Source organism: Pleurodeles waltl, unplaced genomic scaffold (assembly GCF_031143425.1).
Source record: "Pleurodeles waltl isolate 20211129_DDA unplaced genomic scaffold, aPleWal1.hap1.20221129 scaffold_491, whole genome shotgun sequence".
NCBI classification, from domain to species: Eukaryota; Metazoa; Chordata; class Amphibia; order Caudata; family Salamandridae; genus Pleurodeles; species Pleurodeles waltl.
Window position 1 is genome coordinate 1 of NW_027150199.1, and position 65,661 is coordinate 65,661.

The window sequence follows — 65,661 nt, forward strand, 5'->3', positions numbered from 1 at the left end:
AGAAAAAGTAATAGTGATGAAGCTTATAATACATTTGAAATTAACCATGACGCGATTACGTGGAATTGATAATCAAGCAAAACAGCCAGTACCAATTGTTCACCACATAGTACTTTGTTTTTCTGTAAATATTAAACATTCGCTGTCGACTAAGTGGTCCATAACTTAAAATCAAAATGTACAAATGTGTTCCCAAAACTTGATTCCTTCATGTTGAAAGCTTTCTCTGTTGGATTTCCAAGCCTGCCAGCTCTGCTAGAGGCGCCTCGGTGTTGGTATTTATTACAATTCTATATGCTGCCACTGATCATATTATACAGTGCACTTCATATACATTAAATCGCAATACTTCTAAAATGTCGAGATTGTAAACGAAACAAATAACAAAATGTATTTCTAAAGTGTAAACATGGTTAAGTCATAAACATAGTCTCCCCGTCGGGGAATTGAACCCCGGTCTCCCGCGTGACAGGCGGGGATACTGACCACTATACTAACGAGGAACTGATGACTCCCTGGTACCTGACCTCCTACTGATTGTTCTACCTGTCCCCCTGCTGGGGGCGCTGCACCCACAGAAATGTCAGTGTTGACCCCATCTGTGCAAGGAAAGAGCCGCTCTCTTTGTATCACTGATTTACAGCTTCCTCTGCACAGACTCCTCCTTTTCTCTCTCTGACAGTCACTGGGATCAGCGGCTGCACCTCCGTCCATTTCTGCTCTGGCTAAATTCACTTCTTGGTGCCATCTGAGAAAAATGGGGGAGACAAAAACAATTGTCAAGCTCTAGCGTCGTTGCTTCAAAACATGGCGTATTTTAATTTCAGAATGTGAAAAGAAATATGAAGAGCAAATACGAAAAAAAATCCTTCGAGCCGGATTTGAACCAGCGACCTAAGGATATCAGCTTCACCACTACAGTCCTCCGCTCTACCAACTGAGCTATCGAAGGGACGGAAGCATCATGTGACTGCAGCCTTCAGGTTATGTACCTGCCAGCAGTGGGGCCCATGGTGATCATGTGTATGTGTGCTGGGCATTTAAAGACCGAGGTCACATATCAAGCTGTGTCTTCAGGATGCATGCTGTTTATTTTCAGATGCCTATCTCATTCTCCAGCATCACAAACCTACAATCAGCATCATTTCATCTACCACCGGAGTACTTTTTGGAAACTCATCGCACAATAACTACAAAGGGTGACTCTGCATTTTAATTGGCAAGGCGTGCTTTTCCTCTTCATTTGCGTACTCTGGAAAACACATGCCGCTTTAGCAATGCACATTTTCAGTGCTTTTCTAATATCTCAATATTTCAGCAGCAAGCATGGGGGAGGGCTTTCTGTTGAAGTCAGTCATACAGCCATTGTCTTTCCATCTTGATTACCTTTACTTAGAATTCAAAAAAATAAATGTGTCTTGTCGCAGACACACAAAGTGATTTCTCAGCATTCTCAATGGTTTATTAAAAATAATGGGAACTAACTTTCTTGAGAAAAGTACAGCTCAGGAAATAAAATGGCAAAACCATCACAACAAGTATGTCGGCCAATGAACTCAGCTGGAATGCTGAAAGTTGTGTAGATTCTTAAACTTTGGAAAGCTTGGCGCTCAGTGTAAGAATGATAGGGAGTGTGCGGTGAGGATGCAGGCATGTTGCCCCCCCCTGTGATTGGTGAAGGCGTGAACAATGACAATATTAACACTTACCAGTTTTACATAAAAAACCTTGCTCTAGTGCAAGGGTGCCCAACATAAGTCCAGTAGAGTCGGATCCATGCCGGATTTGCAGGATATCCACAAGATATATATATGATTGCCAGAAATGAACAACAGTTACATATTAAGCTCGTCCGAGGTCACCTTGAAAACCTGGCATGGACGACCCCGCCTCCCACTGCAATGGAAACCATTCTCTAACACACAGGATGGGGGGAGTGATACTGCTTCCTACCTGGCCTCGTGCAGGAAGGAAGCCAGAGACAGTGTCTGTTAAACTCACTACAAACAGTGGCAACTTGGAACGATTTCACATTTAAGGCTGCACCCAACATTGTCTGCAGCTTGCCAGGCTGTGAGCAGGCCCAGGGTTTGCACAGACTTGAACAGATCCAGCTCTGCTTAAGAGGCTCAGCACTGGTTCTGTAAAGTGTCCATCCCTGGCCAGCCACAGTGCACGTGAGGAGCTGCTCATCCGGTTCTGTGCTCTTGTGCAACAAAAGGAAAGTAAAGTGACCTGATTTCTAAAGTGTTTGCTATTTCCATATGTCACCTTCATAGCACCGTAAATAACCAGTATTCATAGCAGCCACTTTATATACCTTGTGAGGGAAAAGCGTTGAGCCCACTCGGCTCGGATTTAAGAATGTGACCTGTAAGTCATGCTCAGGTACCAGCAGGGGGCACTTTACTAGTGAGCCATCTTGGAGGCTGCCCATGACTGACTCTGCCCTAGCCCACCCCACCTTTTTGAGACAAGCATCTGTTGTGAAAACTCCTCGTCCCCCCCTGGCTCCCAGCAAAGGCCTGACAGCCATCATCTCACCCCTGGAAGCACCTAGAAACTCTGCTGCTAGGCGCTCTCGAGCACAGTGTCAGTCCCACGGCTGCCTGCGTGTCTTTGACTTCTTCAGGCATCCCTCGCGCTTCCACATAAAGTGTAGCTCGTGACACGCATCACCAGAAGGGAGATTATGGTTGGGGCATAGAAGCTAGACCCCAGGCGCTACATTACATACCCTGCACTGATGCTACAGCAATTGGGCATCGTCATTTGAACGTATTTGCCCTGGTTAGTCAGCGCAAATGTCTTTTTATTTAGCACGTTGATATGCCACAAATGTCATCACAAAACAGGATCAGTACAAGTGTAACATATGCATCCCAGAAATGCAGAAGCGTTGGTTCAACACTGCAATGTATGTAATCCCCCCCCCCCCCCGGACTGAAAAATGCACTTAAGGAGCAAACACTTTTTTTTTAGCTCAAATCACTCAGCTGTGTTTTTATAAAACATTACTGGTTTCTTGACAGCAGTGTGAATGATGACCCGAATTGCAGTCTGAACAGGGCCTGGCTATTGTTGGCAGCTCTTTCATGGCAGTACCACAATGGCTCCAGATGACAAACAAGCCTTGGTAAAGCTAATAGATCTTGCCTATGTGGGATCTATTGGTTTTGTGAATGTTTTTTTAGCCACATTGTACAGCAGCTCTGGCTTCAGTGCAGCATGGATGAATGTAAAAAAAAGCACTATGAAGTGATCAATGCTGGCTGTGTCATATACAGCTTTTTTCCTTTACTTTCAGCCATGTTGCAGCATGGCTAAATCACTGGCAAAACCAGTAGCTATCACATAGGCGATACCTATTGGCTTTGCCAATGCTTGTGTTCCTTGCCATTAATAACCTGACATCTGAAATACATCAGGACTTTTACAAGGAGACGTGCACACTACAGGATACTGTCATTTCACTACTAACGCACCTCATGCTTGTCAATGGAAGGTTCCATGGTGTAATGGTTAGCACTCTGGACTTTGAGTCCAGCGATCTGAGTTTGAATCTCGGTAGAACCTGCTGTAGTTTTAATAATTTAACATTCATTTCTTTAGTTTTGTATTATTTTAAAATTTTCAGTCCCGTACTAATTACAAGCGAGCTAATATCTTTTGCACAGTTTACATCATCTATGCGTTGCTTATCTTGTTTATTTGAAATATGTTACTATATGGATGATATCAATTAAAATTGTAGCACAGAAGTATCGCTCGTCATATATATTAATAATGCAGAACAAGTTAGGTGGTCATAGATATTAATAATAATGCAGAACAAGGTAGATGGAAGTGTTAAAAGTGTTTCCGCCCAGTTTCAAACCCGCGACCTTTCACGGGGGCAGCGAACGTGATAACCACTACACTACAGAAACTCGCGGGAGCTGATGTCGCATGTACATTATACTGAGAATTATAAAGGGGTGGGGCATTGGGGGTGACGAGCAGTGAGGGGAGTGCACTGTGCACTCCCCTCAGTGCACATGTGTGTTTGGCCGGCCATCTGGGGCACACTGCTGCCGGGCTGGAGAGAGCAGGCACAGGCTCCCAGTCTGTCTGGGAGCACCGTGGCTGGGCACTCCCAGCCAATCCTAACGCTTCTCTGAGCAGCGTCAGGATTGGCCGCAGGGCAGGCTGGGAGCCTGCTGCTGACGGAGGAGCAGCGGTGCGACGGAGCAGGTAAGTTTTTAGTTTTTTAACTTTTTAATATTGTTAATATTCTCCTTGCCTCCCCACACCCCGCTCTCCACCCCACCTCTGGTAACCCCTGTGAGTCGCGACTGCCACTTAGTCAAGGAGAGTTATCTTTCCCTTAGAGTCCACTCTAGTCAAGGGGGCAAAAAGATTCTGAATCTCTGCCTAACTGAACAACACTTTAATCACCCCAGAGCCTTCCAGTAGCTGACATCACACCCAAAGAAACAATTACTAACAAGACACCATTGTGAATTATGTCCAATTCACTTTTATCCTCTTCTGAACACATCTGCTCCACCTTGGATTACATCCATGCCCAGGAATATAGTAAGGGAGCCGTTCTTGTAGCTCCTTGTTACCAAGTTTCGTCCTTGGCAACCCAACTCTCTCTTCCTTACCTATCACCTGCAGACGAAAGAAAAATAGCGCACAAACAAAGCAAGTTTCATGTTGAAATTAAACATAGGAATTGGCAGACCTTAACTCCAGCTTGAACAATGGAATGGAAGCACATTTTAGTTATGTTTTTACAAATGCAATTGTCTTAAACACAGTAAATGATGAGTGACTATAAAATATATCATTTGTTAAGATACCAAGGTATAAATGCATCTGGTTAACATTTCATAAAAGCAGTTTATATCTAACAAGTGTAATATCACTCACAAAGGCACCATAATGTTGTGGTCTTTTAATGCATCACATTTACATGGGTATAGTTTTTCACACAATATATGAAGGTAAATGCTGTCCTTCTCTTCTACCAAAGAAAGCATAAAGGCACAGCCATGTTATGCTCTGTCACACCCATTGCTGTGAAACATCTGGTGGAGCCCTGGGGGTGCATCTGTAACGTAATGGGTATTTGTAAGGCACGCAATCACCTGCAAGGGTTTCCTGGCGCTGAGCAGGCGTGTGTGTGTGTAGCCCTGTCTAAGGTAGGTTGGTTTATTAAAAACGCAGGTCTTCAACTTCTTGCAGAATTGAAGAAGAGAATAAAATGCTCTTGTGTGAAATGGGAGTCCATTCCATGCTTTAGGAGTGATGCAACAGAACACCCATCCTCCTGATCTGGTTCTCTGTATGTATGGGATGTGTGTGAGTAGGAGCCCTGAGTAGATGGAAGTCTCTTGGTGGTTGTGGAAAGAGAAGCAACTGGTCAAGTAGGTGGGGCCTACGTTGTGTTGTGCCTTGAATGTGTATGTAAGGTGTTTGAAATTAGTTCATTTCTGTTTCGGGAGACAGTGGAGCTCTCTGAGGTATGGTGAGATGTGAATTCAGAGCGGGAGGTTGAGGATGAGTCTGGGTGCCAAATTCCAGGTAGTTTTCTAGTGAGTTATCTGATGTTTCAAGCATAGAGAGCATCCCCGTGGCCCAACTTGCTGCTAACTTGGTCATGAGTGGCAGTTTTCTAGTGTTGCTGGCTGTGGATTCTAATGATGAGTATTGTCTGCTTTCAAGCCCTGCAGGAGGGTTGCCACTTTTTCAGAGAAGAATTCTAAATATTTCTGTCTAGACTCAGGTTACGGAAGGTCCGGGAGATTGTATTTAAATAGTAGTTTGTGGAAAGTTGCACTCCACTCTTTCGGACCTTCATACAAGGAGTAAAACTTTCCTCTTAGCAGTGAACTTACAGCCTGTGATAGTATTCTCTCAGTTCTGAGACTCACACTGAGTAGGGCTTTGAGAAACTTGTTCCAATAAAGAAAATAAAGACGGACTGAAGGGGGCTCAGAAAGAAATGAGGGGTGAAGAAAGAAAGAAGCTGGAATGTGGAGGGAAATAGATTGATGTTGTTAAAGTAATGTTTTATTTTACCAAGTTTGAGAGGGTTTAAAGTTTGACTACTCAGCACTGAAGGTAATGGATATCAAACAAAAAGTCACTGTGGAAACCTGGGATCTTTAGAGCTTCAGTCTAACGTCCTAGCCAAGAGCCCATGGAGGGGCTCTGTTGTTTTGGAGAGCTCACAGGTATCTTTACAGGTGTCCAGGTCTCTCATCACCTCCCCCCTTAGTCTGAAAGAAGCCTCGCCGGGGGTCGCTGCTCTCTTTACAGCAGTGTGGACCAGACATCACCACACAGGCTTAAACCTACGCTTTCGCCGACTGACCAAGATATACAAAAAGCCAGAATAAAACACCAGACATGGAAGACACACTGCATTCATGGAGACCACGAAGAAAGAGATACTGCACATTAAATAGATTTACATTAAATAGATGGAGAATACTTGACGGAGACACAAACTATTAAAACAAGCATTTGCAATGCAACGGGTCTCGCGTTTGCTCATGTTACAGCTGATCGCGTTGTAAACTCCTAACCCGACTTTTCACCTATCGGGCAAAAGTGCATTTATGTACATAACCCGAAAAAGTGAAGTTAATTATGTAAAGTGCTCGACTTCTGCCAAGCGAGATCGCGCTCGTGAATGAGAGAAAAAGAAGTCCATGAGCCCGATGGAAAACAGCGAGCCTCGCATGTTTTCTGTACTTGGTCGCTGCGCTGGAGGAGGGCGAGCCACCGGAAAAGGCATGACCTATGCGTGCCTTCGACTAATGAAAGCAAGCGGATTTTATTAGGCAAGCCCACGTACCAATAAAAAACACTGACGTGACGTTGACAGGGCTCCGAGCCCTTTTCTAAACACTAAAGCGTCTCGCTGCGATACGCATGCGCGAGCGCATGCAACGCAGGCTCGACCCTAAAAACATGAATAACCAATACACTACCCGGAAGCCTACGTTTCTTTGTTACTACAACTTGCATTCACTCCAATTTCAGAAAAGTACGTTCGTTATTAAAAAAGATACAGTTTGGTTCTAATTGTTTGAATAGATGATATATAGTTTTAGTTGAAAATCAGAGGCGCAACTAGAAAAAGTAATAGTGATGAAGCTTATAATACATTTGAAATTAACCATGACGCGATTACGTGGAATTGATAATCAAGCAAAACAGCCAGTACCAATTGTTCACCACATAGTACTTTGTTTTTCTGTAAATATTAAACATTCGCTGTCGACTAAGTGGTCCATAACTTAAAATCAAAATGTACAAATGTGTTCCCAAAACTTGATTCCTTCATGTTGAAAGCTTTCTCTGTTGGATTTCCAAGCCTGCCAGCTCTGCTAGAGGCGCCTCGGTGTTGGTATTTATTACAATTCTATATGCTGCCACTGATCATATTATACAGTGCACTTCATATACATTAAATCGCAATACTTCTAAAATGTCGAGATTGTAAACGAAACAAATAACAAAATGTATTTCTAAAGTGTAAACATGGTTAAGTCATAAACATAGTCTCCCCGTCGGGGAATTGAACCCCGGTCTCCCGCGTGACAGGCGGGGATACTGACCACTATACTAACGAGGAACTGATGACTCCCTGGTACCTGACCTCCTACTGATTGTTCTACCTGTCCCCCTGCTGGGGGCGCTGCACCCACAGAAATGTCAGTGTTGACCCCATCTGTGCAAGGAAAGAGCCGCTCTCTTTGTATCACTGATTTACAGCTTCCTCTGCACAGACTCCTCCTTTTCTCTCTCTGACAATCCCTGGGATCAGCGGCTGCACCTCCATCCATTTCTGCTCTGGCTAAATTCACTTCTTGGTGCCATCTGAGAAAAATGGGGGAGACAAAAACAATTGTCAAGCTCTAGCGTCGTTGCTTCAAAACATGGCGTATTTTAATTTCAGAATGTGAAAAGAAATATGAAGAGCAAATACGAAAAAAAATCCTTCGAGCCGGATTTGAACCAGCGACCTAAGGATATCAGCTTCACCACTACAGTCCTCCGCTCTACCAACTGAGCTATCGAAGGGACGGAAGCATCATGTGACTGCAGCCTTCAGGTTATGTACCTGCCAGCAGTGGGGCCCATGGTGATCATGTGTATGTGTGCTGGGCATTTAAAGACCGAGGTCACATATCAAGCTGTGTCTTCAGGATGCATGCTGTTTATTTTCAGATGCCTATCTCATTCTCCAGCATCACAAACCTACAATCAGCATCATTTCATCTACCACCGGAGTACTTTTTGGAAACTCATCGCACAATAACTACAAAGGGTGACTCTGCATTTTAATTGGCAAGGCGTGCTTTTCCTCTTCATTTGCGTACTCTGGAAAACACATGCCGCTTTAGCAATGCACATTTTCAGTGCTTTTCTAATATCTCAATATTTCAGCAGCAAGCATGGGGGAGGGCTTTCTGTTGAAGTCAGTCATACAGCCATTGTCTTTCCATCTTGATTACCTTTACTTAGAATTCAAAAAAATAAATGTGTCTTGTCGCAGACGCACAAAGTGATTTCTCAGCATTCTCAATGGTTTATTAAAAATAATGGGAACTAACTTTCTTGAGAAAAGTACAGCTCAGGAAATAAAATGGCAAAACCATCACAACAAGTATGTCGGCCAATGAACTCAGCAGGAATGCTGAAAGTTGTGTAGATTCTTAAACTTTGGAAAGCTTGGCGCTCAGTGTAAGAATGATAGGGAGTGTGCGGTGAGGATGCAGGCATGTTGCCCCCCCCTGTGATTGGTGAAGGCGTGAACAATGACAATATTAACACTTACCAGTTTTACATAAAAAACCTTGCTCTAGTGCAAGGGTGCCCAACATAAGTCCAGTAGAGTCGGATCCATGCCGGATTTGCAGGATATCCACAAGATATATATATGATTGCCAGAAATGAACAACAGTTACATATTAAGCTCGTCCGAGGTCACCTTGAAAACCTGGCATGGACGACCCCGCCTCCCACTGCAATGGAAACCATTCTCTAACACACAGGATGGGGGGAGTGATACTGCTTCCTACCTGGCCTCGTGCAGGAAGGAAGCCAGAGACAGTGTCTGTTAAACTCACTACAAACAGTGGCAACTTGGAACGATTTCACATTTAAGGCTGCACCCAACATTGTCTGCAGCTTGCCAGGCTGTGAGCAGGCCCAGGGTTTGCACAGACTTGAACAGATCCAGCTCTGCTTAAGAGGCTCAGCACTGGTTCTGTAAAGTGTCCATCCCTGGCCAGCCACAGTGCACGTGAGGAGCTGCTCATCCGGTTCTGTGCTCTTGTGCAACAAAAGGAAAGTAAAGTGACCTGATTTCTAAAGTGTTTGCTATTTCCATATGTCACCTTCATAGCACCGTAAATAACCAGTATTCATAGCAGCCACTTTATATACCTTGTGAGGGAAAAGCGTTGAGCCCACTCGGCTCGGATTTAAGAATGTGACCTGTAAGTCATGCTCAGGTACCAGCAGGGGGCACTTTACTAGTGAGCCATCTTGGAGGCTGCCCATGACTGACTCTGCCCTAGCCCACCCCACCTTTTTGAGACAAGCATCTGTTGTGAAAACTCCTCGTCCCCCCCTGGCTCCCAGCAAAGGCCTGACAGCCATCATCTCACCCCTGGAAGCACCTAGAAACTCTGCTGCTAGGCGCTCTCGAGCACAGTGTCAGTCCCACGGCTGCCTGCGTGTCTTTGACTTCTTCAGGCATCCCTCGCGCTTCCACATAAAGTGTAGCTCGTGACACGCATCACCAGAAGGGAGATTATGGTTGGGGCATAGAAGCTAGACCCCAGGCGCTACATTACATACCCTGCACTGATGCTACAGCAATTGGGCATCGTCATTTGAACGTATTTGCCCTGGTTAGTCAGCGCAAATGTCTTTTTATTTAGCACGTTGATATGCCACAAATGTCATCACAAAACAGGATCAGTACAAGTGTAACATATGCATCCCAGAAATGCAGAAGCGTTGGTTCAACACTGCAATGTATGTAATCCCCCCCCCCCCCCGGACTGAAAAATGCACTTAAGGAGCAAACACTTTTTTTTTAGCTCAAATCACTCAGCTGTGTTTTTATAAAACATTACTGGTTTCTTGACAGCAGTGTGAATGATGACCCGAATTGCAGTATGAACAGGGCCTGGCTATTGTTGGCAGCTCTTTCATGGCAGTACCACAATGGCTCCAGATGACAAACAAGCCTTGGTAAAGCTAATAGATCTTGCCTATGTGGGATCTATTGGTTTTGTGAATGTTTTTTTAGCCACATTGTACAGCAGCTCTGGCTTCAGTGCAGCATGGATGAATGTAAAAAAAAGCACTATGAAGTGATCAATGCTGGCTGTGTCATATACAGCTTTTTTCCTTTACTTTCAGCCATGTTGCAGCATGGCTAAATCACTGGCAAAACCAGTAGCTATCACATAGGCGATACCTATTGGCTTTGCCAATGCTTGTGTTCCTTGCCATTAATAACCTGACATCTGAAAAACATCAGGACTTTTACAAGGAGACGTGCACACTACAGGATACTGTCATTTCACTACTAACGCACCTCATGCTTGTCAATGGAAGGTTCCATGGTGTAATGGTTAGCACTCTGGACTTTGAGTCCAGCGATCTGAGTTTGAATCTCGGTAGAACCTGCTGTAGTTTTAATAATTTAACATTCATTTCTTTAGTTTTGTATTATTTTAAAATTTTCAGTCCCGTACTAATTACAAGCGAGCTAATATCTTTTGCACAGTTTACATCATCTATGCGTTGCTTATCTTGTTTATTTGAAATATGTTACTATATGGATGATATCAATTAAAATTGTAGCACAGAAGTATCGCTCGTCATATATATTAATAATGCAGAACAAGTTAGGTGGTCATAGATATTAATAATAATGCAGAACAAGGTAGATGGAAGTGTTAAAAGTGTTTCCGCCCAGTTTCAAACCCGCGACCTTTCACGGGGGCAGCGAACGTGATAACCACTACACTACAGAAACTCGCGGGAGCTGATGTCGCATGTACATTATACTGAGAATTATAAAGGGGTGGGGCATTGGGGGTGACGAGCAGTGAGGGGAGTGCACTGTGCACTCCCCTCAGTGCACATGTGTGTTTGGCCGGCCATCTGGGGCACACTGCTGCCGGGCTGGAGAGAGCAGGCACAGGCTCCCAGTCTGTCTGGGAGCACCGTGGCTGGGCACTCCCAGCCAATCCTAACGCTTCTCTGAGCAGCGTCAGGATTGGCCGCAGGGCAGGCTGGGAGCCTGCTGCTGACGGAGGAGCAGCGGTGCGACGGAGCAGGTAAGTTTTTAGTTTTTTAACTTTTTAATATTGTTAATATTCTCCTTGCCTCCCCACACCCCGCTCTCCACCCCACCTCTGGTAACCCCTGTGAGTCGCGACTGCCACTTAGTCAAGGAGAGTTATCTTTCCCTTAGAGTCCACTCTAGTCAAGGGGGCAAAAAGATTCTGAATCTCTGCCTAACTGAACAACACTTTAATCACCCCAGAGCCTTCCAGTAGCTGACATCACACCCAAAGAAACAATTACTAACAAGACACCATTGTGAATTATGTCCAATTCACTTTTATCCTCTTCTGAACACATCTGCTCCACCTTGGATTACATCCATGCCCAGGAATATAGTAAGGGAGCCGTTCTTGTAGCTCCTTGTTACCAAGTTTCGTCCTTGGCAACCCAACTCTCTCTTCCTTACCTATCACCTGCAGACGAAAGAAAAATAGCGCACAAACAAAGCAAGTTTCATGTTGAAATTAAACATAGGAATTGGCAGACCTTAACTCCAGCTTGAACAATGGAATGGAAGCACATTTTAGTTATGTTTTTACAAATGCAATTGTCTTAAACACAGTAAATGATGAGTGACTATAAAATATATCATTTGTTAAGATACCAAGGTATAAATGCATCTGGTTAACATTTCATAAAAGCAGTTTATATCTAACAAGTGTAATATCACTCACAAAGGCACCATAATGTTGTGGTCTTTTAATGCATCACATTTACATGGGTATAGTTTTTCACACAATATATGAAGGTAAATGCTGTCCTTCTCTTCTACCAAAGAAAGCATAAAGGCACAGCCATGTTATGCTCTGTCACACCCATTGCTGTGAAACATCTGGTGGAGCCCTGGGGGTGCATCTGTAACGTAATGGGTATTTGTAAGGCACGCAATCACCTGCAAGGGTTTCCTGGCGCTGAGCAGGCGTGTGTGTGTGTAGCCCTGTCTAAGGTAGGTTGGTTTATTAAAAACGCAGGTCTTCAACTTCTTGCAGAATTGAAGAAGAGAATAAAATGCTCTTGTGTGAAATGGGAGTCCATTCCATGCTTTAGGAGTGATGCAACAGAACACCCATCCTCCTGATCTGGTTCTCTGTATGTATGGGATGTGTGTGAGTAGGAGCCCTGAGTAGATGGAAGTCTCTTGGTGGTTGTGGAAAGAGAAGCAACTGGTCAAGTAGGTGGGGCCTACGTTGTGTTGTGCCTTGAATGTGTATGTAAGGTGTTTGAAATTAGTTCATTTCTGTTTCGGGAGACAGTGGAGCTCTCTGAGGTATGGTGAGATGTGAATTCAGAGCGGGAGGTTGAGGATGAGTCTGGGTGCCAAATTCCAGGTAGTTTTCTAGTGAGTTATCTGATGTTTCAAGCATAGAGAGCATCCCCGTGGCCCAACTTGCTGCTAACTTGGTCATGAGTGGCAGTTTTCTAGTGTTGCTGGCTGTGGATTCTAATGATGAGTATTGTCTGCTTTCAAGCCCTGCAGGAGGGTTGCCACTTTTTCAGAGAAGAATTCTAAATATTTCTGTCTAGACTCAGGTTACGGAAGGTCCGGGAGATTGTATTTAAATAGTAGTTTGTGGAAAGTTGCACTCCACTCTTTCGGACCTTCATACAAGGAGTAAAACTTTCCTCTTAGCAGTGAACTTACAGCCTGTGATAGTATTCTCTCAGTTCTGAGACTCACACTGAGTAGGGCTTTGAGAAACTTGTTCCAATAAAGAAAATAAAGACGGACTGAAGGGGGCTCAGAAAGAAATGAGGGGTGAAGAAAGAAAGAAGCTGGAATGTGGAGGGAAATAGATTGATGTTGTTAAAGTAATGTTTTATTTTACCAAGTTTGAGAGGGTTTAAAGTTTGACTACTCAGCACTGAAGGTAATGGATATCAAACAAAAAGTCACTGTGGAAACCTGGGATCTTTAGAGCTTCAGTCTAACGTCCTAGCCAAGAGCCCATGGAGGGGCTCTGTTGTTTTGGAGAGCTCACAGGTATCTTTACAGGTGTCCAGGTCTCTCATCACCTCCCCCCTTAGTCTGAAAGAAGCCTCGCCGGGGGTCGCTGCTCTCTTTACAGCAGTGTGGACCAGACATCACCACACAGGCTTAAACCTACGCTTTCGCCGACTGACCAAGATATACAAAAAGCCAGAATAAAACACCAGACATGGAAGACACACTGCATTCATGGAGACCACGAAGAAAGAGATACTGCACATTAAATAGATTTACATTAAATAGATGGAGAATACTTGACGGAGACACAAACTATTAAAACAAGCATTTGCAATGCAACGGGTCTCGCGTTTGCTCATGTTACAGCTGATCGCGTTGTAAACTCCTAACCCGACTTTTCACCTATCGGGCAAAAGTGCATTTATGTACATAACCCGAAAAAGTGAAGTTAATTATGTAAAGTGCTCGACTTCTGCCAAGCGAGATCGCGCTCGTGAATGAGAGAAAAAGAAGTCCATGAGCCCGATGGAAAACAGCGAGCCTCGCATGTTTTCTGTACTTGGTCGCTGCGCTGGAGGAGGGCGAGCCACCGGAAAAGGCATGACCTATGCGTGCCTTCGACTAATGAAAGCAAGCGGATTTTATTAGGCAAGCCCACGTACCAATAAAAAACACTGACGTGACGTTGACAGGGCTCCGAGCCCTTTTCTAAACACTAAAGCGTCTCGCTGCGATACGCATGCGCGAGCGCATGCAACGCAGGCTCGACCCTAAAAACATGAATAACCAATACACTACCCGGAAGCCTACGTTTCTTCGTTACTACAACTTGCATTCACTCCAATTTCAGAAAAGTACGTTCGTTATTAAAAAAGATACAGTTTGGTTCTAATTGTTTGTATAGATGATATATAGTTTTAGTTGAAAATCAGAGGCGCAACTAGAAAAAGTAATAGTGATGAAGCTTATAATACATTTGAAATTAACCATGACGCGATTACGTGGAATTGATAATCAAGCAAAACAGCCAGTACCAATTGTTCACCACATAGTACTTTGTTTTTCTGTAAATATTAAACATTCGCTGTCGACTAAGTGGTCCATAACTTAAAATCAAAATGTACAAATGTGTTCCCAAAACTTGATTCCTTCATGTTGAAAGCTTTCTCTGTTGGATTTCCAAGCCTGCCAGCTCTGCTAGAGGCGCCTCGGTGTTGGTATTTATTACAATTCTATATGCTGCCACTGATCATATTATACAGTGCACTTCATATACATTAAATCGCAATACTTCTAAAATGTCGAGATTGTAAACGAAACAAATAACAAAATGTATTTCTAAAGTGTAAACATGGTTAAGTCATAAACATAGTCTCCCCGTCGGGGAATTGAACCCCGGTCTCCCGCGTGACAGGCGGGGATACTGACCACTATACTAACGAGGAACTGATGACTCCCTGGTACCTGACCTCCTACTGATTGTTCTACCTGTCCCCCTGCTGGGGGCGCTGCACCCACAGAAATGTCAGTGTTGACCCCATCTGTGCAAGGAAAGAGCCGCTCTCTTTGTATCACTGATTTACAGCTTCCTCTGCACAGACTCCTCCTTTTCTCTCTCTGACAGTCACTGGGATCAGCGGCTGCACCTCCGTCCATTTCTGCTCTGGCTAAATTCACTTCTTGGTGCCATCTGAGAAAAATGGGGGAGACAAAAACAATTGTCAAGCTCTAGCGTCGTTGCTTCAAAACATGGCGTATTTTAATTTCAGAATGTGAAAAGAAATATGAAGAGCAAATACGAAAAAAAATCCTTCGAGCCGGATTTGAACCAGCGACCTAAGGATATCAGCTTCACCACTACAGTCCTCCGCTCTACCAACTGAGCTATCGAAGGGACGGAAGCATCATGTGACTGCAGCCTTCAGGTTATGTACCTGCCAGCAGTGGGGCCCATGGTGATCATGTGTATGTGTGCTGGGCATTTAAAGACCGAGGTCACATATCAAGCTGTGTCTTCAGGATGCATGCTGTTTATTTTCAGATGCCTATCTCATTCTCCAGCATCACAAACCTACAATCAGCATCATTTCATCTACCACCGGAGTACTTTTTGGAAACTCATCGCACAATAACTACAAAGGGTGACTCTGCATTTTAATTGGCAAGGCGTGCTTTTCCTCTTCATTTGCGTACTCTGGAAAACACATGCCGCTTTAGCAATGCACATTTTCAGTGCTTTTCTAATATCTCAATATTTCAGCAGCAAGCATGGGGGAGGGCTTTCTGTTGAAGTCAGTCATACAGCCATTGTCTTTCCATCTTGATTACCTTTACTTAGAATTCAAAAAAATAAATGTGTCTTGTCGCAGACGCACAAAGTGATTTCTCAGCATTCTCAATGGTTTATTAAAAATAATGGGAACTAACTTTCTTGAGAAAAGTACAGCTCAGGAAATAAAATGGCAAAACCATCACAACAAGTATGTCGGCCAATGAACTCAGCAGGAATGCTGAAAGTTGTGTAGATTCTTAAACTTTGGAAAGCTTGGCGCTCAGTGTAAGAATGATAGGGAGTGTGCGGTGAGGATGCAGGCATGTTGCCCCCCCCTGTGATTGGTGAAGGCGTGAACAATGACAATATTAACACTTACCAGTTTTACATAAAAAACCTTGCTCTAGTGCAAGGGTGCCCAACATAAGTCCAGTAGAGTCGGATCCATGCCGGATTTGCAGGATATCCACAAGATATATATATGATTGCCAGAAATGAACAACAGTTACATATTAAGCTCGTCCGAGGTCACCTTGAAAACCTGGCATGGACGACCCCGCCTCCCACTGCAATGGAAACCATTCTCTAACACACAGGATGGGGGGAGTGATACTGCTTCCTACCTGGCCTCGTGCAGGAAGGAAGCCAGAGACAGTGTCTGTTAAACTCACTACAAACAGTGGCAACTTGGAACGATTTCACATTTAAGGCTGCACCCAACATTGTCTGCAGCTTGCCAGGCTGTGAGCAGGCCCAGGGTTTGCACAGACTTGAACAGATCCAGCTCTGCTTAAGAGGCTCAGCACTGGTTCTGTAAAGTGTCCATCCCTGGCCAGCCACAGTGCACGTGAGGAGCTGCTCATCCGGTTCTGTGCTCTTGTGCAACAAAAGGAAAGTAAAGTGACCTGATTTCTAAAGTGTTTGCTATTTCCATATGTCACCTTCATAGCACCGTAAATAACCAGTATTCATAGCAGCCACTTTATATACCTTGTGAGGGAAAAGCGTTGAGCCCACTCGGCTCGGATTTAAGAATGTGACCTGTAAGTCATGCTCAGGTACCAGCAGGGGGCACTTTACTAGTGAGCCATCTTGGAGGCTGCCCATGACTGACTCTGCCCTAGCCCACCCCACCTTTTTGAGACAAGCATCTGTTGTGAAAACTCCTCGTCCCCCCCTGGCTCCCAGCAAAGGCCTGACAGCCATCATCTCACCCCTGGAAGCACCTAGAAACTCTGCTGCTAGGCGCTCTCGAGCACAGTGTCAGTCCCACGGCTGCCTGCGTGTCTTTGACTTCTTCAGGCATCCCTCGCGCTTCCACATAAAGTGTAGCTCGTGACACGCATCACCAGAAGGGAGATTATGGTTGGGGCATAGAAGCTAGACCCCAGGCGCTACATTACATACCCTGCACTGATGCTACAGCAATTGGGCATCGTCATTTGAACGTATTTGCCCTGGTTAGTCAGCGCAAATGTCTTTTTATTTAGCACGTTGATATGCCACAAATGTCATCACAAAACAGGATCAGTACAAGTGTAACATATGCATCCCAGAAATGCAGAAGCGTTGGTTCAACACTGCAATGTATGTAATCCCCCCCCCCCCCCCGGACTGAAAAATGCACTTAAGGAGCAAACACTTTTTTTTTAGCTCAAATCACTCAGCTGTGTTTTTATAAAACATTACTGGTTTCTTGACAGCAGTGTGAATGATGACCCGAATTGCAGTATGAACAGGGCCTGGCTATTGTTGGCAGCTCTTTCATGGCAGTACCACAATGGCTCCAGATGACAAACAAGCCTTGGTAAAGCTAATAGATCTTGCCTATGTGGGATCTATTGGTTTTGTGAATGTTTTTTTAGCCACATTGTACAGCAGCTCTGGCTTCAGTGCAGCATGGATGAATGTAAAAAAAAGCACTATGAAGTGATCAATGCTGGCTGTGTCATATACAGCTTTTTTCCTTTACTTTCAGCCATGTTGCAGCATGGCTAAATCACTGGCAAAACCAGTAGCTATCACATAGGCGATACCTATTGGCTTTGCCAATGCTTGTGTTCCTTGCCATTAATAACCTGACATCTGAAAAACATCAGGACTTTTACAAGGAGACGTGCACACTACAGGATACTGTCATTTCACTACTAACGCACCTCATGCTTGTCAATGGAAGGTTCCATGGTGTAATGGTTAGCACTCTGGACTTTGAGTCCAGCGATCTGAGTTTGAATCTCGGTAGAACCTGCTGTAGTTTTAATAATTTAACATTCATTTCTTTAGTTTTGTATTATTTTAAAATTTTCAGTCCCGTACTAATTACAAGCGAGCTAATATCTTTTGCACAGTTTACATCATCTATGCGTTGCTTATCTTGTTTATTTGAAATATGTTACTATATGGATGATATCAATTAAAATTGTAGCACAGAAGTATCGCTCGTCATATATATTAATAATGCAGAACAAGTTAGGTGGTCATAGATATTAATAATAATGCAGAACAAGGTAGATGGAAGTGTTAAAAGTGTTTCCGCCCAGTTTCAAACCCGCGACCTTTCACGGGGGCAGCGAACGTGATAACCACTACACTACAGAAACTCGCGGGAGCTGATGTCGCATGTACATTATACTGAGAATTATAAAGGGGTGGGGCATTGGGGGTGACGAGCAGTGAGGGGAGTGCACTGTGCACTCCCCTCAGTGCACATGTGTGTTTGGCCGGCCATCTGGGGCACACTGCTGCCGGGCTGGAGAGAGCAGGCACAGGCTCCCAGTCTGTCTGGGAGCACCGTGGCTGGGCACTCCCAGCCAATCCTAACGCTTCTCTGAGCAGCGTCAGGATTGGCCGCAGGGCAGGCTGGGAGCCTGCTGCTGACGGAGGAGCAGCGGTGCGACGGAGCAGGTAAGTTTTTAGTTTTTTAACTTTTTAATATTGTTAATATTCTCCTTGCCTCCCCACACCCCGCTCTCCACCCCACCTCTGGTAACCCCTGTGAGTCGCGACTGCCACTTAGTCAAGGAGAGTTATCTTTCCCTTAGAGTCCACTCTAGTCAAGGGGGCAAAAAGATTCTGAATCTCTGCCTAACTGAACAACACTTTAATCACCCCAGAGCCTTCCAGTAGCTGACATCACACCCAAAGAAACAATTACTAACAAGACACCATTGTGAATTATGTCCAATTCACTTTTATCCTCTTCTGAACACATCTGCTCCACCTTGGATTACATCCATGCCCAGGAATATAGTAAGGGAGCCGTTCTTGTAGCTCCTTGTTACCAAGTTTCGTCCTTGGCAACCCAACTCTCTCTTCCTTACCTATCACCTGCAGACGAAAGAAAAATAGCGCACAAACAAAGCAAGTTTCATGTTGAAATTAAACATAGGAATTGGCAGACCTTAACTCCAGCTTGAACAATGGAATGGAAGCACATTTTAGTTATGTTTTTACAAATGCAATTGTCTTAAACACAGTAAATGATGAGTGACTATAAAATATATCATTTGTTAAGATACCAAGGTATAAATGCATCTGGTTAACATTTCATAAAAGCAGTTTATATCTAACAAGTGTAATATCACTCACAAAGGCACCATAATGTTGTGGTCTTTTAATGCATCACATTTACATGGGTATAGTTTTTCACACAATATATGAAGGTAAATGCTGTCCTTCTCTTCTACCAAAGAAAGCATAAAGGCACAGCCATGTTATGCTCTGTCACACCCATTGCTGTGAAACATCTGGTGGAGCCCTGGGGGTGCATCTGTAACGTAATGGGTATTTGTAAGGCACGCAATCACCTGCAAGGGTTTCCTGGCGCTGAGCAGGCGTGTGTGTGTGTAGCCCTGTCTAAGGTAGGTTGGTTTATTAAAAACGCAGGTCTTCAACTTCTTGCAGAATTGAAGAAGAGAATAAAATGCTCTTGTGTGAAATGGGAGTCCATTCCATGCTTTAGGAGTGATGCAACAGAACACCCATCCTCCTGATCTGGTTCTCTGTATGTATGGGATGTGTGTGAGTAGGAGCCCTGAGTAGATGGAAGTCTCTTGGTGGTTGTGGAAAGAGAAGCAACTGGTCAAGTAGGTGGGGCCTACGTTGTGTTGTGCCTTGAATGTGTATGTAAGGTGTTTGAAATTAGTTCATTTCTGTTTCGGGAGACAGTGGAGCTCTCTGAGGTATGGTGAGATGTGAATTCAGAGCGGGAGGTTGAGGATGAGTCTGGGTGCCAAATTCCAGGTAGTTTTCTAGTGAGTTATCTGATGTTTCAAGCATAGAGAGCATCCCCGTGGCCCAACTTGCTGCTAACTTGGTCATGAGTGGCAGTTTTCTAGTGTTGCTGGCTGTGGATTCTAATGATGAGTATTGTCTGCTTTCAAGCCCTGCAGGAGGGTTGCCACTTTTTCAGAGAAGAATTCTAAATATTTCTGTCTAGACTCAGGTTACGGAAGGTCCGGGAGATTGTATTTAAATAGTAGTTTGTGGAAAGTTGCACTCCACTCTTTCGGACCTTCATACAAGGAGTAAAACTTTCCTCTTAGCAGTGAACTTACAGCCTGTGATAGTATTCTCTCAGTTCTGAGACTCACACTGAGTAGGGCTTTGAGAAACTTGTTCCAATAAAGAAAATAAAGACGGACTGAAGGGGGCTCAGAAAGAAATGAGGGGTGAAGAAAGAAAGAAGCTGGAATGTGGAGGGAAATAGATTGATGTTGTTAAAGTAATGTTTTATTTTACCAAGTTTGAGAGGGTTTAAAGTTTGACTACTCAGCACTGAAGGTAATGGATATCAAACAAAAAGTCACTGTGGAAACCTGGGATCTTTAGAGCTTCAGTCTAACGTCCTAGCCAAGAGCCCATGGAGGGGCTCTGTTGTTTTGGAGAGCTCACAGGTATCTTTACAGGTGTCCAGGTCTCTCATCACCTCCCCCCTTAGTCTGAAAGAAGCCTCGCCGGGGGTCGCTGCTCTCTTTACAGCAGTGTGGACCAGACATCACCACACAGGCTTAAACCTACGCTTTCGCCGACTGACCAAGATATACAAAAAGCCAGAATAAAACACCAGACATGGAAGACACACTGCATTCATGGAGACCACGAAGAAAGAGATACTGCACATTAAATAGATTTACATTAAATAGATGGAGAATACTTGACGGAGACACAAACTATTAAAACAAGCATTTGCAATGCAACGGGTCTCGCGTTTGCTCATGTTACAGCTGATCGCGTTGTAAACTCCTAACCCGACTTTTCACCTATCGGGCAAAAGTGCATTTATGTACATAACCCGAAAAAGTGAAGTTAATTATGTAAAGTGCTCGACTTCTGCCAAGCGAGATCGCGCTCGTGAATGAGAGAAAAAGAAGTCCATGAGCCCGATGGAAAACAGCGAGCCTCGCATGTTTTCTGTACTTGGTCGCTGCGCTGGAGGAGGGCGAGCCACCGGAAAAGGCATGACCTATGCGTGCCTTCGACTAATGAAAGCAAGCGGATTTTATTAGGCAAGCCCACGTACCAATAAAAAACACTGACGTGACGTTGACAGGGCTCCGAGCCCTTTTCTAAACACTAAAGCGTCTCGCTGCGATACGCATGCGCGAGCGCATGCAACGCAGGCTCGACCCTAAAAACATGAATAACCAATACACTACCCGGAAGCCTACGTTTCTTCGTTACTACAACTTGCATTCACTCCAATTTCAGAAAAGTACGTTCGTTATTAAAAAAGATACAGTTTGGTTCTAATTGTTTGTATAGATGATATATAGTTTTAGTTGAAAATCAGAGGCGCAACTAGAAAAAGTAATAGTGATGAAGCTTATAATACATTTGAAATTAACCATGACGCGATTACGTGGAATTGATAATCAAGCAAAACAGCCAGTACCAATTGTTCACCACATAGTACTTTGTTTTTCTGTAAATATTAAACATTCGCTGTCGACTAAGTGGTCCATAACTTAAAATCAAAATGTACAAATGTGTTCCCAAAACTTGATTCCTTCATGTTGAAAGCTTTCTCTGTTGGATTTCCAAGCCTGCCAGCTCTGCTAGAGGCGCCTCGGTGTTGGTATTTATTACAATTCTATATGCTGCCACTGATCATATTATACAGTGCACTTCATATACATTAAATCGCAATACTTCTAAAATGTCGAGATTGTAAACGAAACAAATAACAAAATGTATTTCTAAAGTGTAAACATGGTTAAGTCATAAACATAGTCTCCCCGTCGGGGAATTGAACCCCGGTCTCCCGCGTGACAGGCGGGGATACTGACCACTATACTAACGAGGAACTGATGACTCCCTGGTACCTGACCTCCTACTGATTGTTCTACCTGTCCCCCTGCTGGGGGCGCTGCACCCACAGAAATGTCAGTGTTGACCCCATCTGTGCAAGGAAAGAGCCGCTCTCTTTGTATCACTGATTTACAGCTTCCTCTGCACAGACTCCTCCTTTTCTCTCTCTGACAGTCACTGGGATCAGCGGCTGCACCTCCGTCCATTTCTGCTCTGGCTAAATTCACTTCTTGGTGCCATCTGAGAAAAATGGGGGAGACAAAAACAATTGTCAAGCTCTAGCGTCGTTGCTTCAAAACATGGCGTATTTTAATTTCAGAATGTGAAAAGAAATATGAAGAGCAAATACGAAAAAAAATCCTTCGAGCCGGATTTGAACCAGCGACCTAAGGATATCAGCTTCACCACTACAGTCCTCCGCTCTACCAACTGAGCTATCGAAGGGACGGAAGCATCATGTGACTGCAGCCTTCAGGTTATGTACCTGCCAGCAGTGGGGCCCATGGTGATCATGTGTATGTGTGCTGGGCATTTAAAGACCGAGGTCACATATCAAGCTGTGTCTTCAGGATGCATGCTGTTTATTTTCAGATGCCTATCTCATTCTCCAGCATCACAAACCTACAATCAGCATCATTTCATCTACCACCGGAGTACTTTTTGGAAACTCATCGCACAATAACTACAAAGGGTGACTCTGCATTTTAATTGGCAAGGCGTGCTTTTCCTCTTCATTTGCGTACTCTGGAAAACACATGCCGCTTTAGCAATGCACATTTTCAGTGCTTTTCTAATATCTCAATATTTCAGCAGCAAGCATGGGGGAGGGCTTTCTGTTGAAGTCAGTCATACAGCCATTGTCTTTCCATCTTGATTACCTTTACTTAGAATTCAAAAAAATAAATGTGTCTTGTCGCAGACGCACAAAGTGATTTCTCAGCATTCTCAATGGTTTATTAAAAATAATGGGAACTAACTTTCTTGAGAAAAGTACAGCTCAGGAAATAAAATGGCAAAACCATCACAACAAGTATGTCGGCCAATGAACTCAGCAGGAATGCTGAAAGTTGTGTAGATTCTTAAACTTTGGAAAGCTTGGCGCTCAGTGTAAGAATGATAGGGAGTGTGCGGTGAGGATGCAGGCATGTTGCCCCCCCCTGTGATTGGTGAAGGCGTGAACAATGACAATATTAACACTTACCAGTTTTACATAAAAAACCTTGCTCTAGTGCAAGGGTGCCCAACATAAGTCCAGTAGAGTCGGATCCATGCCGGATTTGCAGGATATCCACAAGATATATATATGATTGCCAGAAATGAACAACAGTTACATATTAAGCTCGTCCGAGGTCACCTTGAAAACCTGGCATGGACGACCCCGCCTCCCACTGCAATGGAAACCATTCTCTAACACACAGGATGGGGGGAGTGATACTGCTTCCTACCTGGCCTCGTGCAGGAAGGAAGCCAGAGACAGTGTCTGTTAAACTCACTACAAACAGTGGCAACTTGGAACGATTTCACATTTAAGGCTGCACCCAACATTGTCTGCAGCTTGCCAGGCTGTGAGCAGGCCCAGGGTTTGCACAGACTTGAACAGATCCAGCTCTGCTTAAGAGGCTCAGCACTGGTTCTGTAAAGTGTCCATCCCTGGCCAGCCACAGTGCACGTGAGGAGCTGCTCATCCGGTTCTGTGCTCTTGTGCAACAAAAGGAAAGTAAAGTGACCTGATTTCTAAAGTGTTTGCTATTTCCATATGTCACCTTCATAGCACCGTAAATAACCAGTATTCATAGCAGCCACTTTATATACCTTGTGAGGGAAAAGCGTTGAGCCCACTCGGCTCGGATTTAAGAATGTGACCTGTAAGTCATGCTCAGGTACCAGCAGGGGGCACTTTACTAGTGAGCCATCTTGGAGGCTGCCCATGACTGACTCTGCCCTAGCCCACCCCACCTTTTTGAGACAAGCATCTGTTGTGAAAACTCCTCGTCCCCCCCTGGCTCCCAGCAAAGGCCTGACAGCCATCATCTCACCCCTGGAAGCACCTAGAAACTCTGCTGCTAGGCGCTCTCGAGCACAGTGTCAGTCCCACGGCTGCCTGCGTGTCTTTGACTTCTTCAGGCATCCCTCGCGCTTCCACATAAAGTGTAGCTCGTGACACGCATCACCAGAAGGGAGATTATGGTTGGGGCATAGAAGCTAGACCCCAGGCGCTACATTACATACCCTGCACTGATGCTACAGCAATTGGGCATCGTCATTTGAACGTATTTGCCCTGGTTAGTCAGCGCAAATGTCTTTTTATTTAGCACGTTGATATGCCACAAATGTCATCACAAAACAGGATCAGTACAAGTGTAACATATGCATCCCAGAAATGCAGAAGCGTTGGTTCAACACTGCAATGTATGTAATCCCCCCCCCCCCCCCGGACTGAAAAATGCACTTAAGGAGCAAACACTTTTTTTTTAGCTCAAATCACTCAGCTGTGTTTTTATAAAACATTACTGGTTTCTTGACAGCAGTGTGAATGATGACCCGAATTGCAGTATGAACAGGGCCTGGCTATTGTTGGCAGCTCTTTCATGGCAGTACCACAATGGCTCCAGATGACAAACAAGCCTTGGTAAAGCTAATAGATCTTGCCTATGTGGGATCTATTGGTTTTGTGAATGTTTTTTTAGCCACATTGTACAGCAGCTCTGGCTTCAGTGCAGCATGGATGAATGTAAAAAAAAGCACTATGAAGTGATCAATGCTGGCTGTGTCATATACAGCTTTTTTCCTTTACTTTCAGCCATGTTGCAGCATGGCTAAATCACTGGCAAAACCAGTAGCTATCACATAGGCGATACCTATTGGCTTTGCCAATGCTTGTGTTCCTTGCCATTAATAACCTGACATCTGAAAAACATCAGGACTTTTACAAGGAGACGTGCACACTACAGGATACTGTCATTTCACTACTAACGCACCTCATGCTTGTCAATGGAAGGTTCCATGGTGTAATGGTTAGCACTCTGGACTTTGAGTCCAGCGATCTGAGTTTGAATCTCGGTAGAACCTGCTGTAGTTTTAATAATTTAACATTCATTTCTTTAGTTTTGTATTATTTTAAAATTTTCAGTCCCGTACTAATTACAAGCGAGCTAATATCTTTTGCACAGTTTACATCATCTATGCGTTGCTTATCTTGTTTATTTGAAATATGTTACTATATGGATGATATCAATTAAAATTGTAGCACAGAAGTATCGCTCGTCATATATATTAATAATGCAGAACAAGTTAGGTGGTCATAGATATTAATAATAATGCAGAACAAGGTAGATGGAAGTGTTAAAAGTGGTTTCCGCCCAGTTTCAAACCCGCGACCTTTCACGGGGGCAGCGAACGTGATAACCACTACACTACAGAAACTCGCGGGAGCTGATGTCGCATGTACATTATACTGAGAATTATAAAGGGGTGGGGCATTGGGGGTGACGAGCAGTGAGGGGAGTGCACTGTGCACTCCCCTCAGTGCACATGTGTGTTTGGCCGGCCATCTGGGGCACACTGCTGCCGGGCTGGAGAGAGCAGGCACAGGCTCCCAGTCTGTCTGGGAGCACCGTGGCTGGGCACTCCCAGCCAATCCTAACGCTTCTCTGAGCAGCGTCAGGATTGGCCGCAGGGCAGGCTGGGAGCCTGCTGCTGACGGAGGAGCAGCGGTGCGACGGAGCAGGTAAGTTTTTAGTTTTTTAACTTTTTAATATTGTTAATATTCTCCTTGCCTCCCCACACCCCGCTCTCCACCCCACCTCTGGTAACCCCTGTGAGTCGCGACTGCCACTTAGTCAAGGAGAGTTATCTTTCCCTTAGAGTCCACTCTAGTCAAGGGGGCAAAAAGATTCTGAATCTCTGCCTAACTGAACAACACTTTAATCACCCCAGAGCCTTCCAGTAGCTGACATCACACCCAAAGAAACAATTACTAACAAGACACCATTGTGAATTATGTCCAATTCACTTTTATCCTCTTCTGAACACATCTGCTCCACCTTGGATTACATCCATGCCCAGGAATATAGTAAGGGAGCCGTTCTTGTAGCTCCTTGTTACCAAGTTTCGTCCTTGGCAACCCAACTCTCTCTTCCTTACCTATCACCTGCAGACGAAAGAAAAATAGCGCACAAACAAAGCAAGTTTCATGTTGAAATTAAACATAGGAATTGGCAGACCTTAACTCCAGCTTGAACAATGGAATGGAAGCACATTTTAGTTATGTTTTTACAAATGCAATTGTCTTAAACACAGTAAATGATGAGTGACTATAAAATATATCATTTGTTAAGATACCAAGGTATAAATGCATCTGGTTAACATTTCATAAAAGCAGTTTATATCTAACAAGTGTAATATCACTCACAAAGGCACCATAATGTTGTGGTCTTTTAATGCATCACATTTACATGGGTATAGTTTTTCACACAATATATGAAGGTAAATGCTGTCCTTCTCTTCTACCAAAGAAAGCATAAAGGCACAGCCATGTTATGCTCTGTCACACCCATTGCTGTGAAACATCTGGTGGAGCCCTGGGGGTGCATCTGTAACGTAATGGGTATTTGTAAGGCACGCAATCACCTGCAAGGGTTTCCTGGCGCTGAGCAGGCGTGTGTGTGTGTAGCCCTGTCTAAGGTAGGTTGGTTTATTAAAAACGCAGGTCTTCAACTTCTTGCAGAATTGAAGAAGAGAATAAAATGCTCTTGTGTGAAATGGGAGTCCATTCCATGCTTTAGGAGTGATGCAACAGAACACCCATCCTCCTGATCTGGTTCTCTGTATGTATGGGATGTGTGTGAGTAGGAGCCCTGAGTAGATGGAAGTCTCTTGGTGGTTGTGGAAAGAGAAGCAACTGGTCAAGTAGGTGGGGCCTACGTTGTGTTGTGCCTTGAATGTGTATGTAAGGTGTTTGAAATTAGTTCATTTCTGTTTCGGGAGACAGTGGAGCTCTCTGAGGTATGGTGAGATGTGAATTCAGAGCGGGAGGTTGAGGATGAGTCTGGGTGCCAAATTCCAGGTAGTTTTCTAGTGAGTTATCTGATGTTTCAAGCATAGAGAGCATCCCCGTGGCCCAACTTGCTGCTAACTTGGTCATGAGTGGCAGTTTTCTAGTGTTGCTGGCTGTGGATTCTAATGATGAGTATTGTCTGCTTTCAAGCCCTGCAGGAGGGTTGCCACTTTTTCAGAGAAGAATTCTAAATATTTCTGTCTAGACTCAGGTTACGGAAGGTCCGGGAGATTGTATTTAAATAGTAGTTTGTGGAAAGTTGCACTCCACTCTTTCGGACCTTCATACAAGGAGTAAAACTTTCCTCTTAGCAGTGAACTTACAGCCTGTGATAGTATTCTCTCAGTTCTGAGACTCACACTGAGTAGGGCTTTGAGAAACTTGTTCCAATAAAGAAAATAAAGACGGACTGAAGGGGGCTCAGAAAGAAATGAGGGGTGAAGAAAGAAAGAAGCTGGAATGTGGAGGGAAATAGATTGATGTTGTTAAAGTAATGTTTTATTTTACCAAGTTTGAGAGGGTTTAAAGTTTGACTACTCAGCACTGAAGGTAATGGATATCAAACAAAAAGTCACTGTGGAAACCTGGGATCTTTAGAGCTTCAGTCTAACGTCCTAGCCAAGAGCCCATGGAGGGGCTCTGTTGTTTTGGAGAGCTCACAGGTATCTTTACAGGTGTCCAGGTCTCTCATCACCTCCCCCCTTAGTCTGAAAGAAGCCTCGCCGGGGGTCGCTGCTCTCTTTACAGCAGTGTGGACCAGACATCACCACACAGGCTTAAACCTACGCTTTCGCCGACTGACCAAGATATACAAAAAGCCAGAATAAAACACCAGACATGGAAGACACACTGCATTCATGGAGACCACGAAGAAAGAGATACTGCACATTAAATAGATTTACATTAAATAGATGGAGAATACTTGACGGAGACACAAACTATTAAAACAAGCATTTGCAATGCAACGGGTCTCGCGTTTGCTCATGTTACAGCTGATCGCGTTGTAAACTCCTAACCCGACTTTTCACCTATCGGGCAAAAGTGCATTTATGTACATAACCCGAAAAAGTGAAGTTAATTATGTAAAGTGCTCGACTTCTGCCAAGCGAGATCGCGCTCGTGAATGAGAGAAAAAGAAGTCCATGAGCCCGATGGAAAACAGCGAGCCTCGCATGTTTTCTGTACTTGGTCGCTGCGCTGGAGGAGGGCGAGCCACCGGAAAAGGCATGACCTATGCGTGCCTTCGACTAATGAAAGCAAGCGGATTTTATTAGGCAAGCCCACGTACCAATAAAAAACACTGACGTGACGTTGACAGGGCTCCGAGCCCTTTTCTAAACACTAAAGCGTCTCGCTGCGATACGCATGCGCGAGCGCATGCAACGCAGGCTCGACCCTAAAAACATGAATAACCAATACACTACCCGGAAGCCTACGTTTCTTCGTTACTACAACTTGCATTCACTCCAATTTCAGAAAAGTACGTTCGTTATTAAAAAAGATACAGTTTGGTTCTAATTGTTTGTATAGATGATATATAGTTTTAGTTGAAAATCAGAGGCGCAACTAGAAAAAGTAATAGTGATGAAGCTTATAATACATTTGAAATTAACCATGACGCGATTACGTGGAATTGATAATCAAGCAAAACAGCCAGTACCAATTGTTCACCACATAGTACTTTGTTTTTCTGTAAATATTAAACATTCGCTGTCGACTAAGTGGTCCATAACTTAAAATCAAAATGTACAAATGTGTTCCCAAAACTTGATTCCTTCATGTTGAAAGCTTTCTCTGTTGGATTTCCAAGCCTGCCAGCTCTGCTAGAGGCGCCTCGGTGTTGGTATTTATTACAATTCTATATGCTGCCACTGATCATATTATACAGTGCACTTCATATACATTAAATCGCAATACTTCTAAAATGTCGAGATTGTAAACGAAACAAATAACAAAATGTATTTCTAAAGTGTAAACATGGTTAAGTCATAAACATAGTCTCCCCGTCGGGGAATTGAACCCCGGTCTCCCGCGTGACAGGCGGGGATACTGACCACTATACTAACGAGGAACTGATGACTCCCTGGTACCTGACCTCCTACTGATTGTTCTACCTGTCCCCCTGCTGGGGGCGCTGCACCCACAGAAATGTCAGTGTTGACCCCATCTGTGCAAGGAAAGAGCCGCTCTCTTTGTATCACTGATTTACAGCTTCCTCTGCACAGACTCCTCCTTTTCTCTCTCTGACAGTCACTGGGATCAGCGGCTGCACCTCCGTCCATTTCTGCTCTGGCTAAATTCACTTCTTGGTGCCATCTGAGAAAAATGGGGGAGACAAAAACAATTGTCAAGCTCTAGCGTCGTTGCTTCAAAACATGGCGTATTTTAATTTCAGAATGTGAAAAGAAATATGAAGAGCAAATACGAAAAAAAATCCTTCGAGCCGGATTTGAACCAGCGACCTAAGGATATCAGCTTCACCACTACAGTCCTCCGCTCTACCAACTGAGCTATCGAAGGGACGGAAGCATCATGTGACTGCAGCCTTCAGGTTATGTACCTGCCAGCAGTGGGGCCCATGGTGATCATGTGTATGTGTGCTGGGCATTTAAAGACCGAGGTCACATATCAAGCTGTGTCTTCAGGATGCATGCTGTTTATTTTCAGATGCCTATCTCATTCTCCAGCATCACAAACCTACAATCAGCATCATTTCATCTACCACCGGAGTACTTTTTGGAAACTCATCGCACAATAACTACAAAGGGTGACTCTGCATTTTAATTGGCAAGGCGTGCTTTTCCTCTTCATTTGCGTACTCTGGAAAACACATGCCGCTTTAGCAATGCACATTTTCAGTGCTTTTCTAATATCTCAATATTTCAGCAGCAAGCATGGGGGAGGGCTTTCTGTTGAAGTCAGTCATACAGCCATTGTCTTTCCATCTTGATTACCTTTACTTAGAATTCAAAAAAATAAATGTGTCTTGTCGCAGACACACAAAGTGATTTCTCAGCATTCTCAATGGTTTATTAAAAATAATGGGAACTAACTTTCTTGAGAAAAGTACAGCTCAGGAAATAAAATGGCAAAACCATCACAACAAGTATGTCGGCCAATGAACTCAGCTGGAATGCTGAAAGTTGTGTAGATTCTTAAACTTTGGAAAGCTTGGCGCTCAGTGTAAGAATGATAGGGAGTGTGCGGTGAGGATGCAGGCATGTTGCCCCCCCCTGTGATTGGTGAAGGCGTGAACAATGACAATATTAACACTTACCAGTTTTACATAAAAAACCTTGCTCTAGTGCAAGGGTGCCCAACATAAGTCCAGTAGAGTCGGATCCATGCCGGATTTGCAGGATATCCACAAGATATATATATGATTGCCAGAAATGAACAACAGTTACATATTAAGCTCGTCCGAGGTCACCTTGAAAACCTGGCATGGACGACCCCGCCTCCCACTGCAATGGAAACCATTCTCTAACACACAGGATGGGGGGAGTGATACTGCTTCCTACCTGGCCTCGTGCAGGAAGGAAGCCAGAGACAGTGTCTGTTAAACTCACTACAAACAGTGGCAACTTGGAACGATTTCACATTTAAGGCTGCACCCAACATTGTCTGCAGCTTGCCAGGCTGTGAGCAGGCCCAGGGTTTGCACAGACTTGAACAGATCCAGCTCTGCTTAAGAGGCTCAGCACTGGTTCTGTAAAGTGTCCATCCCTGGCCAGCCACAGTGCACGTGAGGAGCTGCTCATCCGGTTCTGTGCTCTTGTGCAACAAAAGGAAAGTAAAGTGACCTGATTTCTAAAGTGTTTGCTATTTCCATATGTCACCTTCATAGCACCGTAAATAACCAGTATTCATAGCAGCCACTTTATATACCTTGTGAGGGAAAAGCGTTGAGCCCACTCGGCTCGGATTTAAGAATGTGACCTGTAAGTCATGCTCAGGTACCAGCAGGGGGCACTTTACTAGTGAGCCATCTTGGAGGCTGCCCATGACTGACTCTGCCCTAGCCCACCCCACCTTTTTGAGACAAGCATCTGTTGTGAAAACTCCTCGTCCCCCCCTGGCTCCCAGCAAAGGCCTGACAGCCATCATCTCACCCCTGGAAGCACCTAGAAACTCTGCTGCTAGGCGCTCTCGAGCACAGTGTCAGTCCCACGGCTGCCTGCGTGTCTTTGACTTCTTCAGGCATCCCTCGCGCTTCCACATAAAGTGTAGCTCGTGACACGCATCACCAGAAGGGAGATTATGGTTGGGGCATAGAAGCTAGACCCCAGGCGCTACATTACATACCCTGCACTGATGCTACAGCAATTGGGCATCGTCATTTGAACGTATTTGCCCTGGTTAGTCAGCGCAAATGTCTTTTTATTTAGCACGTTGATATGCCACAAATGTCATCACAAAACAGGATCAGTACAAGTGTAACATATGCATCCCAGAAATGCAGAAGCGTTGGTTCAACACTGCAATGTATGTAATCCCCCCCCCCCCCCCGGACTGAAAAATGCACTTAAGGAGCAAACATTTTTTTTTTAGCTCAAATCACTCAGCTGTGTTTTTATAAAACATTACTGGTTTCTTGACAGCAGTGTGAATGATGACCCGAATTGCAGTATGAACAGGGCCTGGCTATTGTTGGCAGCTCTTTCATGGCAGTACCACAATGGCTCCAGATGACAAACAAGCCTTGGTAAAGCTAATAGATCTTGCCTATGTGGGATCTATTGGTTTTGTGAATGTTTTTTTAGCCACATTGTACAGCAGCTCTGGCTTCAGTGCAGCATGGATGAATGTAAAAAAAAGCACTATGAAGTGATCAATGCTGGCTGTGTCATATACAGCTTTTTTCCTTTACTTTCAGCCATGTTGCAGCATGGCTAAATCACTGGCAAAACCAGTAGCTATCACATAGGCGATACCTATTGGCTTTGCCAATGCTTGTGTTCCTTGCCATTAATAACCTGACATCTGAAATACATCAGGACTTTTACAAGGAGACGTGCACACTACAGGATACTGTCATTTCACTACTAACGCACCTCATGCTTGTCAATGGAAGGTTCCATGGTGTAATGGTTAGCACTCTGGACTTTGAGTCCAGCGATCTGAGTTTGAATCTCGGTAGAACCTGCTGTAGTTTTAATAATTTAACATTCATTTCTTTAGTTTTGTATTATTTTAAAATTTTCAGTCCCGTACTAATTACAAGCGAGCTAATATCTTTTGCACAGTTTACATCATCTATGCGTTGCTTATCTTGTTTATTTGAAATATGTTACTATATGGATGATATCAATTAAAATTGTAGCACAGAAGTATCGCTCGTCATATATATTAATAATGCAGAACAAGTTAGGTGGTCATAGATATTAATAATAATGCAGAACAAGGTAGATGGAAGTGTTAAAAGTGTTTCCGCCCAGTTTCAAACCCGCGACCTTTCACGGGGGCAGCGAACGTGATAACCACTACACTACAGAAACTCGCGGGAGCTGATGTCGCATGTACATTATACTGAGAATTATAAAGGGGTGGGGCATTGGGGGTGACGAGCAGTGAGGGGAGTGCACTGTGCACTCCCCTCAGTGCACATGTGTGTTTGGCCGGCCATCTGGGGCACACTGCTGCCGGGCTGGAGAGAGCAGGCACAGGCTCCCAGTCTGTCTGGGAGCACCGTGGCTGGGCACTCCCAGCCAATCCTAACGCTTCTCTGAGCAGCGTCAGGATTGGCCGCAGGGCAGGCTGGGAGCCTGCTGCTGACGGAGGAGCAGCGGTGCGACGGAGCAGGTAAGTTTTTAGTTTTTTAACTTTTTAATATTGTTAATATTCTCCTTGCCTCCCCACACCCCGCTCTCCACCCCACCTCTGGTAACCCCTGTGAGTCGCGACTGCCACTTAGTCAAGGAGAGTTATCTTTCCCTTAGAGTCCACTCTAGTCAAGGGGGCAAAAAGATTCTGAATCTCTGCCTAACTGAACAACACTTTAATCACCCCAGAGCCTTCCAGTAGCTGACATCACACCCAAAGAAACAATTACTAACAAGACACCATTGTGAATTATGTCCAATTCACTTTTATCCTCTTCTGAACACATCTGCTCCACCTTGGATTACATCCATGCCCAGGAATATAGTAAGGGAGCCGTTCTTGTAGCTCCTTGTTACCAAGTTTCGTCCTTGGCAACCCAACTCTCTCTTCCTTACCTATCACCTGCAGACGAAAGAAAAATAGCGCACAAACAAAGCAAGTTTCATGTTGAAATTAAACATAGGAATTGGCAGACCTTAACTCCAGCTTGAACAATGGAATGGAAGCACATTTTAGTTATGTTTTTACAAATGCAATTGTCTTAAACACAGTAAATGATGAGTGACTATAAAATATATCATTTGTTAAGATACCAAGGTATAAATGCATCTGGTTAACATTTCATAAAAGCAGTTTATATCTAACAAGTGTAATATCACTCACAAAGGCACCATAATGTTGTGGTCTTTTAATGCATCACATTTACATGGGTATAGTTTTTCACACAATATATGAAGGTAAATGCTGTCCTTCTCTTCTACCAAAGAAAGCATAAAGGCACAGCCATGTTATGCTCTGTCACACCCATTGCTGTGAAACATCTGGTGGAGCCCTGGGGGTGCATCTGTAACGTAATGGGTATTTGTAAGGCACGCAATCACCTGCAAGGGTTTCCTGGCGCTGAGCAGGCGTGTGTGTGTGTAGCCCTGTCTAAGGTAGGTTGGTTTATTAAAAACGCAGGTCTTCAACTTCTTGCAGAATTGAAGAAGAGAATAAAATGCTCTTGTGTGAAATGGGAGTCCATTCCATGCTTTAGGAGTGATGCAACAGAACACCCATCCTCCTGATCTGGTTCTCTGTATGTATGGGATGTGTGTGAGTAGGAGCCCTGAGTAGATGGAAGTCTCTTGGTGGTTGTGGAAAGAGAAGCAACTGTTCAAGTAGGTGGGGCCTACGTTGTGTTGTGCCTTGAATGTGTATGTAAGGTGTTTGAAATTAGTTCATTTCTGTTTCGGGAGACAGTGGAGCTCTCTGAGGTATGGTGAGATGTGAATTCAGAGCGGGAGGTTGAGGATGAGTCTGGGTGCCAAATTCCAGGTAGTTTTCTAGTGAGTTATCTGATGTTTCAAGCATAGAGAGCATCCCCGTGGCCCAACTTGCTGCTAACTTGGTCATGAGTGGCAGTTTTCTAGTGTTGCTGGCTGTGGATTCTAATGATGAGTATTGTCTGCTTTCAAGCCCTGCAGGAGGGTTGCCACTTTTTCAGAGAAGAATTCTAAATATTTCTGTCTAGACTCAGGTTACGGAAGGTCCGGGAGATTGTATTTAAATAGTAGTTTGTGGAAAGTTGCACTCCACTCTTTCGGACCTTCATACAAGGAGTAAAACTTTCCTCTTAGCAGTGAACTTACAGCCTGTGATAGTATTCTCTCAGTTCTGAGACTCACACTGAGTAGGGCTTTGAGAAACTTGTTCCAATAAAGAAAATAAAGACGGACTGAAGGGGGCTCAGAAAGAAATGAGGGGTGAAGAAAGAAAGAAGCTGGAATGTGGAGGGAAATAGATTGATGTTGTTAAAGTAATGTTTTATTTTACCAAGTTTGAGAGGGTTTAAAGTTTGACTACTCAGCACTGAAGGTAATGGATATCAAACAAAAAGTCACTGTGGAAACCTGGGATCTTTAGAGCTTCAGTCTAACGTCCTAGCCAAGAGCCCATGGAGGGGCTCTGTTGTTTTGGAGAGCTCACAGGTATCTTTACAGGTGTCCAGGTCTCTCATCACCTCCCCCCTTAGTCTGAAAGAAGCCTCGCCGGGGGTCGCTGCTCTCTTTACAGCAGTGTGGACCAGACATCACCACACAGGCTTAAACCTACGCTTTCGCCGACTGACCAAGATATACAAAAAGCCAGAATAAAACACCAGACATGGAAGACACACTGCATTCATGGAGACCACGAAGAAAGAGATACTGCACATTAAATAGATTTACATTAAATAGATGGAGAATACTTGACGGAGACACAAACTATTAAAACAAGCATTTGCAATGCAACGGGTCTCGCGTTTGCTCATGTTACAGCTGATCGCGTTGTAAACTCCTAACCCGACTTTTCACCTATCGGGCAAAAGTGCATTTATGTACATAACCCGAAAAAGTGAAGTTAATTATGTAAAGTGCTCGACTTCTGCCAAGCGAGATCGCGCTCGTGAATGAGAGAAAAAGAAGTCCATGAGCCCGATGGAAAACAGCGAGCCTCGCATGTTTTCTGTACTTGGTCGCTGCGCTGGAGGAGGGCGAGCCACCGGAAAAGGCATGACCTATGCGTGCCTTCGACTAATGAAAGCAAGCGGATTTTATTAGGCAAGCCCACGTACCAATAAAAAACACTGACGTGACGTTGACAGGGCTCCGAGCCCTTTTCTAAACACTAAAGCGTCTCGCTGCGATACGCATGCGCGAGCGCATGCAACGCAGGCTCGACCCTAAAAACATGAATAACCAATACACTACCCGGAAGCCTACGTTTCTTCGTTACTACAACTTGCATTCACTCCAATTTCAGAAAAGTACGTTCGTTATTAAAAAAGATACAGTTTGGTTCTAATTGTTTGTATAGATGATATATAGTTTTAGTTGAAAATCAGAGGCGCAACTAGAAAAAGTAATAGTGATGAAGCTTATAATACATTTGAAATTAACCATGACGCGATTACGTGGAATTGATAATCAAGCAAAACAGCCAGTACCAATTGTTCACCACATAGTACTTTGTTTTTCTGTAAATATTAAACATTCGCTGTCGACTAAGTGGTCCATAACTTAAAATCAAAATGTACAAATGTGTTCCCAAAACTTGATTCCTTCATGTTGAAAGCTTTCTCTGTTGGATTTCCAAGCCTGCCAGCTCTGCTAGAGGCGCCTCGGTGTTGGTATTTATTACAATTCTATATGCTGCCACTGATCATATTATACAGTGCACTTCATATACATTAAATCGCAATACTTCTAAAATGTCGAGATTGTAAACGAAACAAATAACAAAATGTATTTCTAAAGTGTAAACATGGTTAAGTCATAAACATAGTCTCCCCGTCGGGGAATTGAACCCCGGTCTCCCGCGTGACAGGCGGGGATACTGACCACTATACTAACGAGGAACTGATGACTCCCTGGTACCTGACCTCCTACTGATTGTTCTACCTGTCCCCCTGCTGGGGGCGCTGCACCCACAGAAATGTCAGTGTTGACCCCATCTGTGCAAGGAAAGAGCCGCTCTCTTTGTATCACTGATTTACAGCTTCCTCTGCACAGACTCCTCCTTTTCTCTCTCTGACAGTCACTGGGATCAGCGGCTGCACCTCCGTCCATTTCTGCTCTGGCTAAATTCACTTCTTGGTGCCATCTGAGAAAAATGGGGGAGACAAAAACAATTGTCAAGCTCTAGCGTCGTTGCTTCAAAACATGGCGTATTTTAATTTCAGAATGTGAAAAGAAATATGAAGAGCAAATACGAAAAAAAATCCTTCGAGCCGGATTTGAACCAGCGACCTAAGGATATCAGCTTCACCACTACAGTCCTCCGCTCTACCAACTGAGCTATCGAAGGGACGGAAGCATCATGTGACTGCAGCCTTCAGGTTATGTACCTGCCAGCAGTGGGGCCCATGGTGATCATGTGTATGTGTGCTGGGCATTTAAAGACCGAGGTCACATATCAAGCTGTGTCTTCAGGATGCATGCTGTTTATTTTCAGATGCCTATCTCATTCTCCAGCATCACAAACCTACAATCAGCATCATTTCATCTACCACCGGAGTACTTTTTGGAAACTCATCGCACAATAACTACAAAGGGTGACTCTGCATTTTAATTGGCAAGGCGTGCTTTTCCTCTTCATTTGCGTACTCTGGAAAACACATGCCGCTTTAGCAATGCACATTTTCAGTGCTTTTCTAATATCTCAATATTTCAGCAGCAAGCATGGGGGAGGGCTTTCTGTTGAAGTCAGTCATACAGCCATTGTCTTTCCATCTTGATTACCTTTACTTAGAATTCAAAAAAATAAATGTGTCTTGTCGCAGACACACAAAGTGATTTCTCAGCATTCTCAATGGTTTATTAAAAATAATGGGAACTAACTTTCTTGAGAAAAGTACAGCTCAGGAAATAAAATGGCAAAACCATCACAACAAGTATGTCGGCCAATGAACTCAGCTGGAATGCTGAAAGTTGTGTAGATTCTTAAACTTTGGAAAGCTTGGCGCTCAGTGTAAGAATGATAGGGAGTGTGCGGTGAGGATGCAGGCATGTTGCCCCCCCCTGTGATTGGTGAAGGCGTGAACAATGACAATATTAACACTTACCAGTTTTACATAAAAAACCTTGCTCTAGTGCAAGGGTGCCCAACATAAGTCCAGTAGAGTCGGATCCATGCCGGATTTGCAGGATATCCACAAGATATATATATGATTGCCAGAAATGAACAACAGTTACATATTAAGCTCGTCCGAGGTCACCTTGAAAACCTGGCATGGACGACCCCGCCTCCCACTGCAATGGAAACCATTCTCTAACACACAGGATGGGGGGAGTGATACTGCTTCCTACCTGGCCTCGTGCAGGAAGGAAGCCAGAGACAGTGTCTGTTAAACTCACTACAAACAGTGGCAACTTGGAACGATTTCACATTTAAGGCTGCACCCAACATTGTCTGCAGCTTGCCAGGCTGTGAGCAGGCCCAGGGTTTGCACAGACTTGAACAGATCCAGCTCTGCTTAAGAGGCTCAGCACTGGTTCTGTAAAGTGTCCATCCCTGGCCAGCCACAGTGCACGTGAGGAGCTGCTCATCCGGTTCTGTGCTCTTGTGCAACAAAAGGAAAGTAAAGTGACCTGATTTCTAAAGTGTTTGCTATTTCCATATGTCACCTTCATAGCACCGTAAATAACCAGTATTCATAGCAGCCACTTTATATACCTTGTGAGGGAAAAGCGTTGAGCCCACTCGGCTCGGATTTAAGAATGTGACCTGTAAGTCATGCTCAGGTACCAGCAGGGGGCACTTTACTAGTGAGCCATCTTGGAGGCTGCCCATGACTGACTCTGCCCTAGCCCACCCCACCTTTTTGAGACAAGCATCTGTTGTGAAAACTCCTCGTCCCCCCCTGGCTCCCAGCAAAGGCCTGACAGCCATCATCTCACCCCTGGAAGCACCTAGAAACTCTGCTGCTAGGCGCTCTCGAGCACAGTGTCAGTCCCACGGCTGCCTGCGTGTCTTTGACTTCTTCAGGCATCCCTCGCGCTTCCACATAAAGTGTAGCTCGTGACACGCATCACCAGAAGGGAGATTATGGTTGGGGCATAGAAGCTAGACCCCAGGCGCTACATTACATACCCTGCACTGATGCTACAGCAATTGGGCATCGTCATTTGAACGTATTTGCCCTGGTTAGTCAGCGCAAATGTCTTTTTATTTAGCACGTTGATATGCCACAAATGTCATCACAAAACAGGATCAGTACAAGTGTAACATATGCATCCCAGAAATGCAGAAGCGTTGGTTCAACACTGCAATGTATGTAATCCCCCCCCCCCCCCGGACTGAAAAATGCACTTAAGGAGCAAACACTTTTTTTTTAGCTCAAATCACTCAGCTGTGTTTTTATAAAACATTACTGGTTTCTTGACAGCAGTGTGAATGATGACCCGAATTGCAGTATGAACAGGGCCTGGCTATTGTTGGCAGCTCTTTCATGGCAGTACCACAATGGCTCCAGATGACAAACAAGCCTTGGTAAAGCTAATAGATCTTGCCTATGTGGGATCTATTGGTTTTGTGAATGTTTTTTTAGCCACATTGTACAGCAGCTCTGGCTTCAGTGCAGCATGGATGAATGTAAAAAAAAGCACTATGAAGTGATCAATGCTGGCTGTGTCATATACAGCTTTTTTCCTTTACTTTCAGCCATGTTGCAGCATGGCTAAATCACTGGCAAAACCAGTAGCTATCACATAGGCGATACCTATTGGCTTTGCCAATGCTTGTGTTCCTTGCCATTAATAACCTGACATCTGAAATACATCAGGACTTTTACAAGGAGACGTGCACACTACAGGATACTGTCATTTCACTACTAACGCACCTCATGCTTGTCAATGGAAGGTTCCATGGTGTAATGGTTAGCACTCTGGACTTTGAGTCCAGCGATCTGAGTTTGAATCTCGGTAGAACCTGCTGTAGTTTTAATAATTTAACATTCATTTCTTTAGTTTTGTATTATTTTAAAATTTTCAGTCCCGTACTAATTACAAGCGAGCTAATATCTTTTGCACAGTTTACATCATCTATGCGTTGCTTATCTTGTTTATTTGAAATATGTTACTATATGGATGATATCAATTAAAATTGTAGCACAGAAGTATCGCTCGTCATATATATTAATAATGCAGAACAAGTTAGGTGGTCATAGATATTAATAATAATGCAGAACAAGGTAGATGGAAGTGTTAAAAGTGTTTCCGCCCAGTTTCAAACCCGCGACCTTTCACGGGGGCAGCGAACGTGATAACCACTACACTACAGAAACTCGCGGGAGCTGATGTCGCATGTACATTATACTGAGAATTATAAAGGGGTGGGGCATTGGGGGTGACGAGCAGTGAGGGGAGTGCACTGTGCACTCCCCTCAGTGCACATGTGTGTTTGGCCGGCCATCTGGGGCACACTGCTGCCGGGCTGGAGAGAGCAGGCACAGGCTCCCAGTCTGTCTGGGAGCACCGTGGCTGGGCACTCCCAGCCAATCCTAACGCTTCTCTGAGCAGCGTCAGGATTGGCCGCAGGGCAGGCTGGGAGCCTGCTGCTGACGGAGGAGCAGCGGTGCGACGGAGCAGGTAAGTTTTTAGTTTTTTAACTTTTTAATATTGTTAATATTCTCCTTGCCTCCCCACACCCCGCTCTCCACCCCACCTCTGGTAACCCCTGTGAGTCGCGACTGCCACTTAGTCAAGGAGAGTTATCTTTCCCTTAGAGTCCACTCTAGTCAAGGGGGCAAAAAGATTCTGAATCTCTGCCTAACTGAACAACACTTTAATCACCCCAGAGCCTTCCAGTAGCTGACATCACACCCAAAGAAACAATTACTAACAAGACACCATTGTGAATTATGTCCAATTCACTTTTATCCTCTTCTGAACACATCTGCTCCACCTTGGATTACATCCATGCCCAGGAATATAGTAAGGGAGCCGTTCTTGTAGCTCCTTGTTACCAAGTTTCGTCCTTGGCAACCCAACTCTCTCTTCCTTACCTATCACCTGCAGACGAAAGAAAAATAGCGCACAAACAAAGCAAGTTTCATGTTGAAATTAAACATAGGAATTGGCAGACCTTAACTCCAGCTTGAACAATGGAATGGAAGCACATTTTAGTTATGTTTTTACAAATGCAATTGTCTTAAACACAGTAAATGATGAGTGACTATAAAATATATCATTTGTTAAGATACCAAGGTATAAATGCATCTGGTTAACATTTCATAAAAGCAGTTTATATCTAACAAGTGTAATATCACTCACAAAGGCACCATAATGTTGTGGTCTTTTAATGCATCACATTTACATGGGTATAGTTTTTCACACAATATATGAAGGTAAATGCTGTCCTTCTCTTCTACCAAAGAAAGCATAAAGGCACAGCCATGTTATGCTCTGTCACACCCATTGCTGTGAAACATCTGGTGGAGCCCTGGGGGTGCATCTGTAACGTAATGGGTATTTGTAAGGCACGCAATCACCTGCAAGGGTTTCCTGGCGCTGAGCAGGCGTGTGTGTGTGTAGCCCTGTCTAAGGTAGGTTGGTTTATTAAAAACGCAGGTCTTCAACTTCTTGCAGAATTGAAGAAGAGAATAAAATGCTCTTGTGTGAAATGGGAGTCCATTCCATGCTTTAGGAGTGATGCAACAGAACACCCATCCTCCTGATCTGGTTCTCTGTATGTATGGGATGTGTGTGAGTAGGAGCCCTGAGTAGATGGAAGTCTCTTGGTGGTTGTGGAAAGAGAAGCAACTGGTCAAGTAGGTGGGGCCTACGTTGTGTTGTGCCTTGAATGTGTATGTAAGGTGTTTGAAATTAGTTCATTTCTGTTTCGGGAGACAGTGGAGCTCTCTGAGGTATGGTGAGATGTGAATTCAGAGCGGGAGGTTGAGGATGAGTCTGGGTGCCAAATTCCAGGTAGTTTTCTAGTGAGTTATCTGATGTTTCAAGCATAGAGAGCATCCCCGTGGCCCAACTTGCTGCTAACTTGGTCATGAGTGGCAGTTTTCTAGTGTTGCTGGCTGTGGATTCTAATGATGAGTATTGTCTGCTTTCAAGCCCTGCAGGAGGGTTGCCACTTTTTCAGAGAAGAATTCTAAATATTTCTGTCTAGACTCAGGTTACGGAAGGTCCGGGAGATTGTATTTAAATAGTAGTTTGTGGAAAGTTGCACTCCACTCTTTCGGACCTTCATACAAGGAGTAAAACTTTCCTCTTAGCAGTGAACTTACAGCCTGTGATAGTATTCTCTCAGTTCTGAGACTCACACTGAGTAGGGCTTTGAGAAACTTGTTCCAATAAAGAAAATAAAGACGGACTGAAGGGGGCTCAGAAAGAAATGAGGGGTGAAGAAAGAAAGAAGCTGGAATGTGGAGGGAAATAGATTGATGTTGTTAAAGTAATGTTTTATTTTACCAAGTTTGAGAGGGTTTAAAGTTTGACTACTCAGCACTGAAGGTAATGGATATCAAACAAAAAGTCACTGTGGAAACCTGGGATCTTTAGAGCTTCAGTCTAACGTCCTAGCCAAGAGCCCATGGAGGGGCTCTGTTGTTTTGGAGAGCTCACAGGTATCTTTACAGGTGTCCAGGTCTCTCATCACCTCCCCCCTTAGTCTGAAAGAAGCCTCGCCGGGGGTCGCTGCTCTCTTTACAGCAGTGTGGACCAGACATCACCACACAGGCTTAAACCTACGCTTTCGCCGACTGACCAAGATATACAAAAAGCCAGAATAAAACACCAGACATGGAAGACACACTGCATTCATGGAGACCACGAAGAAAGAGATACTGCACATTAAATAGATTTACATTAAATAGATGGAGAATACTTGACGGAGACACAAACTATTAAAACAAGCATTTGCAATGCAACGGGTCTCGCGTTTGCTCATGTTACAGCTGATCGCGTTGTAAACTCCTAACCCGACTTTTCACCTATCGGGCAAAAGTGCATTTATGTACATAACCCGAAAAAGTGAAGTTAATTATGTAAAGTGCTCGACTTCTGCCAAGCGAGATCGCGCTCGTGAATGAGAGAAAAAGAAGTCCATGAGCCCGATGGAAAACAGCGAGCCTCGCATGTTTTCTGTACTTGGTCGCTGCGCTGGAGGAGGGCGAGCCACCGGAAAAGGCATGACCTATGCGTGCCTTCGACTAATGAAAGCAAGCGGATTTTATTAGGCAAGCCCACGTACCAATAAAAAACACTGACGTGACGTTGACAGGGCTCCGAGCCCTTTTCTAAACACTAAAGCGTCTCGCTGCGATACGCATGCGCGAGCGCATGCAACGCAGGCTCGACCCTAAAAACATGAATAACCAATACACTACCCGGAAGCCTACGTTTCTTCGTTACTACAACTTGCATTCACTCCAATTTCAGAAAAGTACGTTCGTTATTAAAAAAGATACAGTTTGGTTCTAATTGTTTGTATAGATGATATATAGTTTTAGTTGAAAATCAGAGGCGCAACTAGAAAAAGTAATAGTGATGAAGCTTATAATACATTTGAAATTAACCATGACGCGATTACGTGGAATTGATAATCAAGCAAAACAGCCAGTACCAATTGTTCACCACATAGTACTTTGTTTTTCTGTAAATATTAAACATTCGCTGTCGACTAAGTGGTCCATAACTTAAAATCAAAATGTACAAATGTGTTCCCAAAACTTGATTCCTTCATGTTGAAAGCTTTCTCTGTTGGATTTCCAAGCCTGCCAGCTCTGCTAGAGGCGCCTCGGTGTTGGTATTTATTACAATTCTATATGCTGCCACTGATCATATTATACAGTGCACTTCATATACATTAAATCGCAATACTTCTAAAATGTCGAGATTGTAAACGAAACAAATAACAAAATGTATTTCTAAAGTGTAAACATGGTTAAGTCATAAACATAGTCTCCCCGTCGGGGAATTGAACCCCGGTCTCCCGCGTGACAGGCGGGGATACTGACCACTATACTAACGAGGAACTGATGACTCCCTGGTACCTGACCTCCTACTGATTGTTCTACCTGTCCCCCTGCTGGGGGCGCTGCACCCACAGAAATGTCAGTGTTGACCCCATCTGTGCAAGGAAAGAGCCGCTCTCTTTGTATCACTGATTTACAGCTTCCTCTGCACAGACTCCTCCTTTTCTCTCTCTGACAGTCACTGGGATCAGCGGCTGCACCTCCGTCCATTTCTGCTCTGGCTAAATTCACTTCTTGGTGCCATCTGAGAAAAATGGGGGAGACAAAAACAATTGTCAAGCTCTAGCGTCGTTGCTTCAAAACATGGCGTATTTTAATTTCAGAATGTGAAAAGAAATATGAAGAGCAAATACGAAAAAAAATCCTTCGAGCCGGATTTGAACCAGCGACCTAAGGATATCAGCTTCACCACTACAGTCCTCCGCTCTACCAACTGAGCTATCGAAGGGACGGAAGCATCATGTGACTGCAGCCTTCAGGTTATGTACCTGCCAGCAGTGGGGCCCATGGTGATCATGTGTATGTGTGCTGGGCATTTAAAGACCGAGGTCACATATCAAGCTGTGTCTTCAGGATGCATGCTGTTTATTTTCAGATGCCTATCTCATTCTCCAGCATCACAAACCTACAATCAGCATCATTTCATCTACCACCGGAGTACTTTTTGGAAACTCATCGCACAATAACTACAAAGGGTGACTCTGCATTTTAATTGGCAAGGCGTGCTTTTCCTCTTCATTTGCGTACTCTGGAAAACACATGCCGCTTTAGCAATGCACATTTTCAGTGCTTTTCTAATATCTCAATATTTCAGCAGCAAGCATGGGGGAGGGCTTTCTGTTGAAGTCAGTCATACAGCCATTGTCTTTCCATCTTGATTACCTTTACTTAGAATTCAAAAAAATAAATGTGTCTTGTCGCAGACACACAAAGTGATTTCTCAGCATTCTCAATGGTTTATTAAAAATAATGGGAACTAACTTTCTTGAGAAAAGTACAGCTCAGGAAATAAAATGGCAAAACCATCACAACAAGTATGTCGGCCAATGAACTCAGCTGGAATGCTGAAAGTTGTGTAGATTCTTAAACTTTGGAAAGCTTGGCGCTCAGTGTAAGAATGATAGGGAGTGTGCGGTGAGGATGCAGGCATGTTGCCCCCCCCTGTGATTGGTGAAGGCGTGAACAATGACAATATTAACACTTACCAGTTTTACATAAAAAACCTTGCTCTAGTGCAAGGGTGCCCAACATAAGTCCAGTAGAGTCGGATCCATGCCGGATTTGCAGGATATCCACAAGATATATATATGATTGCCAGAAATGAACAACAGTTACATATTAAGCTCGTCCGAGGTCACCTTGAAAACCTGGCATGGACGACCCCGCCTCCCACTGCAATGGAAACCATTCTCTAACACACAGGATGGGGGGAGTGATACTGCTTCCTACCTGGCCTCGTGCAGGAAGGAAGCCAGAGACAGTGTCTGTTAAACTCACTACAAACAGTGGCAACTTGGAACGATTTCACATTTAAGGCTGCACCCAACATTGTCTGCAGCTTGCCAGGCTGTGAGCAGGCCCAGGGTTTGCACAGACTTGAACAGATCCAGCTCTGCTTAAGAGGCTCAGCACTGGTTCTGTAAAGTGTCCATCCCTGGCCAGCCACAGTGCACGTGAGGAGCTGCTCATCCGGTTCTGTGCTCTTGTGCAACAAAAGGAAAGTAAAGTGACCTGATTTCTAAAGTGTTTGCTATTTCCATATGTCACCTTCATAGCACCGTAAATAACCAGTATTCATAGCAGCCACTTTATATACCTTGTGAGGGAAAAGCGTTGAGCCCACTCGGCTCGGATTTAAGAATGTGACCTGTAAGTCATGCTCAGGTACCAGCAGGGGGCACTTTACTAGTGAGCCATCTTGGAGGCTGCCCATGACTGACTCTGCCCTAGCCCACCCCACCTTTTTGAGACAAGCATCTGTTGTGAAAACTCCTCGTCCCCCCCTGGCTCCCAGCAAAGGCCTGACAGCCATCATCTCACCCCTGGAAGCACCTAGAAACTCTGCTGCTAGGCGCTCTCGAGCACAGTGTCAGTCCCACGGCTGCCTGCGTGTCTTTGACTTCTTCAGGCATCCCTCGCGCTTCCACATAAAGTGTAGCTCGTGACACGCATCACCAGAAGGGAGATTATGGTTGGGGCATAGAAGCTAGACCCCAGGCGCTACATTACATACCCTGCACTGATGCTACAGCAATTGGGCATCGTCATTTGAACGTATTTGCCCTGGTTAGTCAGCGCAAATGTCTTTTTATTTAGCACGTTGATATGCCACAAATGTCATCACAAAACAGGATCAGTACAAGTGTAACATATGCATCCCAGAAATGCAGAAGCGTTGGTTCAACACTGCAATGTATGTAATCCCCCCCCCCCCCCGGACTGAAAAATGCACTTAAGGAGCAAACACTTTTTTTTTAGCTCAAATCACTCAGCTGTGTTTTTATAAAACATTACTGGTTTCTTGACAGCAGTGTGAATGATGACCCGAATTGCAGTCTGAACAGGGCCTGGCTATTGTTGGCAGCTCTTTCATGGCAGTACCACAATGGCTCCAGATGACAAACAAGCCTTGGTAAAGCTAATAGATCTTGCCTATGTGGGATCTATTGGTTTTGTGAATGTTTTTTTAGCCACATTGTACAGCAGCTCTGGCTTCAGTGCAGCATGGATGAATGTAAAAAAAAGCACTATGAAGTGATCAATGCTGGCTGTGTCATATACAGCTTTTTTCCTTTACTTTCAGCCATGTTGCAGCATGGCTAAATCACTGGCAAAACCAGTAGCTATCACATAGGCGATACCTATTGGCTTTGCCAATGCTTGTGTTCCTTGCCATTAATAACCTGACATCTGAAATACATCAGGACTTTTACAAGGAGACGTGCACACTACAGGATACTGTCATTTCACTACTAACGCACCTCATGCTTGTCAATGGAAGGTTCCATGGTGTAATGGTTAGCACTCTGGACTTTGAGTCCAGCGATCTGAGTTTGAATCTCGGTAGAACCTGCTGTAGTTTTAATAATTTAACATTCATTTCTTTAGTTTTGTATTATTTTAAAATTTTCAGTCCCGTACTAATTACAAGCGAGCTAATATCTTTTGCACAGTTTACATCATCTATGCGTTGCTTATCTTGTTTATTTGAAATATGTTACTATATGGATGATATCAATTAAAATTGTAGCACAGAAGTATCGCTCGTCATATATATTAATAATGCAGAACAAGTTAGGTGGTCATAGATATTAATAATAATGCAGAACAAGGTAGATGGAAGTGTTAAAAGTGTTTCCGCCCAGTTTCAAACCCGCGACCTTTCACGGGGGCAGCGAACGTGATAACCACTACACTACAGAAACTCGCGGGAGCTGATGTCGCATGTACATTATACTGAGAATTATAAAGGGGTGGGGCATTGGGGGTGACGAGCAGTGAGGGGAGTGCACTGTGCACTCCCCTCAGTGCACATGTGTGTTTGGCCGGCCATCTGGGGCACACTGCTGCCGGGCTGGAGAGAGCAGGCACAGGCTCCCAGTCTGTCTGGGAGCACCGTGGCTGGGCACTCCCAGCCAATCCTAACGCTTCTCTGAGCAGCGTCAGGATTGGCCGCAGGGCAGGCTGGGAGCCTGCTGCTGACGGAGGAGCAGCGGTGCGACGGAGCAGGTAAGTTTTTAGTTTTTTAACTTTTTAATATTGTTAATATTCTCCTTGCCTCCCCACACCCCGCTCTCCACCCCACCTCTGGTAACCCCTGTGAGTCGCGACTGCCACTTAGTCAAGGAGAGTTATCTTTCCCTTAGAGTCCACTCTAGTCAAGGGGGCAAAAAGATTCTGAATCTCTGCCTAACTGAACAACACTTTAATCACCCCAGAGCCTTCCAGTAGCTGACATCACACCCAAAGAAACAATTACTAACAAGACACCATTGTGAATTATGTCCAATTCACTTTTATCCTCTTCTGAACACATCTGCTCCACCTTGGATTACATCCATGCCCAGGAATATAGTAAGGGAGCCGTTCTTGTAGCTCCTTGTTACCAAGTTTCGTCCTTGGCAACCCAACTCTCTCTTCCTTACCTATCACCTGCAGACGAAAGAAAAATAGCGCACAAACAAAGCAAGTTTCATGTTGAAATTAAACATAGGAATTGGCAGACCTTAACTCCAGCTTGAACAATGGAATGGAAGCACATTTTAGTTATGTTTTTACAAATGCAATTGTCTTAAACACAGTAAATGATGAGTGACTATAAAATATATCATTTGTTAAGATACCAAGGTATAAATGCATCTGGTTAACATTTCATAAAAGCAGTTTATATCTAACAAGTGTAATATCACTCACAAAGGCACCATAATGTTGTGGTCTTTTAATGCATCACATTTACATGGGTATAGTTTTTCACACAATATATGAAGGTAAATGCTGTCCTTCTCTTCTACCAAAGAAAGCATAAAGGCACAGCCATGTTATGCTCTGTCACACCCATTGCTGTGAAACATCTGGTGGAGCCCTGGGGGTGCATCTGTAACGTAATGGGTATTTGTAAGGCACGCAATCACCTGCAAGGGTTTCCTGGCGCTGAGCAGGCGTGTGTGTGTGTAGCCCTGTCTAAGGTAGGTTGGTTTATTAAAAACGCAGGTCTTCAACTTCTTGCAGAATTGAAGAAGAGAATAAAATGCTCTTGTGTGAAATGGGAGTCCATTCCATGCTTTAGGAGTGATGCAACAGAACACCCATCCTCCTGATCTGGTTCTCTGTATGTATGGGATGTGTGTGAGTAGGAGCCCTGAGTAGATGGAAGTCTCTTGGTGGTTGTGGAAAGAGAAGCAACTGGTCAAGTAGGTGGGGCCTACGTTGTGTTGTGCCTTGAATGTGTATGTAAGGTGTTTGAAATTAGTTCATTTCTGTTTCGGGAGACAGTGGAGCTCTCTGAGGTATGGTGAGATGTGAATTCAGAGCGGGAGGTTGAGGATGAGTCTGGGTGCCAAATTCCAGGTAGTTTTCTAGTGAGTTATCTGATGTTTCAAGCATAGAGAGCATCCCCGTGGCCCAACTTGCTGCTAACTTGGTCATGAGTGGCAGTTTTCTAGTGTTGCTGGCTGTGGATTCTAATGATGAGTATTGTCTGCTTTCAAGCCCTGCAGGAGGGTTGCCACTTTTTCAGAGAAGAATTCTAAATATTTCTGTCTAGACTCAGGTTACGGAAGGTCCGGGAGATTGTATTTAAATAGTAGTTTGTGGAAAGTTGCACTCCACTCTTTCGGACCTTCATACAAGGAGTAAAACTTTCCTCTTAGCAGTGAACTTACAGCCTGTGATAGTATTCTCTCAGTTCTGAGACTCACACTGAGTAGGGCTTTGAGAAACTTGTTCCAATAAAGAAAATAAAGACGGACTGAAGGGGGCTCAGAAAGAAATGAGGGGTGAAGAAAGAAAGAAGCTGGAATGTGGAGGGAAATAGATTGATGTTGTTAAAGTAATGTTTTATTTTACCAAGTTTGAGAGGGTTTAAAGTTTGACTACTCAGCACTGAAGGTAATGGATATCAAACAAAAAGTCACTGTGGAAACCTGGGATCTTTAGAGCTTCAGTCTAACGTCCTAGCCAAGAGCCCATGGAGGGGCTCTGTTGTTTTGGAGAGCTCACAGGTATCTTTACAGGTGTCCAGGTCTCTCATCACCTCCCCCCTTAGTCTGAAAGAAGCCTCGCCGGGGGTCGCTGCTCTCTTTACAGCAGTGTGGACCAGACATCACCACACAGGCTTAAACCTACGCTTTCGCCGACTGACCAAGATATACAAAAAGCCAGAATAAAACACCAGACATGGAAGACACACTGCATTCATGGAGACCACGAAGAAAGAGATACTGCACATTAAATAGATTTACATTAAATAGATGGAGAATACTTGACGGAGACACAAACTATTAAAACAAGCATTTGCAATGCAACGGGTCTCGCGTTTGCTCATGTTACAGCTGATCGCGTTGTAAACTCCTAACCCGACTTTTCACCTATCGGGCAAAAGTGCATTTATGTACATAACCCGAAAAAGTGAAGTTAATTATGTAAAGTGCTCGACTTCTGCCAAGCGAGATCGCGCTCGTGAATGAGAGAAAAAGAAGTCCATGAGCCCGATGGAAAACAGCGAGCCTCGCATGTTTTCTGTACTTGGTCGCTGCGCTGGAGGAGGGCGAGCCACCGGAAAAGGCATGACCTATGCGTGCCTTCGACTAATGAAAGCAAGCGGATTTTATTAGGCAAGCCCACGTACCAATAAAAAACACTGACGTGACGTTGACAGGGCTCCGAGCCCTTTTCTAAACACTAAAGCGTCTCGCTGCGATACGCATGCGCGAGCGCATGCAACGCAGGCTCGACCCTAAAAACATGAATAACCAATACACTACCCGGAAGCCTACGTTTCTTTGTTACTACAACTTGCATTCACTCCAATTTCAGAAAAGTACGTTCGTTATTAAAAAAGATACAGTTTGGTTCTAATTGTTTGAATAGATGATATATAGTTTTAGTTGAAAATCAGAGGCGCAACTAGAAAAAGTAATAGTGATGAAGCTTATAATACATTTGAAATTAACCATGACGCGATTACGTGGAATTGATAATCAAGCAAAACAGCCAGTACCAATTGTTCACCACATAGTACTTTGTTTTTCTGTAAATATTAAACATTCGCTGTCGACTAAGTGGTCCATAACTTAAAATCAAAATGTACAAATGTGTTCCCAAAACTTGATTCCTTCATGTTGAAAGCTTTCTCTGTTGGATTTCCAAGCCTGCCAGCTCTGCTAGAGGCGCCTCGGTGTTGGTATTTATTACAATTCTATATGCTGCCACTGATCATATTATACAGTGCACTTCATATACATTAAATCGCAATACTTCTAAAATGTCGAGATTGTAAACGAAACAAATAACAAAATGTATTTCTAAAGTGTAAACATGGTTAAGTCATAAACATAGTCTCCCCGTCGGGGAATTGAACCCCGGTCTCCCGCGTGACAGGCGGGGATACTGACCACTATACTAACGAGGAACTGATGACTCCCTGGTACCTGACCTCCTACTGATTGTTCTACCTGTCCCCCTGCTGGGGGCGCTGCACCCACAGAAATGTCAGTGTTGACCCCATCTGTGCAAGGAAAGAGCCGCTCTCTTTGTATCACTGATTTACAGCTTCCTCTGCACAGACTCCTCCTTTTCTCTCTCTGACAATCCCTGGGATCAGCGGCTGCACCTCCATCCATTTCTGCTCTGGCTAAATTCACTTCTTGGTGCCATCTGAGAAAAATGGGGGAGACAAAAACAATTGTCAAGCTCTAGCGTCGTTGCTTCAAAACATGGCGTATTTTAATTTCAGAATGTGAAAAGAAATATGAAGAGCAAATACGAAAAAAAATCCTTCGAGCCGGATTTGAACCAGCGACCTAAGGATATCAGCTTCACCACTACAGTCCTCCGCTCTACCAACTGAGCTATCGAAGGGACGGAAGCATCATGTGACTGCAGCCTTCAGGTTATGTACCTGCCAGCAGTGGGGCCCATGGTGATCATGTGTATGTGTGCTGGGCATTTAAAGACCGAGGTCACATATCAAGCTGTGTCTTCAGGATGCATGCTGTTTATTTTCAGATGCCTATCTCATTCTCCAGCATCACAAACCTACAATCAGCATCATTTCATCTACCACCGGAGTACTTTTTGGAAACTCATCGCACAATAACTACAAAGGGTGACTCTGCATTTTAATTGGCAAGGCGTGCTTTTCCTCTTCATTTGCGTACTCTGGAAAACACATGCCGCTTTAGCAATGCACATTTTCAGTGCTTTTCTAATATCTCAATATTTCAGCAGCAAGCATGGGGGAGGGCTTTCTGTTGAAGTCAGTCATACAGCCATTGTCTTTCCATCTTGATTACCTTTACTTAGAATTCAAAAAAATAAATGTGTCTTGTCGCAGACGCACAAAGTGATTTCTCAGCATTCTCAATGGTTTATTAAAAATAATGGGAACTAACTTTCTTGAGAAAAGTACAGCTCAGGAAATAAAATGGCAAAACCATCACAACAAGTATGTCGGCCAATGAACTCAGCAGGAATGCTGAAAGTTGTGTAGATTCTTAAACTTTGGAAAGCTTGGCGCTCAGTGTAAGAATGATAGGGAGTGTGCGGTGAGGATGCAGGCATGTTGCCCCCCCCTGTGATTGGTGAAGGCGTGAACAATGACAATATTAACACTTACCAGTTTTACATAAAAAACCTTGCTCTAGTGCAAGGGTGCCCAACATAAGTCCAGTAGAGTCGGATCCATGCCGGATTTGCAGGATATCCACAAGATATATATATGATTGCCAGAAATGAACAACAGTTACATATTAAGCTCGTCCGAGGTCACCTTGAAAACCTGGCATGGACGACCCCGCCTCCCACTGCAATGGAAACCATTCTCTAACACACAGGATGGGGGGAGTGATACTGCTTCCTACCTGGCCTCGTGCAGGAAGGAAGCCAGAGACAGTGTCTGTTAAACTCACTACAAACAGTGGCAACTTGGAACGATTTCACATTTAAGGCTGCACCCAACATTGTCTGCAGCTTGCCAGGCTGTGAGCAGGCCCAGGGTTTGCACAGACTTGAACAGATCCAGCTCTGCTTAAGAGGCTCAGCACTGGTTCTGTAAAGTGTCCATCCCTGGCCAGCCACAGTGCACGTGAGGAGCTGCTCATCCGGTTCTGTGCTCTTGTGCAACAAAAGGAAAGTAAAGTGACCTGATTTCTAAAGTGTTTGCTATTTCCATATGTCACCTTCATAGCACCGTAAATAACCAGTATTCATAGCAGCCACTTTATATACCTTGTGAGGGAAAAGCGTTGAGCCCACTCGGCTCGGATTTAAGAATGTGACCTGTAAGTCATGCTCAGGTACCAGCAGGGGGCACTTTACTAGTGAGCCATCTTGGAGGCTGCCCATGACTGACTCTGCCCTAGCCCACCCCACCTTTTTGAGACAAGCATCTGTTGTGAAAACTCCTCGTCCCCCCCTGGCTCCCAGCAAAGGCCTGACAGCCATCATCTCACCCCTGGAAGCACCTAGAAACTCTGCTGCTAGGCGCTCTCGAGCACAGTGTCAGTCCCACGGCTGCCTGCGTGTCTTTGACTTCTTCAGGCATCCCTCGCGCTTCCACATAAAGTGTAGCTCGTGACACGCATCACCAGAAGGGAGATTATGGTTGGGGCATAGAAGCTAGACCCCAGGCGCTACATTACATACCCTGCACTGATGCTACAGCAATTGGGCATCGTCATTTGAACGTATTTGCCCTGGTTAGTCAGCGCAAATGTCTTTTTATTTAGCACGTTGATATGCCACAAATGTCATCACAAAACAGGATCAGTACAAGTGTAACATATGCATCCCAGAAATGCAGAAGCGTTGGTTCAACACTGCAATGTATGTAATCCCCCCCCCCCCCCGGACTGAAAAATGCACTTAAGGAGCAAACACTTTTTTTTTAGCTCAAATCACTCAGCTGTGTTTTTATAAAACATTACTGGTTTCTTGACAGCAGTGTGAATGATGACCCGAATTGCAGTATGAACAGGGCCTGGCTATTGTTGGCAGCTCTTTCATGGCAGTACCACAATGGCTCCAGATGACAAACAAGCCTTGGTAAAGCTAATAGATCTTGCCTATGTGGGATCTATTGGTTTTGTGAATGTTTTTTTAGCCACATTGTACAGCAGCTCTGGCTTCAGTGCAGCATGGATGAATGTAAAAAAAAGCACTATGAAGTGATCAATGCTGGCTGTGTCATATACAGCTTTTTTCCTTTACTTTCAGCCATGTTGCAGCATGGCTAAATCACTGGCAAAACCAGTAGCTATCACATAGGCGATACCTATTGGCTTTGCCAATGCTTGTGTTCCTTGCCATTAATAACCTGACATCTGAAAAACATCAGGACTTTTACAAGGAGACGTGCACACTACAGGATACTGTCATTTCACTACTAACGCACCTCATGCTTGTCAATGGAAGGTTCCATGGTGTAATGGTTAGCACTCTGGACTTTGAGTCCAGCGATCTGAGTTTGAATCTCGGTAGAACCTGCTGTAGTTTTAATAATTTAACATTCATTTCTTTAGTTTTGTATTATTTTAAAATTTTCAGTCCCGTACTAATTACAAGCGAGCTAATATCTTTTGCACAGTTTACATCATCTATGCGTTGCTTATCTTGTTTATTTGAAATATGTTACTATATGGATGATATCAATTAAAATTGTAGCACAGAAGTATCGCTCGTCATATATATTAATAATGCAGAACAAGTTAGGTGGTCATAGATATTAATAATAATGCAGAACAAGGTAGATGGAAGTGTTAAAAGTGTTTCCGCCCAGTTTCAAACCCGCGACCTTTCACGGGGGCAGCGAACGTGATAACCACTACACTACAGAAACTCGCGGGAGCTGATGTCGCATGTACATTATACTGAGAATTATAAAGGGGTGGGGCATTGGGGGTGACGAGCAGTGAGGGGAGTGCACTGTGCACTCCCCTCAGTGCACATGTGTGTTTGGCCGGCCATCTGGGGCACACTGCTGCCGGGCTGGAGAGAGCAGGCACAGGCTCCCAGTCTGTCTGGGAGCACCGTGGCTGGGCACTCCCAGCCAATCCTAACGCTTCTCTGAGCAGCGTCAGGATTGGCCGCAGGGCAGGCTGGGAGCCTGCTGCTGACGGAGGAGCAGCGGTGCGACGGAGCAGGTAAGTTTTTAGTTTTTTAACTTTTTAATATTGTTAATATTCTCCTTGCCTCCCCACACCCCGCTCTCCACCCCACCTCTGGTAACCCCTGTGAGTCGCGACTGCCACTTAGTCAAGGAGAGTTATCTTTCCCTTAGAGTCCACTCTAGTCAAGGGGGCAAAAAGATTCTGAATCTCTGCCTAACTGAACAACACTTTAATCACCCCAGAGCCTTCCAGTAGCTGACATCACACCCAAAGAAACAATTACTAACAAGACACCATTGTGAATTATGTCCAATTCACTTTTATCCTCTTCTGAACACATCTGCTCCACCTTGGATTACATCCATGCCCAGGAATATAGTAAGGGAGCCGTTCTTGTAGCTCCTTGTTACCAAGTTTCGTCCTTGGCAACCCAACTCTCTCTTCCTTACCTATCACCTGCAGACGAAAGAAAAATAGCGCACAAACAAAGCAAGTTTCATGTTGAAATTAAACATAGGAATTGGCAGACCTTAACTCCAGCTTGAACAATGGAATGGAAGCACATTTTAGTTATGTTTTTACAAATGCAATTGTCTTAAACACAGTAAATGATGAGTGACTATAAAATATATCATTTGTTAAGATACCAAGGTATAAATGCATCTGGTTAACATTTCATAAAAGCAGTTTATATCTAACAAGTGTAATATCACTCACAAAGGCACCATAATGTTGTGGTCTTTTAATGCATCACATTTACATGGGTATAGTTTTTCACACAATATATGAAGGTAAATGCTGTCCTTCTCTTCTACCAAAGAAAGCATAAAGGCACAGCCATGTTATGCTCTGTCACACCCATTGCTGTGAAACATCTGGTGGAGCCCTGGGGGTGCATCTGTAACGTAATGGGTATTTGTAAGGCACGCAATCACCTGCAAGGGTTTCCTGGCGCTGAGCAGGCGTGTGTGTGTGTAGCCCTGTCTAAGGTAGGTTGGTTTATTAAAAACGCAGGTCTTCAACTTCTTGCAGAATTGAAGAAGAGAATAAAATGCTCTTGTGTGAAATGGGAGTCCATTCCATGCTTTAGGAGTGATGCAACAGAACACCCATCCTCCTGATCTGGTTCTCTGTATGTATGGGATGTGTGTGAGTAGGAGCCCTGAGTAGATGGAAGTCTCTTGGTGGTTGTGGAAAGAGAAGCAACTGGTCAAGTAGGTGGGGCCTACGTTGTGTTGTGCCTTGAATGTGTATGTAAGGTGTTTGAAATTAGTTCATTTCTGTTTCGGGAGACAGTGGAGCTCTCTGAGGTATGGTGAGATGTGAATTCAGAGCGGGAGGTTGAGGATGAGTCTGGGTGCCAAATTCCAGGTAGTTTTCTAGTGAGTTATCTGATGTTTCAAGCATAGAGAGCATCCCCGTGGCCCAACTTGCTGCTAACTTGGTCATGAGTGGCAGTTTTCTAGTGTTGCTGGCTGTGGATTCTAATGATGAGTATTGTCTGCTTTCAAGCCCTGCAGGAGGGTTGCCACTTTTTCAGAGAAGAATTCTAAATATTTCTGTCTAGACTCAGGTTACGGAAGGTCCGGGAGATTGTATTTAAATAGTAGTTTGTGGAAAGTTGCACTCCACTCTTTCGGACCTTCATACAAGGAGTAAAACTTTCCTCTTAGCAGTGAACTTACAGCCTGTGATAGTATTCTCTCAGTTCTGAGACTCACACTGAGTAGGGCTTTGAGAAACTTGTTCCAATAAAGAAAATAAAGACGGACTGAAGGGGGCTCAGAAAGAAATGAGGGGTGAAGAAAGAAAGAAGCTGGAATGTGGAGGGAAATAGATTGATGTTGTTAAAGTAATGTTTTATTTTACCAAGTTTGAGAGGGTTTAAAGTTTGACTACTCAGCACTGAAGGTAATGGATATCAAACAAAAAGTCACTGTGGAAACCTGGGATCTTTAGAGCTTCAGTCTAACGTCCTAGCCAAGAGCCCATGGAGGGGCTCTGTTGTTTTGGAGAGCTCACAGGTATCTTTACAGGTGTCCAGGTCTCTCATCACCTCCCCCCTTAGTCTGAAAGAAGCCTCGCCGGGGGTCGCTGCTCTCTTTACAGCAGTGTGGACCAGACATCACCACACAGGCTTAAACCTACGCTTTCGCCGACTGACCAAGATATACAAAAAGCCAGAATAAAACACCAGACATGGAAGACACACTGCATTCATGGAGACCACGAAGAAAGAGATACTGCACATTAAATAGATTTACATTAAATAGATGGAGAATACTTGACGGAGACACAAACTATTAAAACAAGCATTTGCAATGCAACGGGTCTCGCGTTTGCTCATGTTACAGCTGATCGCGTTGTAAACTCCTAACCCGACTTTTCACCTATCGGGCAAAAGTGCATTTATGTACATAACCCGAAAAAGTGAAGTTAATTATGTAAAGTGCTCGACTTCTGCCAAGCGAGATCGCGCTCGTGAATGAGAGAAAAAGAAGTCCATGAGCCCGATGGAAAACAGCGAGCCTCGCATGTTTTCTGTACTTGGTCGCTGCGCTGGAGGAGGGCGAGCCACCGGAAAAGGCATGACCTATGCGTGCCTTCGACTAATGAAAGCAAGCGGATTTTATTAGGCAAGCCCACGTACCAATAAAAAACACTGACGTGACGTTGACAGGGCTCCGAGCCCTTTTCTAAACACTAAAGCGTCTCGCTGCGATACGCATGCGCGAGCGCATGCAACGCAGGCTCGACCCTAAAAACATGAATAACCAATACACTACCCGGAAGCCTACGTTTCTTCGTTACTACAACTTGCATTCACTCCAATTTCAGAAAAGTACGTTCGTTATTAAAAAAGATACAGTTTGGTTCTAATTGTTTGTATAGATGATATATAGTTTTAGTTGAAAATCAGAGGCGCAACTAGAAAAAGTAATAGTGATGAAGCTTATAATACATTTGAAATTAACCATGACGCGATTACGTGGAATTGATAATCAAGCAAAACAGCCAGTACCAATTGTTCACCACATAGTACTTTGTTTTTCTGTAAATATTAAACATTCGCTGTCGACTAAGTGGTCCATAACTTAAAATCAAAATGTACAAATGTGTTCCCAAAACTTGATTCCTTCATGTTGAAAGCTTTCTCTGTTGGATTTCCAAGCCTGCCAGCTCTGCTAGAGGCGCCTCGGTGTTGGTATTTATTACAATTCTATATGCTGCCACTGATCATATTATACAGTGCACTTCATATACATTAAATCGCAATACTTCTAAAATGTCGAGATTGTAAACGAAACAAATAACAAAATGTATTTCTAAAGTGTAAACATGGTTAAGTCATAAACATAGTCTCCCCGTCGGGGAATTGAACCCCGGTCTCCCGCGTGACAGGCGGGGATACTGACCACTATACTAACGAGGAACTGATGACTCCCTGGTACCTGACCTCCTACTGATTGTTCTACCTGTCCCCCTGCTGGGGGCGCTGCACCCACAGAAATGTCAGTGTTGACCCCATCTGTGCAAGGAAAGAGCCGCTCTCTTTGTATCACTGATTTACAGCTTCCTCTGCACAGACTCCTCCTTTTCTCTCTCTGACAGTCACTGGGATCAGCGGCTGCACCTCCGTCCATTTCTGCTCTGGCTAAATTCACTTCTTGGTGCCATCTGAGAAAAATGGGGGAGACAAAAACAATTGTCAAGCTCTAGCGTCGTTGCTTCAAAACATGGCGTATTTTAATTTCAGAATGTGAAAAGAAATATGAAGAGCAAATACGAAAAAAAATCCTTCGAGCCGGATTTGAACCAGCGACCTAAGGATATCAGCTTCACCACTACAGTCCTCCGCTCTACCAACTGAGCTATCGAAGGGACGGAAGCATCATGTGACTGCAGCCTTCAGGTTATGTACCTGCCAGCAGTGGGGCCCATGGTGATCATGTGTATGTGTGCTGGGCATTTAAAGACCGAGGTCACATATCAAGCTGTGTCTTCAGGATGCATGCTGTTTATTTTCAGATGCCTATCTCATTCTCCAGCATCACAAACCTACAATCAGCATCATTTCATCTACCACCGGAGTACTTTTTGGAAACTCATCGCACAATAACTACAAAGGGTGACTCTGCATTTTAATTGGCAAGGCGTGCTTTTCCTCTTCATTTGCGTACTCTGGAAAACACATGCCGCTTTAGCAATGCACATTTTCAGTGCTTTTCTAATATCTCAATATTTCAGCAGCAAGCATGGGGGAGGGCTTTCTGTTGAAGTCAGTCATACAGCCATTGTCTTTCCATCTTGATTACCTTTACTTAGAATTCAAAAAAATAAATGTGTCTTGTCGCAGACGCACAAAGTGATTTCTCAGCATTCTCAATGGTTTATTAAAAATAATGGGAACTAACTTTCTTGAGAAAAGTACAGCTCAGGAAATAAAATGGCAAAACCATCACAACAAGTATGTCGGCCAATGAACTCAGCAGGAATGCTGAAAGTTGTGTAGATTCTTAAACTTTGGAAAGCTTGGCGCTCAGTGTAAGAATGATAGGGAGTGTGCGGTGAGGATGCAGGCATGTTGCCCCCCCCTGTGATTGGTGAAGGCGTGAACAATGACAATATTAACACTTACCAGTTTTACATAAAAAACCTTGCTCTAGTGCAAGGGTGCCCAACATAAGTCCAGTAGAGTCGGATCCATGCCGGATTTGCAGGATATCCACAAGATATATATATGATTGCCAGAAATGAACAACAGTTACATATTAAGCTCGTCCGAGGTCACCTTGAAAACCTGGCATGGACGACCCCGCCTCCCACTGCAATGGAAACCATTCTCTAACACACAGGATGGGGGGAGTGATACTGCTTCCTACCTGGCCTCGTGCAGGAAGGAAGCCAGAGACAGTGTCTGTTAAACTCACTACAAACAGTGGCAACTTGGAACGATTTCACATTTAAGGCTGCACCCAACATTGTCTGCAGCTTGCCAGGCTGTGAGCAGGCCCAGGGTTTGCACAGACTTGAACAGATCCAGCTCTGCTTAAGAGGCTCAGCACTGGTTCTGTAAAGTGTCCATCCCTGGCCAGCCACAGTGCACGTGAGGAGCTGCTCATCCGGTTCTGTGCTCTTGTGCAACAAAAGGAAAGTAAAGTGACCTGATTTCTAAAGTGTTTGCTATTTCCATATGTCACCTTCATAGCACCGTAAATAACCAGTATTCATAGCAGCCACTTTATATACCTTGTGAGGGAAAAGCGTTGAGCCCACTCGGCTCGGATTTAAGAATGTGACCTGTAAGTCATGCTCAGGTACCAGCAGGGGGCACTTTACTAGTGAGCCATCTTGGAGGCTGCCCATGACTGACTCTGCCCTAGCCCACCCCACCTTTTTGAGACAAGCATCTGTTGTGAAAACTCCTCGTCCCCCCCTGGCTCCCAGCAAAGGCCTGACAGCCATCATCTCACCCCTGGAAGCACCTAGAAACTCTGCTGCTAGGCGCTCTCGAGCACAGTGTCAGTCCCACGGCTGCCTGCGTGTCTTTGACTTCTTCAGGCATCCCTCGCGCTTCCACATAAAGTGTAGCTCGTGACACGCATCACCAGAAGGGAGATTATGGTTGGGGCATAGAAGCTAGACCCCAGGCGCTACATTACATACCCTGCACTGATGCTACAGCAATTGGGCATCGTCATTTGAACGTATTTGCCCTGGTTAGTCAGCGCAAATGTCTTTTTATTTAGCACGTTGATATGCCACAAATGTCATCACAAAACAGGATCAGTACAAGTGTAACATATGCATCCCAGAAATGCAGAAGCGTTGGTTCAACACTGCAATGTATGTAATCCCCCCCCCCCCCGGACTGAAAAATGCACTTAAGGAGCAAACACTTTTTTTTTAGCTCAAATCACTCAGCTGTGTTTTTATAAAACATTACTGGTTTCTTGACAGCAGTGTGAATGATGACCCGAATTGCAGTATGAACAGGGCCTGGCTATTGTTGGCAGCTCTTTCATGGCAGTACCACAATGGCTCCAGATGACAAACAAGCCTTGGTAAAGCTAATAGATCTTGCCTATGTGGGATCTATTGGTTTTGTGAATGTTTTTTTAGCCACATTGTACAGCAGCTCTGGCTTCAGTGCAGCATGGATGAATGTAAAAAAAAGCACTATGAAGTGATCAATGCTGGCTGTGTCATATACAGCTTTTTTCCTTTACTTTCAGCCATGTTGCAGCATGGCTAAATCACTGGCAAAACCAGTAGCTATCACATAGGCGATACCTATTGGCTTTGCCAATGCTTGTGTTCCTTGCCATTAATAACCTGACATCTGAAAAACATCAGGACTTTTACAAGGAGACGTGCACACTACAGGATACTGTCATTTCACTACTAACGCACCTCATGCTTGTCAATGGAAGGTTCCATGGTGTAATGGTTAGCACTCTGGACTTTGAGTCCAGCGATCTGAGTTTGAATCTCGGTAGAACCTGCTGTAGTTTTAATAATTTAACATTCATTTCTTTAGTTTTGTATTATTTTAAAATTTTCAGTCCCGTACTAATTACAAGCGAGCTAATATCTTTTGCACAGTTTACATCATCTATGCGTTGCTTATCTTGTTTATTTGAAATATGTTACTATATGGATGATATCAATTAAAATTGTAGCACAGAAGTATCGCTCGTCATATATATTAATAATGCAGAACAAGTTAGGTGGTCATAGATATTAATAATAATGCAGAACAAGGTAGATGGAAGTGTTAAAAGTGTTTCCGCCCAGTTTCAAACCCGCGACCTTTCACGGGGGCAGCGAACGTGATAACCACTACACTACAGAAACTCGCGGGAGCTGATGTCGCATGTACATTATACTGAGAATTATAAAGGGGTGGGGCATTGGGGGTGACGAGCAGTGAGGGGAGTGCACTGTGCACTCCCCTCAGTGCACATGTGTGTTTGGCCGGCCATCTGGGGCACACTGCTGCCGGGCTGGAGAGAGCAGGCACAGGCTCCCAGTCTGTCTGGGAGCACCGTGGCTGGGCACTCCCAGCCAATCCTAACGCTTCTCTGAGCAGCGTCAGGATTGGCCGCAGGGCAGGCTGGGAGCCTGCTGCTGACGGAGGAGCAGCGGTGCGACGGAGCAGGTAAGTTTTTAGTTTTTTAACTTTTTAATATTGTTAATATTCTCCTTGCCTCCCCACACCCCGCTCTCCACCCCACCTCTGGTAACCCCTGTGAGTCGCGACTGCCACTTAGTCAAGGAGAGTTATCTTTCCCTTAGAGTCCACTCTAGTCAAGGGGGCAAAAAGATTCTGAATCTCTGCCTAACTGAACAACACTTTAATCACCCCAGAGCCTTCCAGTAGCTGACATCACACCCAAAGAAACAATTACTAACAAGACACCATTGTGAATTATGTCCAATTCACTTTTATCCTCTTCTGAACACATCTGCTCCACCTTGGATTACATCCATGCCCAGGAATATAGTAAGGGAGACGTTCTTGTAGCTCCTTGTTACCAAGTTTCGTCCTTGGCAACCCAACTCTCTCTTCCTTACCTATCACCTGCAGACGAAAGAAAAATAGCGCACAAACAAAGCAAGTTTCATGTTGAAATTAAACATAGGAATTGGCAGACCTTAACTCCAGCTTGAACAATGGAATGGAAGCACATTTTAGTTATGTTTTTACAAATGCAATTGTCTTAAACACAGTAAATGATGAGTGACTATAAAATATATCATTTGTTAAGATACCAAGGTATAAATGCATCTGGTTAACATTTCATAAAAGCAGTTTATATCTAACAAGTGTAATATCACTCACAAAGGCACCATAATGTTGTGGTCTTTTAATGCATCACATTTACATGGGTATAGTTTTTCACACAATATATGAAGGTAAATGCTGTCCTTCTCTTCTACCAAAGAAAGCATAAAGGCACAGCCATGTTATGCTCTGTCACACCCATTGCTGTGAAACATCTGGTGGAGCCCTGGGGGTGCATCTGTAACGTAATGGGTATTTGTAAGGCACGCAATCACCTGCAAGGGTTTCCTGGCGCTGAGCAGGCGTGTGTGTGTGTAGCCCTGTCTAAGGTAGGTTGGTTTATTAAAAACGCAGGTCTTCAACTTCTTGCAGAATTGAAGAAGAGAATAAAATGCTCTTGTGTGAAATGGGAGTCCATTCCATGCTTTAGGAGTGATGCAACAGAACACCCATCCTCCTGATCTGGTTCTCTGTATGTATGGGATGTGTGTGAGTAGGAGCCCTGAGTAGATGGAAGTCTCTTGGTGGTTGTGGAAAGAGAAGCAACTGGTCAAGTAGGTGGGGCCTACGTTGTGTTGTGCCTTGAATGTGTATGTAAGGTGTTTGAAATTAGTTCATTTCTGTTTCGGGAGACAGTGGAGCTCTCTGAGGTATGGTGAGATGTGAATTCAGAGCGGGAGGTTGAGGATGAGTCTGGGTGCCAAATTCCAGGTAGTTTTCTAGTGAGTTATCTGATGTTTCAAGCATAGAGAGCATCCCCGTGGCCCAACTTGCTGCTAACTTGGTCATGAGTGGCAGTTTTCTAGTGTTGCTGGCTGTGGATTCTAATGATGAGTATTGTCTGCTTTCAAGCCCTGCAGGAGGGTTGCCACTTTTTCAGAGAAGAATTCTAAATATTTCTGTCTAGACTCAGGTTACGGAAGGTCCGGGAGATTGTATTTAAATAGTAGTTTGTGGAAAGTTGCACTCCACTCTTTCGGACCTTCATACAAGGAGTAAAACTTTCCTCTTAGCAGTGAACTTACAGCCTGTGATAGTATTCTCTCAGTTCTGAGACTCACACTGAGTAGGGCTTTGAGAAACTTGTTCCAATAAAGAAAATAAAGACGGACTGAAGGGGGCTCAGAAAGAAATGAGGGGTGAAGAAAGAAAGAAGCTGGAATGTGGAGGGAAATAGATTGATGTTGTTAAAGTAATGTTTTATTTTACCAAGTTTGAGAGGGTTTAAAGTTTGACTACTCAGCACTGAAGGTAATGGATATCAAACAAAAAGTCACTGTGGAAACCTGGGATCTTTAGAGCTTCAGTCTAACGTCCTAGCCAAGAGCCCATGGAGGGGCTCTGTTGTTTTGGAGAGCTCACAGGTATCTTTACAGGTGTCCAGGTCTCTCATCACCTCCCCCCTTAGTCTGAAAGAAGCCTCGCCGGGGGTCGCTGCTCTCTTTACAGCAGTGTGGACCAGACATCACCACACAGGCTTAAACCTACGCTTTCGCCGACTGACCAAGATATACAAAAAGCCAGAATAAAACACCAGACATGGAAGACACACTGCATTCATGGAGACCACGAAGAAAGAGATACTGCACATTAAATAGATTTACATTAAATAGATGGAGAATACTTGACGGAGACACAAACTATTAAAACAAGCATTTGCAATGCAACGGGTCTCGCGTTTGCTCATGTTACAGCTGATCGCGTTGTAAACTCCTAACCCGACTTTTCACCTATCGGGCAAAAGTGCATTTATGTACATAACCCGAAAAAGTGAAGTTAATTATGTAAAGTGCTCGACTTCTGCCAAGCGAGATCGCGCTCGTGAATGAGAGAAAAAGAAGTCCATGAGCCCGATGGAAAACAGCGAGCCTCGCATGTTTTCTGTACTTGGTCGCTGCGCTGGAGGAGGGCGAGCCACCGGAAAAGGCATGACCTATGCGTGCCTTCGACTAATGAAAGCAAGCGGATTTTATTAGGCAAGCCCACGTACCAATAAAAAACACTGACGTGACGTTGACAGGGCTCCGAGCCCTTTTCTAAACACTAAAGCGTCTCGCTGCGATACGCATGCGCGAGCGCATGCAACGCAGGCTCGACCCTAAAAACATGAATAACCAATACACTACCCGGAAGCCTACGTTTCTTCGTTACTACAACTTGCATTCACTCCAATTTCAGAAAAGTACGTTCGTTATTAAAAAAGATACAGTTTGGTTCTAATTGTTTGAATAGATGATATATAGTTTTAGTTGAAAATCAGAGGCGCAACTAGAAAAAGTAATAGTGATGAAGCTTATAATACATTTGAAATTAACCATGACGCGATTACGTGGAATTGATAATCAAGCAAAACAGCCAGTACCAATTGTTCACCACATAGTACTTTGTTTTTCTGTAAATATTAAACATTCGCTGTCGACTAAGTGGTCCATAACTTAAAATCAAAATGTACAAATGTGTTCCCAAAACTTGATTCCTTCATGTTGAAAGCTTTCTCTGTTGGATTTCCAAGCCTTCCAGCGCTCTGCTAGAGGCGCCTCGGTGTTGGTATTTATTACAATTCTATATGCTGCCATTGATCATATTATACAGTGCACTTCATATACATTAAATCGCAATACTTCTAAAATGTCGAGATTGTAAACGAAACAAATAACAAAATGTATTTCTAAAGTGTAAACATGGTTAAGTCATAAACATAGTCTCCCCGTCGGGACCCCGGTCTCCCGCGTGACAGGCGGGGATACTGACCACTATACTAACGAGGAACTGATGACTCCCTGGTACCTGACCTCCTACTGATTGTTCTACCTGTCCCCCTGCTGGGGGCGCTGCACCCACATAAATGTCAGTGTTGACCCCGCCTGTGCCAGGAAGGAGCCGGTCTCTGTGTATCACTGATTTACAGCTTCCTCTGCACAGACTCCTCCTTTTCTCTCTCTGACAGTCACTGGGATCAGCGGCTGCACCTCCGTCCATTTCTGCTCTGGCTAAATTCACTTCTTGGTGCCATCTGAGAAAAATGGGGGAGACAAAAACAATTGTCAAGCTCTAGCGTCGTTGCTTCAAAACATGGCGTATTTTAATTTCAGAATGTGAAAAGAAATATGAAGAGCAAATACGAAAAAAAATCCTTCGAGCCGGATTTGAACCAGCGACCTAAGGATATCAGCTTCACCACTACAGTCCTCCGCTCTACCAACTGAGCTATCGAAGGGAGGGACGCATCATGTGACTGCAGCCTTCAGGTTATGTACCTGCCAGCAGTGGGGCCCATGGTGATCATGTGTATGTGTGCTGGGCATTTAAAGACCGAGGTCACATATCAAGCTGTGTCTTCAGGATGCATGCTGTTTATTTTCAGATGCCTATCTCATTCTCCAGCAGTACAAACCTACAATCAGCATCATTTCATCTACCACCTGAGTACTTTTTGGAAACTCATCGCACAATAACTACAAAGGGTGACTCGGCATTTTAATCGGCAAGGCGTGCTTTTCCTCTTCATTTGCGTACTCTGGAAAACACATGCCGCTTTAGCAATGCACATTTTCAGTGCTTTTCTTATATCTGAATATTTCAGCAGCAAGCATGGGGGAGGGCTTTCTGTTGAAGTCAGTCATACAGCCATTGCCTTTCCATCTTGATTACCTTTACTTAGAATTCAAAAAAATAAATGTGTCTTGTCGCAGACACACAAAGTGATTTCTCAGCATTCGCTGTAGTTTATTAAAAATAATGGGAACTAACTTTCTTGA

At 44.2% G+C, this 65,661-nt stretch overlaps 19 non-coding genes across 19 annotated transcripts; all 19 read right to left on the reverse strand.

Moving 5' to 3' along the window:
- Positions 1–431: 431 nt before the first annotated feature.
- On the reverse strand, positions 432–503 carry TRNAD-GUC (transfer RNA aspartic acid (anticodon GUC)). Its single transcript has one exon. It is a non-coding gene; the product is annotated as a tRNA-Asp (tRNA).
- A 363-nt stretch (positions 504–866) lies between these two features.
- On the reverse strand, positions 867–952 carry TRNAY-GUA (transfer RNA tyrosine (anticodon GUA)). The gene is given in 2 exon segments: positions 867–902; positions 916–952. It is a non-coding gene; the product is annotated as a tRNA-Tyr (tRNA).
- A 6,609-nt stretch (positions 953–7,561) lies between these two features.
- Positions 7,562–7,633, reverse strand: TRNAD-GUC (transfer RNA aspartic acid (anticodon GUC)). Its single transcript has one exon. It is a non-coding gene; the product is annotated as a tRNA-Asp (tRNA).
- A 363-nt stretch (positions 7,634–7,996) lies between these two features.
- TRNAY-GUA (transfer RNA tyrosine (anticodon GUA)) lies at positions 7,997–8,082 on the reverse strand. Its single transcript is given in 2 exon segments — positions 7,997–8,032; positions 8,046–8,082. It is a non-coding gene; the product is annotated as a tRNA-Tyr (tRNA).
- Positions 8,083–14,691: 6,609 nt separating this feature from the next.
- Positions 14,692–14,763, reverse strand: TRNAD-GUC (transfer RNA aspartic acid (anticodon GUC)). Its single transcript has one exon. It is a non-coding gene; the product is annotated as a tRNA-Asp (tRNA).
- A 363-nt stretch (positions 14,764–15,126) lies between these two features.
- TRNAY-GUA (transfer RNA tyrosine (anticodon GUA)) lies at positions 15,127–15,212 on the reverse strand. Its single transcript is given in 2 exon segments — positions 15,127–15,162; positions 15,176–15,212. It is a non-coding gene; the product is annotated as a tRNA-Tyr (tRNA).
- A 6,610-nt stretch (positions 15,213–21,822) lies between these two features.
- On the reverse strand, positions 21,823–21,894 carry TRNAD-GUC (transfer RNA aspartic acid (anticodon GUC)). The gene has a single exon. It is a non-coding gene; the product is annotated as a tRNA-Asp (tRNA).
- Positions 21,895–22,257: 363 nt separating this feature from the next.
- TRNAY-GUA (transfer RNA tyrosine (anticodon GUA)) lies at positions 22,258–22,343 on the reverse strand. Its single transcript is given in 2 exon segments — positions 22,258–22,293; positions 22,307–22,343. It is a non-coding gene; the product is annotated as a tRNA-Tyr (tRNA).
- Positions 22,344–28,954: 6,611 nt separating this feature from the next.
- TRNAD-GUC (transfer RNA aspartic acid (anticodon GUC)) lies at positions 28,955–29,026 on the reverse strand. The gene has a single exon. It is a non-coding gene; the product is annotated as a tRNA-Asp (tRNA).
- A 363-nt stretch (positions 29,027–29,389) lies between these two features.
- TRNAY-GUA (transfer RNA tyrosine (anticodon GUA)) lies at positions 29,390–29,475 on the reverse strand. The gene is given in 2 exon segments: positions 29,390–29,425; positions 29,439–29,475. It is a non-coding gene; the product is annotated as a tRNA-Tyr (tRNA).
- A 6,610-nt stretch (positions 29,476–36,085) lies between these two features.
- On the reverse strand, positions 36,086–36,157 carry TRNAD-GUC (transfer RNA aspartic acid (anticodon GUC)). Its single transcript has one exon. It is a non-coding gene; the product is annotated as a tRNA-Asp (tRNA).
- A 363-nt stretch (positions 36,158–36,520) lies between these two features.
- Positions 36,521–36,606, reverse strand: TRNAY-GUA (transfer RNA tyrosine (anticodon GUA)). The gene is given in 2 exon segments: positions 36,521–36,556; positions 36,570–36,606. It is a non-coding gene; the product is annotated as a tRNA-Tyr (tRNA).
- A 6,609-nt stretch (positions 36,607–43,215) lies between these two features.
- TRNAD-GUC (transfer RNA aspartic acid (anticodon GUC)) lies at positions 43,216–43,287 on the reverse strand. Its single transcript has one exon. It is a non-coding gene; the product is annotated as a tRNA-Asp (tRNA).
- A 363-nt stretch (positions 43,288–43,650) lies between these two features.
- On the reverse strand, positions 43,651–43,736 carry TRNAY-GUA (transfer RNA tyrosine (anticodon GUA)). Its single transcript is given in 2 exon segments — positions 43,651–43,686; positions 43,700–43,736. It is a non-coding gene; the product is annotated as a tRNA-Tyr (tRNA).
- A 6,609-nt stretch (positions 43,737–50,345) lies between these two features.
- On the reverse strand, positions 50,346–50,417 carry TRNAD-GUC (transfer RNA aspartic acid (anticodon GUC)). Its single transcript has one exon. It is a non-coding gene; the product is annotated as a tRNA-Asp (tRNA).
- Positions 50,418–50,780: 363 nt separating this feature from the next.
- Positions 50,781–50,866, reverse strand: TRNAY-GUA (transfer RNA tyrosine (anticodon GUA)). The gene is given in 2 exon segments: positions 50,781–50,816; positions 50,830–50,866. It is a non-coding gene; the product is annotated as a tRNA-Tyr (tRNA).
- Positions 50,867–57,475: 6,609 nt separating this feature from the next.
- TRNAD-GUC (transfer RNA aspartic acid (anticodon GUC)) lies at positions 57,476–57,547 on the reverse strand. Its single transcript has one exon. It is a non-coding gene; the product is annotated as a tRNA-Asp (tRNA).
- A 363-nt stretch (positions 57,548–57,910) lies between these two features.
- On the reverse strand, positions 57,911–57,996 carry TRNAY-GUA (transfer RNA tyrosine (anticodon GUA)). Its single transcript is given in 2 exon segments — positions 57,911–57,946; positions 57,960–57,996. It is a non-coding gene; the product is annotated as a tRNA-Tyr (tRNA).
- Positions 57,997–65,034: 7,038 nt separating this feature from the next.
- Positions 65,035–65,120, reverse strand: TRNAY-GUA (transfer RNA tyrosine (anticodon GUA)). The gene is given in 2 exon segments: positions 65,035–65,070; positions 65,084–65,120. It is a non-coding gene; the product is annotated as a tRNA-Tyr (tRNA).
- Positions 65,121–65,661: the final 541 nt, after the last annotated feature.